We start from the raw sequence: 72,089 nt of genomic DNA, 5'->3' as shown, positions 1-72,089 counted from the left end.
TTTCCTCCAGAACTTTTAATCGAGATTACTACAACCTTTATCCTCTTGCTATCTTACTCTATGTTTTGTCCTTCCTATATCCTCATCTCATCATATTTTCCTCACAGGATGTCTACTTTGGCCTTTTGAACATGAGGATCTCCCCCATATACTTTCTTCAGCTTATTCCATATCTAAAAAGGTGTTTTCAAATCTTGTACCTTAGATAATTCATTATCAGAAAGAGTGTTGACAATCAAATCCATAACAACAGTATTATCTTGCCTTTCCTTGATCTGATCTAGAGTAAGAGTCCCTGAAGGTTCATTGTACTATGTGATCACATGATTCCAATAGTGTTCACCTAGGGATCTTAGATATAGTTTCATTCTTCCACACCATAAGGTGTAATGCTCCTTAGAGAACTTAGGGCCCTCCTTACACATCATCTTGGATCTTTCCTTAAGCTGATTCAGCTCTTCTGATTCTAAGGACCTGGTGCTCTGATACCAATTGTTAGTCCCAACCAGTGCTGAGAGGGGAGGGGTGAATCAACACTTGATCAAATTTTCACAATTAAACTTTTAACTTAAATCTACAATCATCTAATATCCAAAAATATACTTAATCACTGAAGAAAAATATGCAAGCATGAAAAGTTGACAATGACACCAAGAAGTTATCTCATGGAAACCCAAATGGGAGAAAACCATGGTGTGAGTAGGAACTCACAAAATTTGTACTTTTCTGAAGTACGCCCAGTGAGGAGCCATCCTTGTTAGGAGATTATAAAGACACTATTAGGTGCCACCTGGTTAATGGATTTTGTTCAAGGCCAGTTAGTGCCTTTACCCTATTAAAGGTAGTCTGGTTAAAGGACTAAAGAACATCAACTAAGATGCCACCCGATTAAGGGATTTTACATAAGGGCAGGTAAAGTCCACCCAGTTAAGGGATTTATGTTGCAGTGGTTAGAAAGCAATAAATGGATGATCTATTGAATTAGCTACCAATAGCTTGATCAGATCTCAATATGCATCACACTCAATCCACACCAATTGTGTCTTCTCTGTACAACACCGGTTTTCTTTTTACACCTTCAACTCTTCACTCAGTCAGTTGCCTATCCCTCGACACTACACTCTGTCGATCCTCTGACCTTAGGCTCTCCATGCTGTCGGTTCTCTATCCTTTGGCTCTGCACTCTAACGATCTACCTCAAACACACTCTATTGTGCTAAAACCTCTTAGCACTTCCTCTCTCTCTGCTCTTCACTTTGGATCGCCTTCAACAAGATCTGCTTGTTGCAAATTTAACGATCAAAAACTTTCTGAATGAACTCAAAAACACTTTATACATTTTCTACTGACACTTTCAAGCTTTCTCTCAATCAAAGCAATCATGGATTTTGGAAGATTTCAAATTCAAAAATCTCCCACTCTTTCTTTGTGCACCTTACAACAATTCCGCCAAGTGTTCAACAAATTTTGCCAGCACATCTCCCAAAGATAGAAACTTTTGGGTCGTGTTCAGTCAATTAAGTGCAAACCAGATTATCCACTGGTAATCATGCTTGACTGCATGATAACTGAAGTTGACCTTACCAACAAGTGATTTGGCATAGACACAAGCTCACCAACTCATCTTTCGGCATCGCAACTAAATAACCAATCACCACTTCAAAATTTATGGTGATCGCCTATCTTCCTTCTGTCATACCAGTGTACCGTTATGCTACTGCACTTCTCTATTACTGGTTCATCCTTTGATTGTCAGTTTGTTGTGCTAGCATCAAGTCTCTTCCCTTATTTGCCAATAAGATTCTAATTTGCATACAACTTTAAGTTTTCTTGCCTGAGTCACCTTTTGTCACTTCATCATCATGAAAGTGATCGATCTTCCTGTATGACAGACCGATTGGCTTAGTCTATCTTTCCTTGAGCTGATTTAACCTTTGATCATTCATTACCAATGTTATTTCCATGTGTTTGTAAGTCATCACTTTTTCTTACTGAAGAAAAACCACTCTACCTATACCACTTCACCGGTTAGTGTCTTCACTAGTAAGTGTTGGACATCAATGACAAATCTTAGCACATATATCGGTTCTCTAGATTGACCGGTTTTGTCAATGCCAACAATCCAATAGATGAATGGGTGAAAGATGGAGGTAGCTTATTATGGAAAATGAAGGGACACATCAAGAGATTTTCGAAATCATTTTTTGTCCTTAGTTTTGATCAAGATCAAGGATGGAAAAAGGGATATGGATAGGAGAAACAAGATCATAGATAGCGAGGGATGATGAAAGAAATGAATAGATACGATAAGGGATATGGACTAGAGGGTATGGATAAGGTGAAGCAATATTATAGATAGCACTGGATGATGGAAGCAATGAATAGATAGGATAGATGGTATGGATAAAGTGAATTAAGATCATAGATAATGATTAATTTAGATAGGGTAATGGATATTAGAGGAAGGATAAGGGGAGATATGGTATGAAGAATAGAGTGGATAAGCTTTTCCCCCAAGAATAGAGGTCTCCATTTACAAAAAGGTAATATGCAAGATTGTCACAACATCTAGCACCACTCTCATAAGTGTTCCTAAACTTTTCAAAGATAGACACCCAGCCCACACCTAGAACCTCCTTAAAATTCAGCCGAACATATCTAGTGACTATGAACTAGACTCAAAAGGGAAGAAGAATCCTAAACTCTATCAAGGTACTTAATCTTTGATTACCCATGTGTATGCAAGTGGGTTCAATCTTGCTCATATGATCATTGTAATCTTCATAATCCAATGTGGCTAGCTACAAGAGTTACCCTGACTTTAAAAGCATCTTGGATAGAGCCTCCCTACCAGCAAGCGTCCATAGCCCTGATGAGGTTATCGTTGTAATATCATAAATATTACTCCATTTCTAGCTAGGCATTCATATCCCTGATGGAGTTACTCGCATGTTCCCATAGCCAAGCCTTTTGATATTGCATTTCATTGCATTTTTAATTTATTTTCTTGCTCATGCTTTTGAGCTTTTGATATTTCTTTTTTGCTCTTGTTATTTGTTTTGCATTGGCTTGTAAGTGATGAAACTTAGGTGGTTTTGATAATTACAGTGGTGTTGAAGCAAGATTTTAGATTTTTCACTAGCCTTGTCTTTGACTAAGAGATCACAATGATTTAGAGCAATTGATTAAGTGTATGAGATATAGTAATAAAAAAGATTCATGTCTGCACCAAGATATGATAAGTGGTTCTTTTTTGGATTAAGTGTGCATTCCAATTAAAAGATAATGTTAAAGAGGAACAACCTCAGATTCTGAAATGTTTCATGAATAGATATCTAGGAAATGCACTGAACATGAGATTCGAGAATGGGCGAGCAGGTGACAAAATGACACAAATACCTATTTCACATATGAAGGATTTATGAAAAGGATTGAATGAAAGGGATAGAAGAGTGGAAAAGAGGTGTTGGATAATAGATAGGATGTTTGAATATTTGTGCAGGGATAGAGGGAAATGTCTTCAAGATGAGCATTGGTACACAACTTGAGAGGTGATAAAGTGATGGAGGAAAACTTAATTTTGGGATATAGGGGCCCAAAATAGATAGAGGAAATGATGGAAGAATAGATTTGGAAAGTCAGAGATGTTTAGATAGATGGTTGAAGGAATATTTTGGAACAACAAGTCTATATGCCAATTTTAATTGTTCTTTGGATTGTAATGCTTTTATGGGCATCCACATTGATTTTGATTTTTCTTGTTTCTTAAAGGTTTTTGTAGCCTTTTGGATATTGCGTTTTCCTTTTGGATCAGATTTTTCTTTGATTTGACATGTCTTTTAGATTGAATGTGTAGATCTTTGGATACATGTGGATATTTAGACATGGATTTTATTCTTGGCATACAAATTTCTTCCAAAAGGAGTGGGATTCATGGATGGGTAGGAATGATATTGAGGTATTTTGGATGGGTGCATGTAAGGTCCTAAGATGGATAGAAGGAAGGAAGGCTTTGACTTTGGAATGGAAGGAAATAACATGGATTTGGAGGATGAAGGGATACCTTGACCTTGACTTGGAATAGGATCATTTGAGTTTTCACTTTTCTCTTGATTTTCAATTAGATCAGTGGAGGACATGGAAGGGATATCATGCTCTTTCTTAGGAGATGGATGTTGAATGGGACTCTGCTCTTGAGATGAAAGGGGATCATCATGGATGAAATACCAAAATCTTATGGGATCATCATAAGATTCTTGACAGGTGGGATCTTGATCAAAAATGGGATTAGATTGTATAGTCATGATATCTTGATCTTGATTTATGCTAGGACTCGTTTCCTTTGACTATGTTTCCCTTTTCAAGTGATGAGTTATGGTCATACTATTGATCAAAGTTGATGTTTTTGATAGGTTGACTTGATAACAAATACCTTGTATTGGAGACCCAAGTTTACTAAGTCAAATATAGGGTTCGATATTGCCCTACTGATGTGACTAAGTATGTCAAATGATATGATAAAGTTCCTCGATATTGGAAACTAGATGGATTTGACTAGCTTGGATACTGAGACTAAGTATCTGATATTGACACTTGTTGAAATTGGTGTAACTTAGATCACTAGTTGATAATCCTTTGATTTTGTTGGAAGAAATCTATCTAAGATAGGTGAAAGTGAAAGTCCTCCTAAATGGATACTTGGATCAGTTGTTGGATTTTTAAAAACTTGCTTAGATAAGGCTTTGTCTCAAATGCTCCACTCAAATGATCATATGTGCCTATGTTTTGTTCATATGTGCTGCATGATATATTGTGTGTGCCTCAGGGTTGATTAAATGTGCTATAGGATGAATCAGATGCGCTTGAGACATGCTCAAATGCGCCACAAGAATAAGCAGATGTGTTATTTTGTGGATTTCCTAAATGTGACTATTTGAAAACTGATTATGATGTTTGCTTTTTCTTGCAATATGTTTTAAGATCTCTGACAAAATACACAACAAACAAACATGAAGACAATGGTCATTTTGCTCCTAAATCTAAACATTGAGTATATGTTCTATTGAGGATGTGCTCAAACGATGTTTTCACTAGTTTGATATAAGAAAAACACACCAAGTAGACTCTTTAATCAAGGATCATCAATAATATCATATCCCACACTTGATACTCCTTCATCTCAAACAACCTTGTCACCCCCTAGAGGGCACCCATTTGTTTGCCTTTTACCAGAAATTAACTCAAAGAGGATTACTCTTTAATTGAAATGCTATCCTGAGAGATATATGGTGAGTGTCTTGGGGGTGGACTCTTCCCCACCCTTGCACTATGATATTATTAATATCTAGATACTGACTCAGTGATGCTTCTATTTATAAAGTTCATAATCAAGCTTACGTTTAGTCTTCAGTGATAAAATCCCTCGAGAAGCTTCCCAACCTTTAGAACAAAGGCTTTACATATCACAAGGATATTAGGCCCGAAGGCTAATCACTCAAAAAAACCTCTGGAGGGTATTTTCATCAGCCTCCACCTTTGATTATAGTGGGTTGGAATACTTGGCTAAAATTCATTCCCCATTTAGGTCATTCCCTTCTCACCGACCCCCTCAAAGCAACTCTGGAAGGCAAACCCTCTAAATGTTTTAATTGTTTGAAAGGAAATAAAGTATGAAAGAGTGAGTCTGGCTTTTTGGTCACCCAATTAAGGGGATAGCATATACCTATCACTCAAAATAAATCAAGCAATGATTCTTTTTAGTCCTTTCAAAGCAATTGTTTTTTGTCCTAGTTGGAGATGTTGCTCCAATCAAATATGGTTTTCCTTTTACCCACAAAGCAATAATTTTCTAAGCTAGGAACATGAAATCCTAGTCAACGAAAGTAAAGTTACCAAATGAACAACAACGATTTTAACTTGAAAGCTTCAAACAAGGTAAAATGAGGATTCTTTTTAAGATTCCAAATGAAAGGTGAGGTTTGTTTTAATGAGCACCAAAGGGAAGTGATGTTCAATTTTAACACCTTTGCAAAAATTGGAAACTTGTGTTGTTCTTTTTAGAGCCCAAATGAAGTGTGATATCCTAACTTACAAAATGAAATTTGATTTTTTTGTTCTTTTTATAACCTTCCTAAAAGGAAAAATGTAGTTTTTTTTTAAAGCCCTGTAGTGTTATAAAATTGTAACCTTTGCAATTTTGACCGCATTTTAGGCCCTCACCCTAGCGACGACATTTCCCTACCCAATTGGGACCCCTTTCTGCCCTACTTCTTCAATTTACCTTTGTTTTAATCCTGATATCATCTCAAGACCCTATCCAAGCCCCAAAATAGGGCAGGACAAGGGCATGGCACCCCTGTCCCACTCCCTTTTGTGGCCCCAAAATGGGTCCATCTAACCCTTGGACCTAAATCTTCTTTTGGGAATTAAATTCCCCCTATGTCGGCCTTTGATTAGAGGATAATTAACCCCCCAAGGCAAGTATAAAAGGGGGCTTAATTCCCTCATTTGGGTAAGAAGGATGATAGAGGGGAATAGCAAAGAGGTCTTCATTATCATCATCAAGAGTTCAAGTGTTCAAGCATTCAAGCATCCATCAAGTCTTCTTCTTCATGTGTCTTTTGCATTCATCCATTGGAGTAACATTACAACATTCATTTGCAAGCATGTGTGTCTGTTAGGGTTTTATCATGTTACATGCCATTTCATGCAACACTTGTCTAAGTTCATGGTTAGCTTCTCTTCATACAATATTTGTAGTACAATTTGCAAATGAATGTTGTAATGTTGTAATGATTCACCTAGCTTGCTCACACTTCACCTAGTTGGTGTTGCTCACTTCCACCAACCTCACCAAATCTAGCTATTCTTAAAGACCTCCAAGTCCTTCCCAATCTCTACTAGGACTTTCTCTTTACCAATCTTAAGGTTTTTGCAACAAGTGTTTTGACTAGGTACTCTACCAATTCAATGTGCTTCTCAAATACTCATCTTGCAACCTTGACAACTACTTGTCAATTTCCCAATTTTCACCCCCATACTATTATAAGATATTTCAGAGGTGTGGAGGTAGTATTTACCTTGGAATGAGTTCAACTAGGTCCATTTGGGCTTGTGCAATCTTCAACTCCCTTACCGATTTCATAAAATTGCCTAGAAATAGGCCTACAAGGATGAGCCCCAATTAGGCCTCCTAAATCTGATTTTTAAGGGTTTTCGGTTTTATGGTCCAAAAGACCTTGCAATAAGTTTTATTTTTATTCAATAAATCACTCATCCTCAAGAGATTTTGTTCATTTTAGTCTCCCAACTTTTCGTATAGTGCCCTAACCCAAAAATGAGGGTTTGACTAGGGTTTCAATGGTTTCTAGGACAGTGACTGTCCAACTTTATGAAAAGGGTATCAAAAGGACTTGTAAAGGCTTTCCATTACAATTTCAACTCTTTATGGACTTCATGAACCATCCCAAATGATTAGGTTAAGGTTTTGGATCCACCCCTGCAATATACATTCAATTTACACCCTGTTTTCTCTAGTCGAGTTACTCCTGGACTCACCTAGAACAAGGTGGCAACTATGATAAATTTCACTTCAATAACTCCTCCCTACATATTTACACTATACATAGGGTTTCCTTCTATTTCCCAATAGGCCGTGATGGTAGCACAGAGGGATTTTATGGGACAACTATTTTTTTCACAAATTTGCTATTTACAAGCCAAAACTGGTTGTTTGAAAACAAAACAGTAAAAGTACTAACAAACACTATCAACAAAGAATGAAATGGAAAAAATGGTACTAGAACACACCAAATAACAACTATCCAAAGTTGGATAAATAGATTCAATCCATTTGTGTTCACTTTTTATGCAAAATGAGACAAAACAATGATAACAGTCCGAAAATGAGTGGTTTCAGATTGTCATTCACCAAAAATTAAACTTCCAACCTTGGTAACCATGCAAGAGGAGGTTTAAATAGTCTTAACCATGTGTGGAGGCACCTTAGGTCAATGTGCTAGCCCTAACTCCACCGCTAAGCTCTTTTAGGACCAAAGTTGTCATGACAACTTTTACAATTTTCCAAATTTTGCTTTGCCAACTTAGGCAACCTATTACAAGTCACTATTCATGTCTTTTTCAACATTCCTAAGACTATTATAAACCTCTCTAATTCTCTCACTAATTTATGCCTCTTTTGACCAACAAGAAGGCAATTTTAACTACTCAAACTACCTCCTACTCACAAAGTGTAAACCTAGAAAGAAAGCTAACTCAACTAGGCCTACACTTGACTCAAACCAAACATTACACACACACCTTGGACCCTCCTAGAGTCCTTATTAGAAACCTGACTTGGCTAAGGTTAGTACAAGCCAAAATTGTAGAAGGACTATGAGCCTAAGTCCTAGATACTCCTACACCAAGCAACATTACAACATTCATTTGCAAGCATGTGTGTTAGGGTTTTGTCATGTTACATGCCATTTCATGCAACACTTGTGATTACATTCAAGAAGCAAAGCAACCATCATCAACAAATTGCAGATGTACAAGGTATAAATTTCCATTATTTGCATTTAAGCATTTGTAATTACTTTCTTTCAAGGTTGATTCCTCAACCGGAGTTTGACTAAGGAAAACCCCTATCCACAACCCTTCTTCCCTTCTTTTTTGTGTGTAGGTTGTAGGTGTGCAGCTGTAATTGTAGATTTAGGCTTCATTTACAGAGATGGAAAACCCTTTTCAACTCGCAAATTTTTTGGAGGACCAAGTGCAACTTCAACTCGGTCCCGATAACTTTTCTCCAAATTTGCAGGGCAAGTCCATATTATTCTCAATACCTCAGATACAAAGTTACAACATGATCCCGAGTCAATAGCTCCTTATTTCACCCATTTTGTCTTCATTTTTTGCATAGTCAACAAGTCAACTCTTCTACTTACAAAAGAGGGTAAATTGCAATTACTATTCAGATTCTTATGCACTCTAGGGTTTGGATCTAATGAATTCAACTCCGCTTTTGAATGTAAAGTATATCCCAAGTGAAAATCATCCTAGTGATTTCCTTTCTCTCTCCTAGGTGGGGAATCACTAGGGTTCAATTTTCCACTTTACATTTTGGTGAACCCAATGTCTTACATGCTTGTATTTTGTAAAAATTACTCTTTATTGTCTTAGATCTGAAAATTGCATTGCTTATCAAATTCAATTCTTTCATTGTCTTGTTCAATTTGCAAATCAAATTTACAAAATTAAGTGGTTAATTGTCAAAACCCTAATTTTGAAACATCAACTTGAACTTGTGCAAAAATTGGATTTACAGTTAATTTTCAGATTTGTGACTATTTTTAGACTTGTCTTCTTTCCTAAAATTCAAACTTTCAATTTCCCTCCTTTTCCCAAAATTCAAAATTTTAAAATTTAGTGGTTAGGTCCTAAAACCCTAATTTTCAACTTTAATTGGATTTTGTCCAAATCTCAATCAATTTCAACCAATTTCAATTTTCTAAATATTATTCAAGGTGGCCCTATCCATTAGGTTTGACCTTTTTCAAATTCGCAATTCAATTTCGTATCTTTTTCAAAACCCTAATAGGGTCCTATTCGGACATTCAAACCTTAATTTTGTCGATCTAGAGATCGTAAAATCAATCATTTTTGGGGGGTTAGCTCTCAAATCATCGTAGCTTTCATCATTGAATTTTTTTTGAAAAAGTTGGAGGATCGGGTGCACTTTCAACCTAGTCCCTGGCTTCTTTCCCAAAATTTTGAGAGACTGTTATGACTGTATTTAATTGCTTAAATCTAGAAAATTGGTTGATTTTGTCGAATTTTGATCCCTAAAAATTTCTGAAAAAGTTGGGAGGATCGAGTGCACTTTCAACCTAGTCCCTAGCTTTTTTCCCAAAATTTCAGGAGATTGTTATGATTGTATTTAATTGCTTTAATCCAAAAAATTGTTTGATTTTGTCGAATTTTGATCCCTCTAAATTGAAAATAATTCCCAATTTCAACATTGCAACTTTCAAGGAAAATTTTTAAATTAAGTGGTGTCCATTTTAAATTTTAAATTAAGTGGTATCCCATAGGCCCTAATTTTAAAAGTTCAATCTCTTTTGGATAATTTTAAATTAAGAGGTTATTTTTTTACATAATCCTAATTTTAAATTTCAATTTCCTAGGAGGTTTCATTATTATTCTTTCAATCAATTTGTTCATTTAATTGAATAATCATTTTTTCTAGAATTTTGAATTATTCAATTATTTTGCAAGTTTCAAATTTCAAATTTCAAATTCAAATTTCAAATTTGCAATTTAAATTCCATTTTCCCTCCTTTATTCTATGGGGTGAACATTATTATGCTTAAATGACATATGAGTTTCTTGCTTGATCATAAGTGCATATGGAGTTCTTATCTTATTTTGCTAATTCAATTTCAAGTTACATTAAAGATGTTCATGATGTTCCCTTTCATGCATATGATGATAATTTAGTTCTCCCTTTCATTCATACCTATGTTTTACCCTCTCCCAAAATTGATCTCATTAATGAGGGCACATTGGTGCAAAAAGGGAATATGGACACTTCTTTCAAATATCTCCCTCCTAAAGATGAATCTTTGGAGAATTGTGTTCCTTCTTCTCCTAAAAATTACATCCCTCATAAGGATTATTTGGTGCAATAGGATGATATTATGGCTACTTATCCTAGGGAAACCATACCTTCTTTTTGCAATCTTCCCTCTAAAGATGAAGCATTAATTACATATGATAGTCTTTTTCCTAATGAGTTTCTTGAACACAAAGATACCTTAGAACAAGAGGATGATTTCTCATCATAATTCTATCTCTCCCAAAAATCAAGAGCCTAACAAAAATTAAATCAATTCCATTCATGTTCCTAGGAAACCAAAAATTCTTCCTGATTATCATGTTGTGCCTTACACATATACTAATGAGGTAGTTGATGAGAACATAAGTGAAGCATCATATACTTTCCTATTCCCTACAATCCTCTCTTCAATTCACTCAAATGCACCATCTCCTACCAAAGAAGTTCCTAAAGAAGAACTCTTAGAGGATGATTGGGGGTCCTTAGATTTCATTCCTACATTTTCTAGAAAGTCTAAGATGCCTAAATTTCATATTCCAAATTTTCTCTTAACTCAAATCTTGAAATTGATCGGGCCTCTTTAAACTTAAATCCAATTCCCCCTAAGAGTGAACCCTCTTTTAAACATATACATAGATGCAATGGACAAATGCTTGAATGTGAGTGACAAATTCATGAGAAATCACACTTCCCTTTGTCAACATCTTCTTCTCCATTGTCTTGTAAATCTACACCTTCTCATTCTAATTTTGAGTTACAACAAGAAAATGTGTTGACCAATCTTCTAAATTCCAAATTAATATCTCCTATTTGTCCTAAACTAAGAATATAACATAAACAACATTCTCAAACTTCTTCTTTTTGTAAATATTATCAAACCCATGGCCATTCTACTAATGAGTGTCAAGATTTGAAAACACAAATACAACATTATATTGATTCAGGAATGTTAAAAATAACATCTAACAATGAATGGCATATTCATCATGGTCATTTAAAATAACATTCAAGTTCCTATTATGTTGCTCCTCACTATGTGACATAGTTAGCCTACCTAGTGGGGGATCTTTGCCATTCTTGGTGGTACAATTTCAGGTGTAATCATACTTAGTGAGCAATGTAATAGTCTATTTATGCTTGCCTTTATTCTTAGGGGGCAAGAATATTCCTTTTCCTCTTTCTAAGGTTTCACTATTTTCTTTATGGAGTACATTATTCATAAACTTGATGTCCTTTCTTGCATGGAGTTTTCCTTCATGTGAGTGCATGTCTATTCCATGAGTGGGATCTTCTCTTTGCTTGAAACGGTATGTCTATTATGAAAAATCTCTCCTCGGAGAACTTTTGTGAATCTTCTTCTTTCTCTCTCTTTGCAAACTACCTCAACTATTGTGTTATTCATAACTTGATGTCCTTTCTTGAATGGAGTTATCTTTCATGCGAGTGCATGTCTTTTCCTTGGTTAGGATGTATTCCTTGCTTGAAATGGTATGTCTCTTATGAGTAGTCTCTCTCTAGAAGTTGTGTAATTCTTCTCATTGTCCTACATTTGGGGGGAAATTATCTCTCTCTCTCTTTCTCTAAGGATCCACTCTTTCCTATGTTGTGGATGGTGTGAGATTTATTACTTGATGTCATTCCTTGTGTGGAATTTTTGTTGACTACTCAAGGGTTCTCTCTTGTACAAGAGGTGTAAGTCCTTGACTACAATCTCTTTCACACTTGGTAATGTACATCTATAATAAATTTACCAATCCCCATTGAGATAAAAGTGAGTCATCCTTCATCAAGAATCCCTTTCACTTAGCAATAGGAGGAAGGATTGAATTCTTGTTCTCTTATGCATTTTTTCTAGAAGATGTTATATTTATCGAAGACAAATCCTCTTGGAGGTAGATGTATTTTGAGAAAAGATCTCTTCTCCTCCAAGGATCTCCTTTACACTTACAACAAGATATCTCTTTTCAACTATCTTATCCTTGCTTGAAGAGTATTCCCTCTCTTGCATAGATCTATGACATTGTTGCATAATGGATATCTTCTTTGTGTTGAAGGTAGGTATCCTTGTTCTACTTTCCTTAAGATATCAACATTAAACTATGCTAACATCTTAAGGGGGGCACCCACGCTGATCCTTTTGTATATATTTCTCTCATGCATTGTATCCCTTATACGGTGGGTCATTCTCAGAATGAGATGTTGCCACTTTTCTCTTATACAATGGGCCATTCTTAGAAAGAGATGTCACCACTTTTCTCTTATACAGTGGGTCATTCTCAAACCAAGATGTCACCACTTTTCCCTTATATAGTGGGTCATTCTCAGAATGAGATTTCATCACGTTTCCCTTATATAGTGGGACAATCTCAGAAAAGATGTTGCCACTTTTCTCTTATACAGTGGAATACTCTCAGAACCAAAGGGTAGCCTCTTAGAGCGAGATGTCACCACTTTCTTGACATTTGTACTATACATCTTATACAAGTTGTAGCACACTCAGGCATAGACTCCTATGAGATACTTCAAACCTCACTTGTACACACACGCACAAGGTTGAGTGGAACTAATGGTGTTCTCACTCTTCCCTTACATGGATCACCTAGACAGAATCTAGGGGCTATCTTTCCATGTCATTTTTTCTCCATGGATCACCTAATTATAGGGGTGAGATGTCCATGGTTCCTTTTGTTCACCTTTCTTCTCATGGATCACCAAAATGTGTATTCATGTTTTCTCTCTTCTTCCTCTCATGAACTCATAGTTTTACTATTGATGGTTCATGGATGATGTCAACTTTTCTCTTTTATGTGATTATTGGTGTTTATGTGATGGCATTTGTCTTTGTATTTAAATTAGTTGTTGAGACATTTGAGTATCAAGGTCTCTTCGACTCGTTGATTTGTGGTCTCGTGTTTTTTTTTTCGTGTTTTATTTTTTGCTTTGTCTTGTTCTTTTTGTCTTTTGTGCTCTTGCATATGTTTGAGTGAGTTAAGGTCCTAAGATTGGGGGCTTTGTTCCTCAAGATTAGTGATGTCTTTTACTCATGGTATTTCTCTGCATCTCTCTCTTTCTTCTACTTTACCAGTAGTATTGGCATAAGCCATACTCCCACTAAAGTGGGGACTAAATGTAGTGTCATAAAATTGCAACCTTTGCAATTTTAACCGCATTTTAGGCCCTCACCATGGTGAAGACATTTCCCTACCCAATTGGGACCCCTTTCTACCCTATTTCTTCAAATTTTTGCCTTTTTTAAACCCTGGTATCATCTCAGGACCCTGTCCAAGCCCCAAAAATGGGTCCATCTGATCCTTGGACCTAAATCTTCTTTCAGGAATTAAATTCCCCCTATGTTGGCCTTTGATTAGAGGATAATTAAGCCTCCAAGGAAAGTATAAAAGGGGGCTTAATTCTCTCATTCAGATAAGAATGATGATAGAGGGGAACAAAAAAGAGGTCTTCATTATCGTCATCAAGTGTTCAAGTGTTCAAGCATTCAAGCATCCATCAAGTCTTCTTCTTCATATATCTTCTTCATTCATCCATTGGAGCAACATTACAACATTTATTTGCAAGCATATGTGTGTGTTAGGGTTTTGTCATGTTACATACCATTTCATGCAACACTTATGATTACATTCAAGAAGCAAAGCAACCATCATCAACAAATTGCATATCTACAAGGTATATATTTCCATTATTTACATTTAAGCATTTGCAATTACTTTCTTTCAAGGTTGATTCCTCAACTGAGGTTTGACTAAGGAAAACCCCTATCCATAACCCTTCTTCCCTTCTTTTTTGTGTGTAGGTTGTAGGTGTGCTGCTATAATTGTAGATTTAGGCTTCATTTGCAAAGGCATAAAAACCCTTTTTGACTCGCGGATTTTTTGGAGGACTAGGTGAAATTTCAACTTGGTCCCAACAAATTTTCTCCAAATTTGCACAACAGGTCCGTATCAATCTAAATACCTCATATCTGAAGTTACAACACGATCCTAAATCGATAGCTCCTTATTTCACCCATTTTGTCTTCATTTTCTGCATAGTCAACAAGTCAACTCTTCTACTTACAAAAGAGGGTTAATTGCAATTAGTATTCAGACCCTTATTCACTCTAGGGTTTAGATCTAGTGAGTTCAACCCCTCTTTTGAATGTAAATTATCTCCCAAGTTAAAATCATCTGAGTGATTTCCTTTCTCTCTCCTAGGTGGGGAATCACTAGGGTTCAATTTTCCACTTTACAAGCCCAAATGAAGGTGAAGTTCTTTTTAGGGGAACCAAAGGAAGGTTGTGTTATTTTTAACTTTGCAAAAAAAAAGTTAAGTGAATTCTTTTTAACCAACTTCAAAATAAAGTAAGTAAAAGAAAGAATTAAATCAACTCCTCTAAAACCTGCAAAAACATTGTCAGACCTGCACTAAAAACTAGTTAGCAACCTGCAAAATCAAAGTGGGCTAGACAAGCCTTAAATTTTGAGATGTGTTATAAAAAAATTTCAGCTTTGTTGTGTATGTGCTACAATAGAGTACAAATGAGCCACTGAACAGTGTAAATGCGTCGCAAAAAAGAGCATATGTGCCACAGAAAAGAACATATGCATCACATAATAGAGTCAAAGCACCACAGAAAAGAGAAAATGTGTCATAACAGTGGGTGTATGTACTAAAACATAGGGTGTATGCACCAAATAATAGAGACAATGCTCTATATCAGTGGATATATGCACTAAAACATATGGTTTATGCACCGCAAAAGAGGATGTATGCGCTAAGATGTGTTCTCAAAAACCTGTCTGCCACCACAGTGGGCACCATAAATGTATGCCAAGAAGTGTGGTACCTGCAAGAGAGACACAAACCACTCAAACACACCAATAAAACATTATATTAGAGATTAGAATAAAAAAAACAAGCTAGTCAATCGAAAACTCTCAAAATTGTCTCATTGTCCTCTATCTCCAAGGATCCCTTAGATTCAAGGTGGCTCTTAGCTTTGAAGAGCACTTGATCTTGGGATGAATACTCAAACAACGAGAGATAGTTCTTCATTTGGAAATTCATGGGATATAAGACATGTGATTACTGATCATATCTCATGGAAGATAAAAAATGGATGAAAAGCAAGATTTTGGCAAGATGCTTGGAAAAAACATTATGCACTAAAAAATCTATTTTAGGCGCAAGATTTTATCTCTGAGACAAAAAAAAATCAAGGGGAATTCATTGTATATTATTTCATGGTTGACGATAAGAAAATTGTGTGGATCCCGCCCTCAGATCTTCCTATCCCCAATTGGATTAGACCAATTTTAGAGGCAACGTTAAAAAGGATAGGAGCATATTCATCTCCGAAGAAGCTGAAAAAATCATATGGTGTGCCTCAAAACTTGGAGAATACACAACAAGCTTAGGATACATGGTTCAAGGGAAGCAACAAGGAAAGAAGGGATGGTTAGACCAAGTATGTTGGCACAATTGTGTGTTCCCCTGAGTAAGTGCATTTTTATGGAAGACTTTGCATGAGTGAGTATTAAGTACGGAAAAATTAAAAAAATATAGGATATCACATCCAAGCATCTATCCATTATGTATGTAGGATGAGGAAACAATGAATCACCTCCTATTCTGGTTTCCATATACCAAGATATGTTGGAACTAGCTCCTTTCTTCCTTTAATTGGTCAACAAATCAAAATGATTCTCTACTAAACATGTTCAATTCTAACAATTGGGTTGGTTGGTAAGGGGTCAAGAATCATAATGGGGAAATTTATGGATTATAGCTCCATCCATGGTTGTTTGACACATAAGGAAGGAGAGGAATAGAAGGATCTTTAATGAGAAGATGTTAATTGTGGAGTAGATCATAAGCAAGTTAAAAGAAAGAATTTGTGAAGTTGCAAATGCGAAAAGATATAAGACGAAGGTCAAATATATTTCAGATTGGGATAAACACATCCAACTCAATTGGAACTTGCTTAAGCCACCTCTCATTAATATCACAAGTAAAGAATGCATTCAGAAGGAGGCAAGATGGATAAAACCAAACAAAGATAGGTATAAACTAAATTTTGACGGAGCAACCAAAGGAAATCCAAAATAGCTAGAATTAGTTGTATCATTTGAGATTGCAAAGGGAGATGTAAGTGTTCATATTATATGGTTCAATTGGAATGGAATATAACAATGGAGAAAATATGATATCATTGGCAAGGGGTTTGAAACTATGTATAGACAAACGAATCCTTGTTGTAAACATTTAGGGAGATTCACAAATAGTGGTAAATTTAATAAATAAAGGAAACTTGCAAAATTGGAAGCTAAAACAAATAATGAATAGTATTATGGATTCTATTAAATCAATGGAGGACTTGTTGATTGATAAAATTGCTTCTATGAAAACAGCCTTATGGGAAACTCAGTGATGGGGGACCTGCACGTGCTAACTGAGTGACCTCCATGATTTTAGAAGTCAACTCTTCATATATGGGGGGGAGAAACGGGAAAGAAAAAGAACTCAAAGGAAACTATTCTATAGCGATGCATTGAAGATGATTTTACAATACTATAAGCACAAAGAAAACTTCACATACGTGCAACTCTAAGGCCCATTCAACAAATTACATGCCCAGGAGATCAAGATTGAAAAATAAACAACCGTTCATTCAACATACAGAAATAAATGCCATTCATCCACTAGATAACAAGTTCAATAGACATAGTTCAATCTGCAGAGTTTTACACCATATATTACTAAAGTTGTACCAAATTACAAAATGCACAGAAAATATCCTTACAAACTGAAATATAGTAATCATAAAGGCCAGAGACACAATTTGATTATCACAGTTTCAGAGGCACAAGCAAAAATTTAAGGCATAATTCTACAACAATTATCTATATTCCTTCTTAAAATTTTGAACCCCTACAAGAGTAAAAAGAAACCCTTATATAGATGAGGACCAATGGCCTAGCAAAGAAAATAGAGAGGAAACCCATATGCATCATTGGCAACACCGTTAACAACTACTAAACAACCTGATGAGAGGTTGGATTAAGATAGCTTCAGCCTCTAGCACAACTGTCACCAAATATTCTAACAACATATCAAAAGAAAGAATTTTCAATTGATATTCAATGACATGTTGTTGGTTACAAATGCTCCACTATCTTTAAAACCAAAACAAGTTCACCAATTAGTTGCTTGAAATGCAATGTGACAATAGGAGGGAGTTCCCTGGGGACGAAACAAAAATGCATAAGATGCCTTGCGAGGATCTACCACATAGCACGAATGCCAACACCTTTTAGAGATGTGGGCCCACCAATAGAGAGTGAAAAAGTAACCTGCCACGTGTTGGCGTCTCTTAGCTTCTTGGCAACAAGAAAAAAGAAAATCGAACAATGCGAGCCGTGCTACCATGTGGAATATGTGAGGAAGAAAAATAAAGAACTTCGAACTTCGGTTGGGATAAAAATAAAATTAACTCCCCGAAATGGGCACAGTGGACAAAAGTCTACATTTCTTGATGACCTCTGGGAAAATCTCACCTACGGGATGCCGATACCCAAAATATTTGGTTTCGCATACTAGACCTATGCCTCTAACTTGAAAATCTTGTCGAAAAGTTGTTGCAGTGGAGACTGATTTTCCTCGGAAGGGATAGCTTGAGCTTTGAGAGCCTGGAAAATTTGATCCATCTCATTGACATCTTTGAAGGGAACCTTTTTTGGTTCTTTGTAGGCCAATTCAAGCACAATAAGGAGCTTAGCCAAAGGATGAAATGAGGCCTTGAACTCGTCTACTTCATGGGAATCACTCAATGCTTGGAGGGGTGATTGATATTGTTACTTCTGCACTATTGAGCTTGAGAGTTGCTCAGCTCCCATGAATGGGTCATCTGGAAGAAAAGGGGAGGGTAGGTCTAGCTTGATGAAATATTCAAGGTGCTCTATAACAAGGCTAATGGAGTCTTTTAAAATCGATAGACTTGAAGAAGCTTGTTTGGCCATTTTGCTACAATTGATGAAACAATTAGTCTTTTGAATTATTTCTTCAAAATTTGTGACTTCCACTACTATTAACTCCTAGGAAGAGTTGGCATAAAGCCAATCAACCAACTTTTGAGCCTCAGAGATTTTAGGGGCCAATACCTGCATGACGTGCTCAATGATAGGATCAACCTTAGCTTGCAAACTTTGAGAAACAACGAAGAACCATAAAGTTGGTTCTGGGAAGGCAACAAACTGCTTTATCTTTTCCTAATATGCGTTATGAAGCCTCTGCACTAGATAAATGAAATCCATGGGGGAGTAGGATGAAAACTTGATGATTTTGAAAGTAACTCTATCTCAGCCTCTCTAGATTCTAACCACTCATGCATTTCTTTCAAATCATGTTCTTACCATGCTACTTGGTGTTGCAATGCTATTTTTCTAGTATGCTTACCCAGAACCTCTTCCTACAGTCGCTTGCCTATTTCTTGTTGATTTGCGATTGTCGCTTGGGATTCATGAAGCTCTTGACTAGCTTGGGCTTGCAAAGTTTGGAAGTCACCCAGAGCCTTATCTTTTGTTGCTTTTTTCTTTGCAAGAAGGTTTTGGATGCTGACCAATTCTTGATGTTGCTTTTCTTTCTTTGCAATAGCTTCTAGCAATTGAGCTTGTATTTGAGCTGCATCAGAAGAAGCGGCTTGCATACGCAATAACTCCTGTGTTTTATCATGTAATTCTTGTAATATTGCATCCTTAATAGTCTTCTCTGCTCGTAATTGGCCCTTTAAGATTTTTAATGTATTTTGGAGTTTATCTCTCTCACCCTTTTCTTGAAGTATTGCAGACTATAGGCGAGTCACCTCTGATTCTCTAGCATTCCCTTCCTTCATCAATTGCTCATTTGTAGTTTTTAATCTTTTTATCTCAACCATGAGCTTATCCAAGAGACAGGTACACTTTAGATAATCTGAAGACACCACCTTTTGCGATTCTTCCAGGATTTCTACCATGTCTTGCGGTCGGGCTCTGCTTAGATCAATGCTAATGGCCTGCATAGAATAGTCTTCCGACTATATTTGATTGGCTAGTTTGACAACATTTGGTGTCATGGCTACGAACACTAAATTCTGATGATATTCCTTGAAAATAGTTTGAGTACAAGGCTCCCCGAGCTTCTAAGAAACTTTAACCTTCCTCTGATGTGCCCTCTGAGCGTGCATGAGCTTGGCTAAATCCGCATACTGATAGAAATCTAATGGGGAAGCAATCATTTGTCCTATAAAAGGAGCTACTACAAGTGGGACAAAAGGGACGAGAGTCACACTAGCTTGCAATTGGGTTGGAGCTATCAAAGAGAGTGCAGTTGGGGAAAAGGGGGGGATCCCAAGGAAAATACTGGTAGGTGAAGAGAACAACGATCCAACACTTGATGAGGCAACCAGCTGAAAAAATTGCAATTCCGAGGACACACGAAGAAAAAGATATCTTGGTTAGTTGGCTTGGGGTTTGAAGAGAGTGGGTCATGCTAACTGAGTTGTCGAAGGTGCTAACGCTAGGTGAGGAAAATACAAATGGGCTAGCAGAGACGGAAATTGATTATTTTTGCACAGAAAGTGCAGAAGATGTGACTCTCATGATTACTTAGCGCAGTAGCAGGGCTGACAGAGGATGATGTTGACACAAAAAATAGAGATTGAGAAGAAAGAAGAGGGGCAAAAAAATGTACCTGTTGGGAGTATTTAAAACTGAGTCAAGTTTATAGGCCTATTTCAAAGTTTTGCTCAGTATGTCAGAAAGGCACCTAAATAAGTCAGTTTGAATGGCCTAGATTGCGAGAGGGTAAATGGAGCCGATTGATTTTCAGAGGGTAAGGCTCGGGATTCATGTCCCACACCTTTCATTTGGCCTATTCAGTGATGTGCAACTTTCAGAATTCAATTTGGATAAGTTTATGAGGTACCCAGTTTGAGGGGTGAGCTGGAAGTGCATTTTAGGCACAAATGCATATTTTATTGAGTAGCCTACTTTGAGCGATTATATCTTTTGCCCTGTTGATTTTAATGAAGAAATTAAAATTGGATTCAATTCTATGCATAAATGTGAGTCAGCCTACAAAATTTCAAGTCCTAACGAATCCGTTTGCTCCATTTTCATAGCCAAATCCGTTTGTAGTTTGTGAGGTTTGCACAAGTGTAAAAATGTCCCGGTGAATGTCATGTCAGAATGTTTGTTCCGGGCTAATGTTGGTATAAATGGTGAGCTACGTTTCAAATTTCAATCCTTTATCAATCCATTTGATCGGTTTTCAAAAGGATTCATTTTGCCATCAAATTCAGTTATCCGCACTTCCAGTGTTATATCAGTTAATGTAGCCATTTTTGTGAGCACACTGTTTGCATCCTGTCAGTCTGGTGATCGAACTGAGAATTCAAAGATTTAATATGTACTTAAAGGTACCTGTGTTCCAAATTTGAGGGCCTACGGAGGTCGTTTGATATTTTTGAGAAAGGCATCATGTGTTGCCAGAACATTGACTTCATCAGGTCCGCAGTGTCGACAAAGCCAGTTGGCCGTTTTCGGAAATTAATATCTCTTCACTCGGGACTCGTCTTGAGAAACCGTTTGGTAGAAGTCATCCTTGTATATCAAAGTACATGTTTGTCAGATGGCGAGCTCCAGAAAGGTGTTTTGATAGGTTTGAAAATTACGTCTTCGCGATTAAATGCGAAAATTGTGGCGTAATTGCCTGAAGGTTGTAAAATGCGGATTAATGATCCGAAAATGATGCTGATCATTTCCAGAGGTATGTTTGAGGTTAGTGAAGCATTCCAGAGGCCAGTAGCTTGAAAACAAAAATTTTTTTAGTCGGACCCACTTTGGGGCCCGACTTGGCTCATGCCTGTGCTTTAATTTTAATGGTGAAATGTTCTTTTTCCTGGCAATATATGCGTCTCCATGACAGTTTGATTGTAATTCGCCAGTAGGATGGTGAGAGGCGACTTCAGTGTTGCCTATGAATTGATGGACATATATTCGAAATGAAAATGTATAAGCCATTAAAACTCTCAGCAAATCCAATTGATGGATTAGAACCTTCAGCAAAGTAGTAAATGGGTAAGATAGCGAACAACAAATGCAATTAAATTGCAATGTCCTCCCTGTTGTTTGTGGTGGTTGAGTGGAGTTTAAAAAATCTTCAAACAAATGCCAAAGTTCTCTACAGGCAATTGGGATGTAAATGGCTGTAGAAACATTCCAAGCAAATTTTATTGACAGGTTTAATGCCAGCATCTCCCTCTCCATGGTCATTTAAGAGGCCAAAGAAATTTGTAAAACAAATGAACTTCGTAGGTAAATCCTCCCTGCACCATGTTGAAAAGGCATTAGCAACTTTCAAACAAATTAAATGGGATGTGTGGCTGCAGACTGAGGGAAGACTTCATAAACTCTAAAGCAATTGTGAGGGGTCATGTGGGCCATGAGACCTCCAGCAAATGAAATGGAAGGTGCATAATCAAATAGCACAACCTTGCTAGCATCGTTGCCATGAGATGGAAATGATGGAAGAAAGTCTTTGCAACTTCCTTTGGCTGGCATAATTCCCCTTGCATGGATGGTGAAGGGGCAGCGTTTTAAACCTTAGGCAATACAAACTTCTCAGCTGTGCAATTCATAGGCTCCCAGCTAAATCTCCTTCCCTTGCATGGCTAATAAGAGAGATGTTTAAATTAAAGTTTCAACAAATACAATAAATGGCAGATTCAAAGTTTCCTCCTGCTGTGTGTGGCAAATTGAAAACATTCTGAAAGCTTCAACCAATGCCATTAACAAATGTTCACACCTCTGCGTGGTTTTTGAGCAGCAGTGTTAATTTTAAAGGAAATGCAGTCTGCGTGGATGGGGAGAGGGGCAGCGTTGAAGTCTTCTACTAAATGCAAGTAGTAGTCATACTCCTAGCTCTCTTGCATGGATCCTCTGTGTTGAAAGGGAGGCATGCAGCAGCATTATAAAGTCCAACAAAATGCAATCTAAAAACTCACGACTCTTCCAATGCATTTCCTTACACGTAACATGGTGGAAAAGGTATTTTGTCAAGAAGTCTTCAAGCAAATGTAAAGAAATTGCCATTAAAGTCTCAGAAAAGAGCTCCAGAAGTGCAGCTACAGGCAAATCACTTTATCCCACATTGGCTGGGAAGTGTAACTTTTTGGTATTTAAATATAAGACTCCACCATACTATAATGTCTAAGCCATAAAGGCTTTTGACACAAGGTGCCTATGGGTGCCCAAGGTGGGCCCACACACGAGCACGCTTCTCGAGGCGATGGAGGATTTGATTGGACGAAGACCAAGTGGACCCCACACAGGCACGCTTCTCGAGGCAAACAGGCAAAATTTTGTAGACGAAGGCCAGGTTAACGAGCGAGCAAGTTCGAGAGAGATCAACGGCTCGCGCTATTTCGTGAAGGGAGATGCACATAGTTTAAATCCCACGAAATAGCGAAAGTGAACGAGAGTCGTCCACGTGTCGTGATAGGTGGCAGTCCAGCAGGCGAGTCCCGGTGAGGTGGCGATGACGTGGCATACAAGCAAGCAGCCCAGTGGCGATGACGTGGCCGACAAGTGGCAAAAGATGAGGTTTCATCCCAGGTGGTGCCCAGTAGACCCCATCAGCCAATCAGAGCCCGCCATGTGGCAAGGCGTCAGAGCACATATGGAGGCAAAAATCAAATTTTAAATGAATAAATAATATAGTTCAAACTATATTGAAATTCGAAATATTTAAATGATGGATCCATGATGAGAATTAATTCGCCCAGGGTCTAAATTTTGGCCAAAATATAAAGTATTATATATCACCGGAAAGCTCTCGGAGTGAGGAATCCAACTATGAGGTTAATTTTTAAAAATGTGAGATATTTTGAAGCCAGTTTCCACAGGAACAAAATTCAGTTAGAGAGGAGACACTTGGCAATTCAGTTGCAGATTTGATTTGGTTCCCTCTCCCTTTTATTCCCAGTTCTTCTTAGTTGTAGGGGTTCCAGTTTTTGAGAGATTTGCTCCAAGGGAGAAATCCAAAATTGCAGGTTCCAGTGATGGCATCCTTTTATCAATGCAAATGATAGTGTGTTCGTCTATGTTTTTAGTGTTGTCTTTACTGTAGGTTTAGTTTCAGTTTGCAGGTTCACACATATGCAAAGCATGTGTGAGTTTCCATGAAATTGTCTCCAAGATGTACTCAGATTCATATAATTTCATATTATCAAGGATAATTTGAGTTGTCTCTTTTAGATTCCTCTAAGAGTGTAATGTTGTCTTTTGGGTATTCTTCAAGGAAGGATTTAAATCCTAAAACCCAGCATTAATGATTTTGAATGCATATTGGATATCTACATATAAGTATGGTTTTGTGACAGAACAGAGGATTGTATTAATGTAAGGCATTGATACTTGAAAATTTAATGTTGAAAAGAACTTGCATCTGAGATTTCTCATCCAGTTTTATGCATGACTCTGTGGCCTGGATAAGGCACTGGTCTCTTGTAATATTGAAAGGTTGTCAGAACACCATTTAAAAATCCAAAATCAGAATATCTTTTTATATTTTATGTTATGTGGAAGTGTCCCTCCATCTCATGATTCAAAATGTTGAGTTGCAAGTGTGGATCTAGCCCATCTGCAGTTATCTCTTAGTTTTTGAACCTTTTGAGATCCATCTGCTTTTGATTGATGCAGTCTTGTGTGTAATAGGTCTGATTAAATGTGTCAAAGGTATACCCGCCTAGGTTTTGCAGAGCCTAAAGAGTAGAAGGATTCATATCCTTGTCATGTTGTCCAAGCCTTGAGATGTTTCATTGATTGAGATTGGCTATCTCATAGATAGATTTGCAGGTATACTTGGGTTATCACTTTTGGTGAACAACAGTACCTATGTTGGAGAGGTTGTTGATGCAAGTGAGGCTTGCACTGATATAGGGGCCTGAGTCTGCAAACTCTTTGGGTTGTTAGAAGTGGTCTTCTATTTCTTCTGAGAGGCTGTGACTTCTTCTAGGGAATCCTACTACTTTGGGGCTAGACTTGGTCGCTTTCTCAAAGTTTGAGACCTAGTCCTTACGACCAAAATCTATATATAGTGAAAAATGGTATCTAGTACAGGACCAGGGGCAATGATTTTGACCTACTTCCCTTTCCCTCCAGATGCCTCAACCACTTTTGCAAAATCTCCTTCGTTAGTGGTTCCCAAAGGGGGATCATAATCCTCATCTTTGTCGTTGTTATATTTCTACCACTCTCACTCAAAATCATTATCACTAGAAAGATTTCCTAATCCCATTTTGTTCTCTTTCATATCCTCCCTATATCTCCAAAAAGGCCTGCCTCTTATCTTCCAGCCAGTTGTCCTCTTGCATCTTTCTATATAAATGGAGTGGTAATTTCTTGGTCAGGTCGTACTTTCCTTCCAAACGGTAGAACGATAACTAGGGCGATCTTTCCTCCTTGGGAATGAGATGCAGATTCACATATATTGTTGGGTTGTCTTCTTGTGGGTTTCACTATGAATCCCAAACAAGGTTGCACAAAATATGCACTATTGGGTTTTTCCTTGAGGCTAGACATCCGTCTGGGTTAGAATTTCATTTATCATCAATAACCACCAAGCCTAGCTGAACCATCTTTGAAGTGAGTACACTTTCTGCTTCGAGTATTTTGACAATAACAATGGGTCCAATTATCACATTATCTTAAAAAATTTCCAACCCCATGCTTTCCTCACCCTATGTGTCGTTCAATAATGACCAGCTACATGAACATTTCTAGAGCCAAAGTGTAGTCTAGGATGCATTGCAAGAGGCAAAAAGTTTCTTCAATAAACCCATGAGTCTTGATGAAAGAAAAATCCAACCCAAATACCAATCACATGGGAGAAAATTGGATGTCATCCAAGCGATTTGTGTTTCTCAAATGCATGTGATTGAATCTGTATCTATCTTTCTCAAATCCCACATTGCAAGGGCCAAGAAGGCATCCAAAAATGCATAAGCGTCGTGTGTGGAAAACAACAAGAGGGACCACACTGTTATCAGATTATTTTTGTTCCTATGTTCATACATTTTGAGCTCCATGGATTCTTTAAAGAATTCAGGGTTCTAATGCAGAAACATGTAGATGAGAAAAGAGGTGTACCTGAACTTGTGATGACTCTTGAAGGTCAGGAGTTGCTCCACCATCTATGTACTAAGACATCCATAAAGTCAAAATGGAAAACCTTCTTCTATTTGCAGAATTTGAATAGGAAATCCATTTGAAATGGATAAATATTTTGATCATCATCTAGGCCAAAAATGTACACCAGCATAGATGCAGCATCTTTCACATCTTGATGTTTGAAAGCGCCATAAGCTATTGGGAATTGAGGAATCTCGGTGGTGGCTGGATCTCTCTGCATCAAGTCATCACAAAAACTAACAACAATGTCTCTATTCTTCCAATAACCCTTTGAGCTCTTTTTCTTAAAAATCATTGTATTATTGTCTGTCTACTCCAACAATAATAATAATAACTCTAATTGAAGTCTAAACCCAAAGTTTAAACATTCATCTGGTAAAGTTACTATTTTCATGGCTAGTGCTCATTTAGTTATCAACCCAGGAACGTAGTACTTGAAATGGGTCTGCACTATATATGCACTAAGTTCCTTCAATGGCTATTCTGCATTACTGCAACAACTAACATTATGCAAAAAAGAAAGGCAAGAATGGAAATTTTGAAAGGCTACAGGAAAAACTTATAAAAGCAATGTTGGAAAGATTTAATATAGATAACAGAAATTACTCTATTCTGGCTTGGCTGCAGGAATAGTCAGTGGATCTGTTTCTAGTGGTTGTAGGAACAGTCAAAGCAAGAACTTCTACTGCAACTAAAGAAAAACTAATTTCAATGAGCACACACAGGATCACTCACCAAGCGAGCCCCCTTGGATGAGTGATATCAAGATTCTAGAAAACTACCTTTAATGAATCAGAACAACATAATTTGTATTCATTGCTTCTTGAAATTGATTACATGTTTTGAAAAGAAACTTAAGAATGCTTATAAAAATCCTCTGCTCTATTCCTTTCTCTTCTGTCTAACCTCCAAGAAAAAGGAAGAGCTTATTAATAAAGAGAAGATCAACTATAATAGACAACACAAATCACGCCCAGAAGAAGAGGCAGATGATTGACTGATAAAGAAGATAACTAGAGCTTGGCTGCAGGAAACGTGGATCTAAACCAAACCACAGTCTTTGTATGTCATGGTGGTGTTTTGCAAATTCAGTGCCTACTAAAGTTAGACTTTAGTAGTGTTGCTTGGCTACTCCGCCTATGTCGTACCTTGTGCTCGCTTAGCTCCTCTTCAGTTATCTCTTACGTGATCTTTCCTTCTTTAGGCGCGAAAGGAGAATATCCACCGCGGCATCATTTATTACCTGCACTACAACAAAAACAACATACAAGGACATACATATGCATTTTATTTAATTAACACATCTATTAATTCACATATGATATTACCCTAAATAATCCGCATAGCAATTGGAACAAATCACATGGCTGTAGGAATAAATGGCATGGCTGCAGGAATAGACCGACAAAGTTCAAACATGATTTCGTAAGTTCAAGTTTAACACATAGAATACATATAGTCAATTTGCAATACATCACTACTACTATACAAACCAAAATATGTCAAAAACCTAAGAGTTTTGATGATAAAAACATGACAAAGTCTCAACTTATCATGCCCCCCAACTTTAAGAGCTTGTTGATCCTACAACAAAAGGAAAATTTTTTACTCTTGCAGTAACTCTCAAATCACCAATGGTGCCCTGACCTGTCCCCCCTGAAGCCAAGTTCTAATAAAATCCTTTCATTTTTTCCAGCCTGGACCATCTAGCTGATTCTTCTGTGATTGCATCATAATTCTGTTCCGTAGGCTGACATGCCAAAAGCGGCCACATAAGGATTGGGGGCTGAAAGATCAATGGTAGCCAATTGTTGCCTTTCTCCCTGCCTAACTGTATATATCTGGGGGCTCTTTGCATGGCTGCTTGAAAATTTTGTAGTGAATAAGGTTCTCCTTGCTTTAACTATTCTGGTAAATTATTTCAGCACTGAGTTAACCCTTCTATTGCAGTTGTCCTGTCAGTCTAAACCAAATGCTCATATGTCTAATAGATTTCTTCTCTCATTGGAAGAAATAATTTTCTAACATCATCTCTTACCTGTAATTTCTGCCACTTATAATAAAGAACTCTTGGTGCTTTTGATTCTCTCATTAATGATAATGGATAGTCAAACCCTAATTTTTCATATCCCTTGGCTTGTGCCCCCATGATGATCTCATTTTGGATCCATGACATTAAAGCTTTGATATGGATATCCCCAATATACAATAAAGGGTTCCACTCACTGTCTGAGGGTACAACATAGTTATGTAAGTACAATTCACATAGCAAATTCTTCACAGTTGGTGGAGAGGTTTGGTTAGCATAAAAGAATTATTTAGGTGTTTCTAAGGAGGGGCTAAGATCCCTAATAATGCGGTTCAGTTTGAAGTTCAAATACCGCTCCTTCAAGTGCACTACATAAACCCTTGGAGCTGACCTACACTGCATCAACTCAGGAACCATACCCACAATTATTTCTACCTTAGCCTCTCATTTCTCAATTCTGTTATCTCTCTTTTCAATTTCTTTTTGTTGTTTATCAATAATCCCTTGCAATCCAGCCCTCTCTATTTCCCATTGTCTATAAAATGTTAAAGCAATAGATAAAATACTTAGGGATGAAGGAGGTCTAATAGGGGCTACCTTAGACCGTGGGATTTCCTCAATAAACTCCTCAACCTATGCTGGCATCTCTCCAATATTTTCCTTAGGTTGTTGTAGAATATCTCCAACAGTCTCTTCAAACTACTTAGGAATGTCTCCAACAATTTCTTCAGACTGCTAAGAAATATTTCCAACAGTTTCTTCAAGTTGTTATACCACAAAAGCAATATTTTCTAGTCTATCCTCATCAACTTTTACTTGGATTTCATCATCCGCAGGGCTTCCTTCTTCTTGAATTTCAATATCTACAAGGCTTCCTTCTTTTGAAGTTTCCACTATAATAACCTCTACCGGATTACCCTCAGGATGAGCCTTATGTGTCTTACTACGTGTTCTTCTCACATAAACCTTTAAGTGGCTGCAAGAGTTGCTTCAGTTGCTACAGGATTTTTTTCTTTTTGTCCTATGCCTCTTGGCTGCAAGAGGAATCTGAGTTACCTGCGACTGGGCCATGGGTTCTTCATCTATTTCATCCCTTTCCAACTCCTTCCCTTTTCTTCGAGGAACTGATGAATCTCTTTGAAGATAAGTAGAGGATTGTTCCACATTTGCCTCCATCGTCTCTTCCTCCATAATAACTGTGGCTCCTCCAGCAACAAGTAAATCCTCGTCTTCAGCAACTACAAGGGAAGAGGGTTCCACAACACTTTCTTCTTCAACCGATGGATTCTCTGCAATAGGGGCATCTTCAACCCTAAACTACAGTATATCCTCAAATATGCCCCATTCCATTTGTGAAACGTCTCTCAGGGACCGTTGTACAAGAATCTTAACCAATCCATGATGGCTAACAGAATGATTTCCATTTTTTTGTGTCTCCTTAGTGCTTGTAAAAATAAGGTGGTATAAGAAATTAGGAACATTCACTCACCGGCCATGCCATAGATGACTTAGTAATTTAAAATGAGGTGAATGCAGATTTGAATATCGCCCCTCACATGTAATGTATTTCATAATATACAAAGCTACCTGAGGCCACTCTGCTACCAAAGAAACCGTTCTAGTTCCTTGTTTGTCCACCATTAGGGGTCCATCCATTGGAATTGTGAACTCTGCCCTGGCACTCCTTGCATCTTTTGATTCTGGAAATAGTTCTCCTTCTTCGCTGCTCCATAGCAATAACCCTCAAGCCTTTAACTGTAGCTTCTCCTTCATTAAAGGAATGCATAAATTCTGAAGCAATTTCTTTGTTATAATCTCTGATTTTCAAGAAGTAATCCAGCCAGTCGTGGTGTCTAAAATAATGCTCACAAAGAGCATCCTACAGCAACACTTCATGAACCGTTGGCTCATGGCGAATTGGATCACCACCAATCTCTTACTTTGCTATTTTTTACTCTGCAGCTGAGAAACAGAAGACCAGAATATCTGACAGACTTGCTAAATTGAAATTCCCATACATATCTCAATTCTGGCGGAAGAATTTATTATTCCCTTGCATGAAATAATAGCATGATAAGCAATGATGGAAATAAATCAATTCAGAGTACCAAAAAGGACGGATAATCAATCACTTTGGAAAATGAACCATAAAGCACCCCCCCCCCCCAACTTAACCTAGCACGTGTCCACATAAGCTGACAAGATTTTGGGGGGTGGAGAAGATTTAAAAAGGATATAATCATAATGAACTAATAAATGCATAGTTAAAACAAAACACAATATACACATACCTACAGTTGTACGAAAAATGATGGCAAAATGAAGTGAAATGACAGGTAAGAATGTGGGATGGAATGACATGGATGGAATTTTATTTACGAAGAAGAATATTCCCATAAGATATGAAAATATTTTATTATGAAGTGGTAAACATGTTCACTGCAGAGGTTGCAAGAACTTTACCTTTATTACCTTGCTCAACTGCAACAGGAAGCTGATGAGTTGTTGCGGGATCATTATCAGTTGCTGCAGGAACCTTTGTTTCATCATGTCGAGCAAATTGTTGCAGGAACTCTTATTTAGTGGATGGCTTATGATATAGACATAGTTGGTGACCATTTACTAAGAGTTTGAATCGAACAGGATCAATTGTGGACAAACGAACAGCTCCATTCTGGAAAACTTCTTCTATCTCATACGGACCTAACCACCTGGTTTGAAGTTTTCCCATAGCATCTTTATATCTGGAATCATATAGTAGTTCCCAGTCACTAGCTTTTAATTTCTTGTCCTTGTTATATTTATCATACCACTTTGCTCTTTGATTTTGAATCAATTATGTCTGTTGAACAACTATTTTCCTCCATTCATCTAGAGCATTTAATTGTTGAATGTGTTCTTTCTATGCTTCAGATAATGTCATATTTAATTGCAAAGTTGTCCTCAGAGTTTTATGCTCAAATTCAATAGGCATCATTGTTGTTTTTCCATAAACCATCTCAAAAGGTGTAAAACCAATTGGTGTCTTCAAAGTTGTCCTATATGCCCAAATTGCTTCTGAAAGCCTATGAGACCAGTCCTTTTTTATGAACAGATACTGTTTTTGTAAGAATAGCCTCAAGCTCTATATTGTAACTTCTACTTATCCATTAGCTTGTGGATTATATGGAGTAGATTTTCTATGCCTTATATTGTATTCATTGACCAAAGTTGTTATCAATGTTGAAGTAAATTGAGGTCCCTGGTCTGAGACAATTTCCCTGGGTACTCCATATCTTGTAAATATCTCTTCATAAAGAAACTCGGCTACCTTATTATCTCTTGTATGTGTCATGGCATGAGCTTCTACCCATTTTGTTACATAGTCTGTACATACCAAAATATAAGATGTGCCATTATAAGGTGGATCAATTGGGCCAACAAAATCTAATCCCCACTTATCAAATGGTGCAACTGATATTTGTGGATATAGTGGCATCTCATCAGATTTTGTAGGTCTTCCCATTCACTGACATCTATCACATTTCCGTGTGTACTGTGTTGCATCCTTATGTAATGTGGACCAATAGTATCCTGTATTGAGTATTTTCAGTGGTGTTCTTTTGGCAGCAAAATGGCCTCCACATGGCTCATCATGACATGCATGCAGGATGTCATGCTTTTCATCTTCCCTAACACATCTTCTCATGACTTGGTTAGGTCCAATGTAAAATAGACAATCATCAATCCATGAGAAGTTAAAACTTTTTTCAACTAGCAACCTTCTTTCCTTGGGAGAGAAATAATTTGGCATCTTAGCAGCAGCTAAATAGCTAGCAATATCAGCATACCAAGGAGTGTGAACTTGAATGAGAAACAAATGTTCATTTGGAAAAAATGTCATCTATCACTATAGAATCTTCTTATAATTGAAGTCTTGGAAGATAATCTCCAACCACATTAGACTTCCTTGGTTTATCAACAACTGTGATATCAAATTCATGCATCAACAATAACCAATGAGCTAATCTACCAGTAATTGATGGCTTATTCATGAGATATCTAATTGCAGTATGATCTGTATGCACAAATATGGGATATCCTATTATATAATGTCTAAATTTGTTAAGTGCATATATGACCTATAGCATTTCCTTTTCAGTGACTGTGTAATTCAACTCGAGTCCCTGTAAGTTCTTGCTAATATAATATATTGCATTTTCCAATTTGTCAATTTTCTATCCTAACATTTCTCCTATTGCATAATCAGATGCATCTGTATGGATTTGGAATGGTAGAGACCAATTTGGGCCTTTAAGAACTGATTCTTGAGTCAAAGCATGCTTAAGCTTTAAGAAAGATTCATTGCATGTTGGGGTCCATTTAAATTCCATATCTTTAGTAAGCAGTGAATATAAGGGAGTTACAATTTTACTGAAATCTTTGATAAACCATCTGTAGCATCCGGCATGACCAAGAAAACTTCTTACATCTTTTTGCTTCACAGGGTCATTGATATGCTGAATGACCTCATTTTTTGTTGGATCCACCTGGATGCCTTCTATAGAGATATAATGACCAAGGACTATTCCTTCTTCCATCATGATGAAACATTTCTCACTATTTAATGACAAATTGTAGTCTTCACATCGCTGTAAAACTTTTTTTAGATTACCCAGTGCTTGCTCAAATTCAGAACCATAAGTTGTAAAGTCATCCATATAAATTTCCATAATGTCTTTAGAAATATCAGAAAAGATATTGATCACTGCTCTTTGAAAAGTGGTTGGAGCATTACACAACCCAAAAGGAAGAACAAAATATGCATACGTGCCCCATGGACAAGTAAATGTTGTCTTTTCTTGATCCTCGGGAGCTATCTGGATCTGATTGTAGCCACTGAATCCATCAAGGAATGAAAAATATATTTTACCAGCTAGAGAATCCAATACCTGATCCACAAATGGTAATGGAAAATGATCTTTTCTTGTTGCTAAGTTTAGAGCTCTATAATCAACACATACCCTCCATTTTCCTCCTTTTTTAGGGACTATGACCAGAGGTGATACCCACTAGCTGTCAGAGATAGGATAGATAAACACAACTTTTAATAACTTTTGTAATTCTTCTTTAACTATCTCTTTCAAGGCAGGATTGATTCTTCTTTGAGGCTGTCTGAGTGGGCAACACTCTTCCTTTATATAAATACAGTGGGTGCAAACTGCTAGATCTACCCCATGGATATCCTTGTAATCCCATGCAAAAGCATTTTTATGAAGTTTCAGCAAGTCCACAAGGGCCTCTTTTTGAGTATCTGATAGATCTATATTGATATTCAAACATTTATTCAACTCCACTTCTATCTTAATAGTAAGATCAATCTAGTTCATCTTAGAAAAATGAGAAGAAGATAATTCCTATAGCAATAAAGTATGCAGTATATAAGTGGTTGCAGGAAAGTCCAAACCTGCAACATTTAGAACCAATTCCTGCAATTCTTGCTCTTCTATTAATTCATTTATCAGAATTTTATAAATAATTGATTTCTCATTATGTAATTGCATGAATGGCTCTCTATTAATCATCATAAGATGATTAATAGAGTCAACTTCCTCAGATTCTTCTCCCAAAATAGGCCAAATGGCTTGTTGTTGTTCAAGTTGGGGTCGTGCTAGAGAATACAAGGCTAATATTTTTGTAGAACTCCCATCTAAAATAGTCATATCCCCTGATCTACATCCAATATATGCATCAGTTGTGGCAAGCCAAGGTCTACCCAAAATCACCGGATATCCTCCCAATGTTGCTTTTGGAGATAAAATCATAAAGTCTGCAAGATATTCCCAAGAATCCAAAATAACTACTACATCTTCAATGATACCATCAGGTCTCACTGTAGAGCTATCAACAAGTTGTAGAATTGTGGGTGTAGGCCTTAAACTATTGATCTCAAGTTGTTTCATTACTTCCCTTGTCATTACATTAATGGTTGTCCCTAAATCAATAAAAATATTTTTATTTGACTACCATTAATGACTATAGTCACAACAGGACTACTTGGATCAGAATACTTTGGAATGGCAATTTTGCCTAACATAATATATGTCAGTTGACCCATAACATGCACTGTTTGTAGATCCTTTTTCTTCTTGCCAAGCTTTTTTAATAATTAATCCAATAAAGTTACTATTTTCATGGCTAGTGCTCATTTAGTTATCAACCCAGGGATGTAGTACTTGAGATGGGTTCACACTATATATGCATTAAGTTCCTTCAATGACTATTCTGCATTATTGCAACAACTAACATTATGCAAAAAGGAAAGGCAAGAATGGAAATTTTGAAAGGCTACAGGAAAAACTTATAAAAATAATGTTGGAAAGATTTAATATAGATAACAGAAATTACTCTATTCTGGCTTGGCTGCGGGAATAGTCAGTGGATCTGTTTCTAGTGGTTGTAGGAACAGTCAAAGCAAGAACTTCTACTGCAACTAAAGAAAAACTAATTTCAATGAGCACACACAGGATCACTCACCAAGTGGGGCCCCTTGGATGAGTGATATCAAGCTTCCAGAAAACTACCTTTAACGGATCTAAACAACATAATTTTTATTCATTGCTTCTTGAAAGTGATTACATATTTTGAAAAGAAACTTAAGAATGCTTATTAAAAATCCTCTGCTCTATTCCTTTCTATTCTGTCTAACCTCCAAGAAAAAGGAAGAGCTTATTAATAAAGAGAAGATCAACTATAATAGACAACACAAATCACGCCTAGAAGAAGAGGCAGATAATTGAATGATAAAGAAGATAACTAGAGCTTGGTTGCAGGAAATGTGGATCTAAACCGAACCACAGTCTTTGCATGTCATGGCAGTGTTTTGCAAATTTAATGCCCACTAAAGTTAGACTTCAGTAGTGTTTCTTGTCTTCTTTGCCTATGCCGTACCTTGCGCTCACTCAACTCCTCTTCAGTCTGATCTTCAATTATCTCTTACGTGATCTTTCCTTCTTCATGCGCAAAAGGAGAATATCCACCGCAACATCATTTATTACCTGCACTACAACAAAAACAACATACATGCGCATTTTATTTAATTAACATATCTATTTATTCACATATGATATTACCCTAAATAATCTGCATAGCAACGGGAACAAATCATATGGCTGCAGGAATAAATGGCATGGTTGTAGGAATAAACCGACAAAGTTCAAACATGATTTCATAAGTTCAGGTTTAACACATGGAATACATATAGTCAATTTACAATACATCACTACTACTATGCAAACCAAAAGATGTCAAAAACCTAAGAGTTTTGATGATAAAAACATGACAAAGTCTCAACTTATCACTGTCAATCTGGGTAATACATAGCATATCTTTGATGGGTTCAACACTTATCACTACCTTTAGTTGCTCTCCTTCAATTATAGGTGGTTCTAGGGTAAATTTATCAGCGCACTCATTAATGAAATTAGGGCAATGATGTACCATAGGAACCATGTACTGCAGGAGACTAGAGTGCCAAATCTGAAAACTAGACCTACTTGCACCACCCTTCTTCCATCTTTGATAGACAGCCTCTCAGAGATATTTTGGCTGAACGTTGAGATTAGGGTCAAAAATGTCTTCGAACCTATTTGCAGCCATGGCCGAGTCTTTGACATGGCCCTTTTCTTTTAGTTTTGTGAAAGGATGGTCGGGCTTTAGAGGCATAGCATGGGTAGCAAAAGACCCCTCTTGTAAAATGTCCACATATTGACTATTGAAAGAAACTTTTGCAGATGATACCATTTTCTAAATGTTCAGGGTTTGCACTTAGAGACTAAAATAAAACTTGTTCTTATTCCACCTTGTTGTTGCATGTGCTTGATTCTTGATAAACTGTGTTTATGAAGAGGGGGTCCTTGAAAATCGTGTTGCATGGTACTTTAGCTATGACTTAACTTGATGAAATGACCAACTCACACATATGTGCAAGATTAATTTGCATGTCGCGTGCCTTACTACCAACTCATCGAAGAGTGAAGCAACTATGCCCTTTAACACCGCCATTTGAAAACTTTTTGCACTAGCTCATACGATCTTCTTGGATTAACGACCTCCCGCTTTATGCCATATTTATGAGAACCTGTCGAGCATATCGACGTGAGAGATTACCTAAGGTCTATCACAAAAGGAAATATTACGATCGGATGTATGGCAGCAGATTGCAAATCTCACATCCTCTGAAAAGACTGTGTAGGAGAAATGATTAAGGCTGATATGTTTGGTAGTAAACTTCATTAATCACCAACTTGTTTTAATGCAAGAACCATTGATACTACTTTTGGCAAAATTCTTTCTATAAATACCACTTGAAGTATTTTTGATCATACTGAGAATCGGTATCAGTTTAAGATAAGAGTGTGTATCTTCTTAGAATAAGAGTAATGGATACCCCTATTAGGCTAGTGAGAATAGGCATTCAGGTAGCTTTTCTAGGAAATGTCTCAGGCCATCATCTACAGAGGATGATGAGCCATACTAACCCTATCATCATAGCTACCATCAAGGATTTGGGGGAAGGATTTTATAGGTTCTGAGGACTGGTACTGTGTCAACACGAACATTACCTCTCACTTTATAGCTTCCCTTCTCGACATTGTTGTGCCTAAACACCTTGATCTGCATCTAACGAACCAGATTTTCCATGATAAGTAATTGAGTGGATTGGAGGAGGTAGTCTATTATGCAGACCCCATTTAGGGTATTCCCACTGCTTCAGATTTGAGGTGATTCATCGATAATGGTGAGGTGGTCCCATGGCTACCTTTAGTTTAAGGTTTTAAAACAATGCCTATTATAACACACCGCTATAGAGCATCATGAGCAACTGATTTTTTGTTTAAATTACACATGTTGATTGAGGTGACTGGAGTAGAGTGGTACTCAGATTTTTGAGATTACATATTTCCAAGAATTCTGACCCCAGAGAATGCTCAAATCCTCCAGGTGGTTATATGCTTCTTTGATTCAGAATCTGATCCGGATTTTGATCTTGGGGATGAACACAATGATGAAGATGGTGATCATGACATCGACTATGACAATCACGAGCTCAAGTCCGAGGAGGGTGACTAAATAAGACTTCCTGTAGCAGCATTTTTCTTCCTCTTTTTGCATTTTGCTTTGAATGATATGAGGGCCTAAGAGCCCTTCTCAAGATGTATATATGTAAAGAAACCATACATATAATATAAAAGATATTTTATTTTTCATCTTAACATGGCTTCTTTGACTCAAAATTCTTTTCATTTCTTTCTCTTGTTTTGCTTGGGTTCAAAAAAACCTAACTAAAAAGAACATACAGAACTAGGACAAAAGGGACCTTTGAATAACAGAAAGCAACACTATTCACAATATTTACACACAATACAAGGATAAGCTCTAAAAATAATATTTGAGGTGGATCCCATTGACTCAAATCTCTAAAAGCTCACCTTGCAAGTCCTCTAACATGAAAGCATTAAAACCCTTTCACTCAACAATGCGGAACGAACCCTCCCACAAGGTGTCGAATTTGGCGTGGTGTCTCAACTTTTCTTTGCATTCATTATATTTTAGGACAAGGTCTCCCTACTTAAAATCAGGGTTTGAGCTCTTTTTGTCAAACCACTTCTTGATAATCTGTTGGTGGTTTTGGAGGGAGTCGAAAGTTGCCTCTCTTTCTTCTTGTAGCTCCAAGAGCTCTACCAGCCTCACTTACATAGGCTTATTTTCCTCCAACTCAAGGGATTTCAAGAGCTATAGGGCTGGAATCTCTAATGAGATTGGAAAATGTGCCTCTTTCCTGTAGATGAGCTTATATGGGGAGTTCTTCAAAACTTGTTTTGGGGTGACCATATCTGCCCAGAGTGCGCTCTTCAAATGGTAGTGTCATTCCCTTTTATGTTCTGCTCCAATTTTTTTTATAAGATGGATCAAGTTCTTGTTTGTAGACTCAGCCAAGCCATTACCTTATGGGTAGTAGTTGGAGGAGGTCTTTAAGTAGATGCCATTATCTAGAGAGAACTGGGTGACCTTGGATCTAGTGAATGCTTTGGCATTGTTTGATATGATCAACTTCAACGAACCAAATCATGTAACTAGCTCCTCAAGGAAACCCAAAATTTTAGTTTTGGTGGAATTTTTTAAGGGCACTACCTCTATCCAACGGATGAAATAATCTATGGCCGTGAGAATCCATTTGTGATCGGTGAAGGATGTCAGATTAATCAGTCCTATAAAGTCTATCCCCCATTGAGCAAAAGGCTCATTAACCATTATGGACCTGAGTGGCATGGTTGCATTCCTACACTTTCCAACATAGAGATGACATTCTTTGTATTCTTGGACAAGGGTGTGCACATATTTAAACAATGATGGCCAATAATATCCTGCATGAACAATTTTCATAGAAGTAGTTTGGGCTGAGAAATGGCCTCCCGCAAGGCCGCTATGAAACTCGCGCATGATTTTTCCAACTTGCTGCTCATCCACACAACAAAGTAAAACTCTGTCAAAATTTTGTTTGAATAGGACACCTTCCAGCAACTGATATCTACTATTCTGGAGCTTATAGAACCTTCTCTTTTTAAAGGGGAGGTCTAGAGGGAAACCTCCGGTTTGCATGAAAAATTTATGGTCAGGGATCCATCCCTTTTCCTTCGGCTCTGTATGCATTAACACGGCCTCATCTTGAGGTTCTCCCAAATCTTTAAGTTCTTGAGCTAAGTACTCACACAGATGCTTGCCCCAGATCACCTTAGTGGGCTTAACATCAATGTCATACTCGAGGATCTTAGTGATCCAATTAGATCTCTTTTTTTGTGATCTCCCCTTCCATGATGTATTTGCGGACCGCAAGATGAGCTACGTAAACGGTCGTCTTATTACTAGCGATGAAATCCCTGAACTTCTTTAGGCCTTTTACGATGGTGGAGGCTTTCTTTTCCACAAAATTATATTTGGTTTCATATGCTTTCAACATTTTAGAATGGAAACCAATCGGATGTTTTCCCTTAGACACTACATCTCTTTGGTTTAACACAACAACTATGCTGAAATCGTAGGCATAAACATACATTATAAAATCTTTGGACATGTCTAGATTAGCCAAAATAGGGGCGAACTATTAGAATCAATGACAGCCCCAAAGACACTGAAAAAGGGGGGGTGAATCAATGTCTAACCGGTTAGGAGAATATTTAAAGTTATTAAGAACTTTGTATCCCAAAACAATGTATCAGTAAATAAGAATTAATCCGGCAATTAAGAATAACACAGACAACATAGAGAACACACCATAACAGAAGATATTTAACGACGAAACCCAGTGTAGGAAAAACCTCAGTGGGATTTGTGACCCACAATATTCACTCACTGGACAATGAATAAATATTACTTACAATGAGGGGCCTGCACATGCAGGAAGGCTAGCAGCCTGGAGCTCACTGCTCAACTACAAAATGGAAGTCTCACTGACTTACAAAATAGATTATCAAAATCCAATACAATGTACTGCTTCAGATCAGCATCAACTATGCCAGGTTCAATACTGGTTTAAGCTCAGTCTATAACCAAAACCTTCGTTGTCAACTATATCACCTTATACAAAAATATCATCTATATTCCTCTCTCTCTCATATCAAAATGACCTATAAGATCTCATACATATATGAGTCTTTTACAATATGCCATGTCCGCTTTTACAAGAGATAATTATATTATAAAACAATAAACAAAATTTTATTCATGTCGGCTTGAGTGTCGGTAGGCATTATTGTCGTTGTCGGTGAAGTGCTTGCTGGTGGATGTAGAAGTCTATTGTCGGTGTTGGTAACTTCTGGTGGGATGCCAGATGATTGCCAGTTGGTTGTCATCAATGACAACATCAATTATTCTCATAAGAGTGTATAATTCCAACAATCTCCCCCTTTGGCATTGATGGCAACACTCATGAGAAAAATCCAAAAACTGTTTCCAAAAGCTGAAGTCCAAAAAGTTTCCAAAAAGATGTGCTCCCCCTAAGCAAATGATCTCCTCTGAAAAAGAATTTTTCTCTCTCCATTACTCCCCCTTTGACATCAATGACAAAAATTGTCAAAAATAGTCAAACGAGTGCAAAAATTTCACCTCAAAGTTTGTAACCAGTAGGTTACAATCCAAAAAATATCTGCCAAAACTAGATTTAGACTCTGCATAAACCTTTTGTTGTCATTCAAGGTTGCCTGATTTTGTTGGATCGTGTCGGTGAGATAGTGCATGTGTTCTTTCGGTGATCGCTCTCCCTGAAGTAATGTCTTAGATATTTCTATTCTCAGAGAAATAAGATTGCCCAACTTGGGACCAAGTTTATTTTTAAGTTCTCGGGCATTAGACCTTATCCTTGCCTTTTCTTTCTCAATTTTCTCTAGTTTTTCTTCAAAACCTGCCATTTACTGCTCAAAAACTGATATAGGTCCGGATGAACCAATTATGTTATCAGCTATTTCATCAATTTCTTTTTGTGTTCTACTAATCTCTTTATCTAAGTCCTCTGTCAGAAGGTGAGGTTTGCATGTTTCCTTGTATAGCTCTTTGTACTCCAAAATTGTAGAGTTAAGTACCAGTAATAATGTATTCAAGTATTTTGTACACTTCTTTATGGTGTATTCAAAGAATTTGTCCTTCTCTTTTTCAACTCTCTCCTTTATTATGTCCTCATTCACTTTATCAATGGTTATTACATTGTCAGCAATAAATTTGGACAATGTGTCCAATTTACCTAAAGAATCCTTAATATGATCTATGTTACAATTTGATGCAATCAATTTAAGAATAGGTGCAGTGTTATCAATTGCCTTGTAGGCCAATGCATTGCAATCCATTATCTTCTTGATTGAACCCAAAAGTACCTCTGTAACATTGGTAGGCCTGAATTCGCTTGTAGATGTGTCGGATTTCTGACCAATTACCTTTATTACCTCTATGCTTCCATCAGTTGTAACCATTCTACTTGCATTTTCCTCTGGTGGATCAGTCTGGGTTTGCATCTCAACCTGCAAAAGTTTCTCAGACTATTTTAATGTCTCAATGATTGACGGTTTCTTTGTTTCAGTGTGTACCTTTGTCTCAAATTGTTTTTTTCTGAAAGTTCAACTGTCGGTATCTCTGTCTCTGGTGGCCCTGTGCAAGTATCTTTACCTTCAGTAGGTTTTCTAGTTTCTGACGGTTGCTCTATTTGAGTTGGGATCTCAACTTCAACAGTTTCTACTAGTTTTTCTTTCATGTTGCCACTGTCAACATTGTCTAGCTTAACTCTGAACTATCCTTACCCACAACAATATTTACTTCTTGAGTATCCACATACATGGTAAAGAGTATCTCAGATTCAGGATTTGTGTCATCATGTGTAACATCTTTAGTGTTAATAACCGGTGGATCATCTGTGTATACCGGTGCAGTATCCAAAGGTGGTGGCGATAGATTGTCAGTAATCTTGATGTTTGGAATTTCACCAATTTTACCTTTTCCCTTATCCTTGTCCTTCTGATACACTTTAAAATGTCTTTTGCAGTCGGTTCATTTCCTCTTGTTTTTCCTTATCCACAAAAAATATATCCCAATTATTTGCAGTCTCATCTGCAATCTCTTTTACTCTTCCTGCCATCAATCTTACTTGTCAGTGCCCACTGGAAAAAATGGATCGGTTAGCCTCAGAAATCAGTTCATCAATTTTTTCTTTTGAATTAATAGGATGTACAGCTAGAAGTTTTTCAACTTTCAGTTTATTGTCTAATTCCATCACTGCTATCCTTTTTGCTTCCAATCTTCTATAAAGATCATTAGGTGAGTCATCCACAACTTCAATTAGAACCTTCTTATATATGTCTAAGTGTAAGATAATACTATTCTCAATGCTTTCCTTGTCAGAATCATTAAATATATTATACAGTTTGTGTACATTAGCCAAATTTCCATCATTAGTTATCTCATTCAACAAATCATTCAAAGAAGGGGTAACAGGTTGTTGTTTCTTCTTTGGTGTCAGTTTCTTGGGTGGTCCCCTTACTGCCTGTTGTTTCTTTCTCAGAGTCCTTGCTCTCTTAGGTGAAGGAGAGGGTACCAGTGAAGGTTTTCTCTTCTTCCTTTCAACTCTTTTAAACTCTGTTACCTTCTCACTGTCAGTTCCAGAAGATGTGTCAATCAGTGAAATATGTGCCTCTAGTTGAAGTCCTTCAAGCTCACTAGCCGATATGTCACTAAGGTTCATGACATTTTCTTTGATTTCCTTCACTTTCTTAGAAGCATCTCTAATGAATTTTTCTCTTTTCTTCCTTTTCTTCAACAAATTTACATCTCCTTCAATAGTCTCAGCACTACCAAAGACCTTTTCTGATGGTTCTCTCGGTGCTTCCAGTAAAGCTTTAGCATATGTCTCCAAAATGGTAAGATCTACTTCATATCCCATTTCGGTCACCCAAATAGTCCTAGGGAGTATTGCCTCCATCCATGTCTCATCTCTTTTGATAACAAAACAAATCTCTTTGTTATATTTGTCTACTACACTCTGTGGTAACCTTTCTCTAGTTCTCATTTTAGCTTGGAAAGTTTTAAAGTAGTCTGTTATGTTTTTGTCTCTACCAGTTCCCATGCCAGTAAAAGCTTCATGTAGTTTCTTTCCTACCAGTATATCATAACCAAAGTCTTTGGGTCTAGTTTCAAGGATCTCTTTAGTGAAATATAGCATTAAACATACCAAAATATTTCTAAAGCGGAATGTGCCTTTCTTATCTCCTTTAATTTTTTTCAAATTGTCAATAAGCTCATCTTTTAGCCATTAACACACATCTATCACTACATTGTTGTTTATCATCTCATAAGCATTATGTATACGGAGACTAGAAATAGAGCCGAGTCTGTTGGTATGTGTGGCCTTGTAACCTAGCACCATACTTGGAAATCTCACATTGATGTCCTTAATATCATTTACTCTCAGTGATCTATCAGTAGATGTTTCTCTGGTTAGGCTTATCACTTTGTTGTTGGGAATCTTCTTTGTTTTATCAGGTATGTTGTCGGTTGAGGGTAAACTAGTTACTGCCCTAATTGCTTGTCAAGTTATTTTACAAACAGAATCCAACCATAAGAATTCTCCATGTGCTCTACTCAATACAATCCTTACTACTTCCTCTGGAAATTGAGAGATATTCAATATCTCCACAAAACCTAGAGTTTTTACAATTTTATGTTCGAGTTTAACAGCACCATGTTCATCACAAATGACCTTAGTAAACATTTTCATTAGTTCCTCAGAACCTAGTTCTTCTATATTGCAATGTATATAAATCCTAGGGTCTTTTGCAAATGCTACACCTTTAGGAATTTTTGAGAATGCCCCTACAGAGTCATCTTGCTTAGCAATTTTGGGAATTATCTTAAACACGGGCCTAGGGCGTTTCACATTTTCCACTATGGTAGGGTTTGGAATAAACTCGGGAGCAAAAGAAGAGGCCATTGAAAAATACCTTTTATTGCTTGAAAATATTTTGAATGCCTAAAGAAATCACTATGCACCTTCGCCTTGAATGCCTTCGCTCAATTTTTGCGCTCTCTACTAATTTGAATGTTTGGTGAGTCGAAAATGAGGGAAATCAGATGACTTATAATGATATTTGTTCCACCAACCACATTAAATGCTCATCAGTTAAGTGAAAACTTAACACATCTTTCGGTAAAGAAGAAATCTATCTTCTCACCATCAACCGAGGGTAATCTGCATGATTTTCAACTTGTTGCAATACCCCCAAAGGGTTACTTCTCAGTTGGATGAAGAATATTCTGTTGGTAGAGGATTAATCTATTCTACCGATATAGAGATAGTTTCATCAACTATATGATCTCTCTTTTTAATCCATTATCTTAAAATTTCTTACTTTAGCTCGTCTACCTTTTCTTTGTCTTTCAAACTGGATCCTTTATTATTTGCTGGTGAAGACTTGCTTCTACAAAATTTAGCAATATGTCCAATTTTGCTACAAGCATAACAAGTCACATTATTTCTCTGAATAGCCTTTCCATATCCTACGCCAGTTTGTATTCTGCATTGATTAGATAAATGTCCATATCTTCCACAAACATAGCATTTCAAATTCATTCTGCAATTTTCTGAATTATGGCCAACTTTGTTGCATTTGGAACATTGACCGGTGGGTGCATTAATATTCTGATTATATTTGAATCTACACTGATTTGCTCTATGATCATATTTGTTGCAATTGAAACATTTTCCATTAAACTTATAAGCATTAGGTTGTCTTACTGGTTTGTTCTGATCTAGATTGTTTGCAGTACGAGAACCTTCTCCAACTTCAAATCCAAGTCCATTAGTATCTGCATTAGGTTTTTTATTTTTCAGCATGTCATCAATCTCCTCTTCACTTTTCTTGAATTTGTCTTTGTGTTTATTTGCAGTAGCCAACTCATTTTCCATAATTCCCTTTTATCTCATAAGCTCAGATTTATCATGTTGCATGTGAATCAGATTTGTTTTCAACATATCATTTTCATGACTAAGTCTTAGATTTTCATTTCCAGCATCATTAAGTGTCCTATTCAAGTCTTCTTCATTCTTCTTCCTATCTTCAATATCTTTACATAACCTCATAGTCATATCTTACATTTCATTCTTCATATTATTATTTTCCTATCTCAACTTGTTTGCAAGTTCTCTAAGAGTTTCTTTTTCATCATCATCTTTATGCATCTTCTCATGAAGTTCTTTCCTTTTATTTTGTGCTATAGCAAAGTTCTCCTTAATTCCTTTAATGAATTCCTGTGCAGTCCTTAGATCATCTTCAAGTTTGATATTCTTCAATTTCTCTACGTCATAATCTACAAGAGCTCCTTCCAATTGTTTTCTTAAGTTCTCCATCTGTACCGATGTCAGAATCTTCCTCAAGTTGTTAGGCTTTTGAAAATAGAGGACCAGGGTCTGATGCCAATTGTTAGAATCAATGACAGTCCCAAAGACACTGAGAGGGGGGTGGATTAGTGTCTAACCGGTTAGGAAAATATTTAAAGTTATTAAGAACTATGTATCCCAAAATAGTGTACCGGTAAATAAGAATTAATGCAGCAATTAAGAATAACAAAGACAACATAGAGAACACACCATAACACAAGATATTTAACGAGGAAACCCGGTGTGGGAAAAACTTCGGTGGGATTTGTGACCCACAATATTCACTCACTGGCCAATGAATAAATATTACTTACAATGAGGGGCCTGCACATGCAGGAAGGCTAGCAGCCTAGAGCTCATTACTCAACTACAAAATGGAAGTCTCACTAACTTACAAAATAGATTATCAAAATCCAATAGAATGTACTACTTAAGATCAACATCAACTATGCTGGGTTTAGTATCGGTTTAAGCTCAGTCTATAACCAAAACCTTTGCTGTCAACTATATCACCTTATACAAAAATATCATCTATATTCCTCTCTCTCTCTCATATCAAAATGACCTATAAGATCTCATACATATATGAGTCTTTTACAATATGCCATGTCCATTTTTACCATAGATAATTATATTATAAAACAATAAACAAAAGTTTATTCCATGTCATCTTGAGTGTTGGTAAGCATTGTTGCCGCTCCCGGTGAAGTTCCTGCCAGTGGATGTAGAAGTCTATTGTCGGTGCCGGTAACTACCAGTGGGATGCTAGATGATTGCCAATTGGTTGCCATCAATGAAAACATCAACTATTCTCATAAGAGTGTAGAATGCCAATATGAACGAGATGGCCTCTTTAATCCTTTCAGATTCTTCCTTGGCCTTCGGAGTCCATTTGAAATGCATATCTTTTTTAAGCATGAGGGTGATAGGCCTCACCATCCCAATGAAATCCAAAATGAATCTGTTGACGAAGTTGATCCTACCAAAAAAGACTGAATGCCCTTTTTGTTCACTAGCAAGGGGAGCTCCTTAATAGCTTTCACCCAATCGGGGTCAATTGACACTCCTTCTTTGGACACCATATTTCCTATTAACTTCCCTTGAGGAACCTTGAAGATGCATTTCTTAGGATTCAAAAAGACATCAAACTCCTTACACTTCTAAAATACTAGCTCCAGATGATCAAAGTGATCTTCTTTGAGTTTTGAAAATACAGTCAAGTTATCCAGGTAAATTAGGATTATCTTGTTTATCAGTTCTCATAAAGCTATATCCATGGCCCTCTAAAAAGTAGTACTAGCATTAGATAACCTGAAGGGCATCTTTTGATAGGAAAATGTCCCCCACTTGGTGGTAAAAGTTGTTTTATGTTGGCCCTCTGGTTTGACGAGGACTTGGTTATAACCAGAGAAGCCATCAAGCATGGAGAACATTTCGGACCCAACTATTGTATGTAAAATATGTTCCATCGAAGGCAATGGGTAATGATCTTTCAGGGAAGCTTTGTTTAGGTCTAGGAAATCCACACAAAGGTGGATGTCCCCATTCCTCTTCTAGATAGGTACCAGGTTTGAAACCCAGGTGTTTTGCTTAATTGGATATATAATCCTAGAATCAATTATTTTCCACAGCTCTTGCAACATTAGGGATTCAATCTCTGGGTTGGCTGGACTTTTTTTTTGCTGAACAAGCTTTGGTCCTTCCTCCAATTTGATTATATGATGGATTACTTTCAGGTTGTATCCCTTCATATCCTCATAGGACTAAGCGATCACCCCCACATATTCTGTTAGGTCCCGGAGACAACTAAGAGGGGAGGGGGGGGGTGAATCAGTTGTCAAATAAATTCAAACCAAAAACAACTTAACCAACTCAATGCTTAATACCGGTAAACCAATCTTTTATGTCAGTAGACAGTTTTATCAGTTAATTGCAAAACCACTAAGGATTAATGCATGAAACAAAAAGACAAAGACATCCACAACACATAACACCAATATTTGTACATGGAAACCCTATAAGGGGAAAAACCATGGTGGGAAACCTTACCCACAATTAGATGATACTACTGCAGATAGTAAGTGTATACAAATGGGGCCTGCACATGCAGAAATGCCAAGTGCCTAGAGCTCATTGCTCAAACACAAAATAGGAGTCACACTGACTATAACTAGATGGTTAAATCCAATAGTGATGTACTGCTCAAATTAGCATCTTTCTATGTGGATTCAATACCGGTGTAGTTTTGATTGTCTTCATAAAAACCCTCCTTCAACCTTCAAATGATGTCTGCGTGTATAGTTATGCTTATTCTCACATATATCTTCACACAATCCTTTTTCACATTCCACATCTGATCTTACAAATAAGATCTTACATTTATACCATAACCTAAGACCAATTTTAGTAGGTCGGCTCTAGAGGATAATACAATAAAATCAATTTACAAATAAATTAATGCCCGATGCAATAACCGATTCAACATGTCGGCTTCATGCATTTACAACAATAATAATTCATCTCCATAGTGTGCCATGCTGATCTGAAAAAGATAACCGTACCGGTGTATAACCTGGACCCATTTGTCGGTAACAACAAATACGCAACTATGAATATGCCAATTTACAAATCTTCAAGACAAAGTGTCCAAATGATGTCTTTGACATAACCATGTGTTTTCCATTCCATTCCAAGTGTCGATGATCATTATATCCTATCGGTGTACCAGATACCAGTGACTGTGCATAAGTCATTTGCTTGTCGGTGAATGTTGCTGATTCTCCAAAGTGCCAGAGTTGATAAGTGTTTAGTAGGTGTTGACAACAATGACAAAACCATACCAAAATACCAACAAACTCCCCCTTTGGCATTGATGGCAACACAAGATGGAAAACCATCAAAGTGCCAAAATAGAAATGCCAAATACCAAAAGCCAACAATCTCCCAAAAAGAGATCATAACTAGAAATCAAAATATAGATATAGAGAGTAACAATCTCTCCCAAAAGATAATGTGTTTTTCCATATCAATCTCTCCCCCTTTGACATCAAATGCCAAAGTAATACAAAATACCAACCAATTCAATATACCAACTACTCCCCCTAAGAAGTAGCTTCCTCATCAAAGTTGGAATAAAAAATTTCTCTATTAATTTTGTCAGTTGATGACAATCATCAACTTCCTAAGTGTTTACTGGTGGGGGTATGACCCCAAGCTGATCTCTGAGATATTCAAAATTCTCCTTAGGCAGAGGTTTAGTGAAAATATCTGCAATCTGCTCTTTAGTATTTACATAAACCAGTTTTATCTCTTTTGCTTCAACATGTTCCCTTAGAAAATTCAATTTGATAGAAACATATTTGGTTTTAGAATGTAATACTGGATTCTTAGATATATCAATTGTTGTAGTGTTATCACAATAGATAGCAATAGGTTCCTTGCATTTTACCTTTATGTCCTTCAACATTTGCTTAAGCCATAATACCTGTGTACAGTTAGTTGTTGTTGCAACATATTCTGATTCTGTTGTTGATAAAGATGTACAACTTTGTTTCTTACTCAACCAAGAAATTAATCTGCTTCCAAGAAAAAATGCTCTGCCGGTGGTGCTTTTTCTATCATCCAAATAACCTGCCCAATTTGCATTTGTATATGCACTTAATTCAAAGTTTTTATCTCTAGGATACCATAATCCAAGATCTGTAGTACCTTGTAAGTACCGGAAAATCCTTTTTACAGCTGATTCATGATTTTCTCTAGGATTACTCTGAAATCTTGAAACAACACATACTGCATTCATGATATCAGGTCTGGTTTGTGTCAAATATAGTAAACTTCCTATCATAGATTTGTACCTAGTCGGATTAACAGGTGTAGATTCATCCCTTAGTGATAGTTTGTCATTTGTAGTCATAGGTGTGCTTACCAGTTTAGAGTTCTCCATCCCAAATTTCTTTAGTAACTCTTTCAAGTACTTGGATTAACTCAAGAATATACCTTTATCAGTCTGAAAAATCTGCAATCCTAAAAAGAATTTTATTTCTCCAATCATAGACATTTCAAATTCTTGTTGCATTTCAATAGAAAAGTCTTTACATTATCCATCTTCTCCTCCAAAGATTATATCATCAACAAAAACTTCTATAACCAAGATGTCATCATTAGTCACTTTGTAATATAAATTGTTGTCTGCATTACCTTTAGAAAAAACAATTTTCAAAAGATACTTATCTAACCTTGCATGCCAAGCTCTTGGAGCTTGTTTCAACCCATACAAGGATTTCCTTAACCTGCAAACCATATCTTTGTTGTCTGTCAAAGAAAATCCATCAAGTTGTTCAATGTAAACTTCTTCTTCGAGATCTCCATTCAGAAATGCACATTTAATATCCATTTGATATACTTTGTAGTTCGTGTGTGCTGCAAAGGCCAAAAATAATCTAGCTGCCACAATTCTAGCTATCGGTGCAAAGGTCTCATTATAATCAATTCCTTCTTTCTGAGAATATCCCTTACACACTAGTCTTTCTTTATTTCTGATTACCTTGCCATCTTCATTAAGTTTGTTTCTGAATACCCATTTGGTTCCAATCACATTTTTGTCTTTAGGCCGGGGAACTAATGTCCAAGTGTTATTTTTCTCAATTTGCTCTAATTCTTCTTCCATAGCTTTAATCCAGTGTTCATCTTCACATGCCTCATTAACTGATGATGGTTCAATTTGAGAAATAAGACATACCTCTTTATTTGCCAATCTTCCTCTTGTCATAACTCCTTTATACTTGTTTCCAATTATCAGATCTTCAGAATGATTCAGTCTTACATACCGGGGTGTCTTTGTTTGCTACTGTTCCTTAGTTACAATGGAATTTTCAGATGATATCGAGGTAATTGGATCTTCATTATGTACCAGTGGGTTTAGTGTAGGTTCATTTGTCAAAATTTATGTTGCCAGTTCAGAGTCTATATACCTTGAAGTTCCTCTGAATTGTTCATCAATCTTCACATTTGTACTCTCAACAATTTTATGCAATCTTTTGTTAAAACATCTATATGTCTTACTCTTAGATGAATACCCAAGAAATATTCCTTCGTCACTTCTAGGATCAAATCTACCAATATACTCATCTCTTCTAATATAACATTTGCTTCCAAATATTCTGAAATATTTAAGAGTAGGAGTAATACCAAACCATAGTTCATGAGGGTTCTTATCGGTTTCACCTTTGATGTGAACTTTGTTGAATGTATAGACCATTGTACTTACTACTTCCCTCCAATATACATGTGGTAGGTCTGCTTCTGATAACATACTTCTAGCTACATCCAAGATAGTTCTTTTTTTCTTTTCTACAACTCCATTCTGTTGTGGTGTTTGAGGTGTTGACAGTTGTCTTCTGATTCCATTCACTTCACAGAATGTATTAAATTCCTTAGATGTAAATTCTCCTCCTTGTTCTGATCTTACACATTTTATTCTCTACCATTGCTTTGAATAGTTTGAACTTTCCAAGTGCTTCTAATTTTTCTCTGAGAAAAGTAACCCAACACATTCTAGAATAGTCATCAATGATTAGCATGAAATATCTATCACCTTTCCATTCACTTCACAGAATGTATTAAATTCCTTAGATGTAAATTCTCCTCCTTGTTCTGATCTTACACATTTTATTTTCCTACCAGTTTCATTTTCTACCATTGCTTTGAATAGTTTGAACTTTCCAAATGTTTCTGATTTTTCTCTGAGAAAAGTAACCCAACACATTCTAGAATAGTCATCAATTATTAGCATGAAATATCTATCACCTTTCCATTCACTTCACAGAATGTATTAAATTCCTTAGATGTAAATTCTCCTTCTTGTTCTGATCTTAGACATTTTATTTTCTTACCGGTTTCATTTTCTACCATTGCTTTGAATAGTTTGAACTTTCCAAGTGCTTCTGATTTTTCTCTGAGAAAAGTAACCCAACACATTCTAGAATAGTCATCAATGATTATCATGAAATATCTATCACCTTGTAAACTTTTAGTTCTAGCTGGACCACATAAATCAGTATGAATTAAGTCAAGAGCATTATTGGATTTTTCTAGAATACTTTTGAAAGTAGCTCTAACTTGTTTTCCAAATTGACATTCCTTACATACTGTATTGTGAGGTTTGACAACTTTAGGTAAATCTCTAACTGCCTTAGTAGTACTGATTTTCACCATACAATCAAAATTTACATGACAGAGTCTTTTATGCCATAGCCAACTTTCATCAATATGTGCAATCAAGCATGTCTTTTCACTATTATTCAAATGAAAGATATTACCTCTAGTTTGATTACCAGTTGCAATTTCCAAACCATTTCTATTCATGATTTTGCATTTTCTATTTTTGAATTGTAACAGAAATCCTTTCTCAACTAATTGACCAACACTCAAAAGATTATGCTTTAAACCTTCAACATAGTAGACATTGTTAGTATTATTCTTACCATCAAGAGATATTGTACCCTTACCTTTGATCAACCAAGCTTTATCATCTCCAAATCTTACTAGACCTCCATTATACTCCTGAAAGCTTAGGAATTTACTCTTATCACCAGTCATATGATGTGAGCATCCTGAATCAATGATCCATTCATCCTTAATTTCAATTTTAGCTGCCAAGGCGTGTTCTACCGGTTGATCTTCTATTATAGCAACAAAAGCCCATCCATTGTCTGTGGGATCCTCATCATAATCATCAGTCACTCCTTCATCAGCAAGATAACAAGATTTGTCTTTATTCTTCTTAAATTTGTATCTTTGATATTCAGGGTTAGGCTTGTATGTTCTTCTAGCTTCTTCTCTTAGTCTAGCATGTCTATCAGGGCATCTTGAAGCCATATGACTAATCTTATTACTGTTAAAGCATTTAAAGGGTGCTTTACCTTCACACTTACTTCCAACTGGACCTTTAGTCATTTTTCTTTCAAATAGTGCTTCAAGTTCTTCATTTTCTTTCCTTCTTTCTTCAAGTTCTCTTGCATAAAAGGCTTTCCAATTAGACTTGTCAAATGATGGTGCAGATGATGTAGATACTTTAAAAGCTAAATCTGTCTTTATAGTAGCAATAGGACCAAATTCCTCAATTTCAAAAGTTGAAAGTTTTCCAATCAATGTATCCCTAGTTATTGATGTATTAGGCGTTGTTCTTAACTCATTTATAGCAGTAACTTTCATTTTATATGCTGGTGGAAATCCTCTTAAAACTTTTGAAACAATTTCATCTTCACTTAAAGTTCCTCAACATTTAATACCCAAAACAATTTCATTTACTCTTTCCATAAAAGCAAAAATCCTTTCATCTTCTTCCATGTTCAGATTTTCATACCTGACCCAGAAGCTTTCAAGTTTTGCAATTTTGAATGTGGAATCTCCTTCATTCAATGTTTTCAAATGATCCCAAATAGCTTTAGTTGTAGACCTATCTGATAATCCCATGATTTGTTGATCTGATAATGCGCTCAAAAGTGCTTCTCTTGCTTTGCAATCATTTTCCTCATCTTTAGCCAAATTTGGTGGGTTAGGCTGACTCTGAGTAGGAGTAGTATAGCCATTCTTTGTAACATCCTAGATGTCCTTTCCAATGCAATTTAGATGTGTCTCCATTCTGATCTTCCATATGCCATAGTTGGTTCCATCAAGTTTAGGACTGTCCTTCCTGAAATAGTTAGTAGACATTGGATCTCCTCAAGCTGTTAAACTTCTGCAAAAGAGGACTAAGCTTTGATACCAATTGTTAGGTCCCGGAGACAACTGAGAGGGGGGGAGGGTGAATCAGTTGTCTAATATATTCAAACCAAAAACAGTTTAACCAACTTAATGCTTAATACCGGTAAACTAGTCTGATATGTCGGTAGACAGTTTTATCACTTGATTTCAATACCAGTAAGAATTAATGCATGAAACAAAAGGAAAAAGTCATCCACAACACATAACACAAATATTTGTATGTGGAAACCCGGTAAGGGGAAAAACCACGGTGGGAAACCTTACCCATAATTAGATGGCACTTCTGCAGATAGTAAGTGTATACAAATGGGGTCTGCACATGCAGAAAGGCCAAGTGCCTAGAGCTCACTGCTCAAACACAAAATAGGAGTCACACTGACTACAATTGGATGGTTAAATCCAATAAAGATGTATTGCTCAAATTAGCATCTTTCTATGTGGATTCAGTACCGGTTTAGTTCTGATTGTCTTCATAAAAACCCTCCTTCAACCTTCAAATGATGTCTGCGTGTATAGCTCTACTTATTCTCGCATATATCTTCACACAATCCTTTTTCACATTCCACATTTGATCTTACAAATAAGATCTTACATTTATACCATAACCTAAGACCAATTTTAGTAGGTCGGCTCTAAAGGATAATACAATAAAATCAATTTACCAATAAATTAATGCCCGATGCAATAATCGATTCAACATGTCGACTTCATGCATTTACAACAATAATAAGTCATCTCCATAGTGTGCCATGTTGATCTAAAAAAGATAAACCTACCAGTGTATAACTTGGACCTATTTGTCGATAATAGCAAATATGCAAATACGAATATGCCAATTTACAAATCTTCAAGACAAAGTGTCCAAATGATGTCTTTGACATAACCATGTATTTTCTATTCCATTCCAAGTTCTGGTGATCATTATATGTTGCTGGTGTACCAGATACCGTTGACTGTGCATAAGTCATTTGCTTGCTAGTGAATGTTGCTAATTCTCCAAAGTGCTAGAGTTGATAAGTGTTTAGTAGGTGTTGAAATCAATGACAAAACCATACCAAAATACCAACATATTCATCATAGAAAGGAATGATACTTTCTATGTCGTGTTGGGGAACACTTTTCCCTATCTTGAGTTTTTCAATCACCACCAACTTGGAGCTCGGTGTAATCCCCTCTGTCCGTTGTGAACTTCCTCTTGTCATTTCTAACATCTTCACAATTTTTTTCAAGAGTAATCAAACCCTTGGGAATTTTTTTCATTTTTAATTGAATCACTTGGTCGTCATATGCCTTAGAAACCCTAGGTTGTGATTGATCTGCAAAATCCTTAGATTATTGGATGAACATGGCTATATGTTCATCGCTTTCAAAAACTTTCCAATGGGTATCATTGTCTAGTATATTAGGTCTCATGACTACCAAGACTGAATGCTTGTTTCCTAGTAATTTTGATGCAAGATCAAAATGTGATCCTCTTATGGCCATATGGTTAGCGGTTTCATTTTCCTTTCGGGGAATAGCTTGAATATTAAAAGCCTCAAAGTTCTCAATCAGGTCCCAAACTCTATGACATTATGAATGCATGTGGATATGCTTTGTAGCTGATATTCCTTGAACTTGATGAACAACTAGTTCTTAATCTCCCAAAACTCTCAGCAGTTTGACCTCGAGGTGCTCTCCAAGGCTCAATCCATGAACCAAACCTTTATACTCGGCCTCATTGTTGGAACAGACAAAATGAAGGCAGAAAGACCTCAAGGTCTACTCTTTGGAAGGCAAAATAAGGAAAATGCCTGCTCTGGATTTGGTTTTACATATGGCCCTATCAAAGTGGAGGGTCCAGAGATTAGAGGTTAGGCCTTTGTTTTCTTTCTCTTCATCTTCTAGTTTTTTTGAGACTTTGGGAATAGGTTGGTCTTCGTCAAAAATCACATATGTCCCAAGTCCGGTAGCATGATAATTTCCATAAGGTTCTGCATCAATGAATTCAGTCAAGAAAACATCTTGCTCCATGAATCGGTCACCATTTACCTCGTCGTCTTCTAGTAATTCCAAGCATTTCATCTCTTATCCCAAGATGGACGTGTAGAAAGCTTCAAGATTTATCATAGCTTCATCAGCTATGTGTTTTGCATGGAGAGGTTTAGACAATATCTTTAACTTGGCACCATGTTTAGTCCTAATGATAAGGTGAGACCAATCCAAGGAAAGATATCCCTCAACCTTGGCAGTAAAGTCTCGGGACAAACATAGGCCAAAAACAGGAGGAATGTCAATAATCACTACCTCCTGGATCATTGTGATGCTAGGGTAAGCAAATAAGGTGAGCATAAGGCTATTTATAATACCCCTAGTCTGAACTCTATTTCCATCCAATTGCACGACTCCTCTGCTCACAGGCTCATATTTCAAATTTAGAACCTTCGTGATTTGCTTAGGCATTACAGTGGTACCAGAACCAAAATCAATCATGGAACTATGGAGCAACTTATCCCCCACTATAAGGGTCAAAAAGAAAGGATTAGGATTTGACTTACCTTCCATCATGTCTGCAACAACCTCAATGCCCTCATTCGTAAGCACCACAGGGGTTCATGATTGAGTCCCTGAGATAGGTCCATCGCTCTTCTTCTGCGGTCCTTGTATCGTTGACTGAACATACCATTTTTTTGTTTCACTGAGTGCCTCCCGCAAGCAATCTTTCTATTCAAGAATGGTGAGGATATCCCATAAGGATGGGTGAACTCACAATGTTGGTTCCCACTTTTTGGTACATCCTAATTTTTTAGAAAACCATACATTTTTTAGAAAATCTAATGATTTAAGCTTTAAGAGGTCCCATTTGAAGTAATTAATTGAAGAGAGTTAGATAAAAATCTCTTAGATAAAAGGCTATTAGATCACATAGCCTAATTAGGAGGTTTTAATGAACAACAATTCTCCACATAGCCTACTTAGGAGGTTTTAATGAACAAAAATTATTCATATAGCCTAATTAGGAGGTTTTAATGAACAACAATTTTTCACATAGCCTAATTAAGAGGTTTAAATGAACAACAATTTTTCATATAGTTTAATTAGGAGGTTTGAATGAAGCCTACAAATGTTGGCATATTGGCATAACTGATAGAGATGATGGTGTACCAGTAAAGGATGATAATGATATATTGATGGACTGTTGGTGGTGATATAACTGTGATATGATCCTTTATGATCAGTTATTTGTGTTGTCATTGATGGAAACCATGTTTGTTTATGTTTGGTATATCATATAAGTTATCTAAGCCTAACCGGTAATGGAATGTTTGCTAAGTTGACAGTTAACCGATAAGCAGGTACAGAAAAGGAGATGGTTGTGGTAGAGATCTGTGTTGAGTTAGGCGTTGCAGTTTGGATTGTATGCTTATGACATCATAATGAGTCTATGATTGGAACCACATCATGTTTGGAGAACCCGAAGTCATGTTTGTAATTGACTGTTGTATATTCAATGTAGAGTTTGAGTACTGGTGACAAGATCTTTAACCAGTGATGTTTAATGGTTTGGCAGTGAATCTTATCATGTTCATTACTTAGTGATGATGTGTCATAAATCATGTGTGATGATAAGATTTGATTTAAGCATGTACAATAAGCAAATTTCTTAGGAAACAACGAAGTGCTTAGCAGAATGTGATAAGGGTTTGACAGCTTATCAAATCAATATGCGGCGATGTGTTATGATCATTTAACGGTTGTAATTGTATTGAAATTTGTTGTGATGATCTATATAGTGATTTGTAATGATTTGCAATGATCTGAAATGTAAATTCAATATATTTTGAATGTTTTTAGAGTTATGTAACTGATCTAGTTGAAAAGTGTATTTAGGTCGAGTTTGAGAAGAGATTTTGTGTCAGTGATCAGAGAAGAAGAGTGTGCCAAACTAGATTGAGATGTCTGCATGTGAGAAGCAGATTGGAGCTGAAATGGATTTGTACTATCAAGCAAAGAGTGCATTAATCAGATCATTTATCTATTGCTCCATAATAGTTGAGCAGTATTAAAATCCCTTAACTAGGTAGGTCCTAACATGCCTGATCTTGTAAATCCCTTCACCGAGTGGCTCATTAATTTGGGTTTAAATCCTTTAGCAAGGTTACTCCTAATAGGGTAGAGATCCTAACAGGGCCGAGGTTGAAATCCCTTCACTGAGTGACTCCTAATAGGGTCTACTCTTAACCGAGCATTATTGTAAAGCTACTAACCAAGCTAGGCCTTTAACAGGGCACATTCTGAAATAGTGCAAATTTTATGGGTACCAATTCCCACCATGGTTTTTCCCATTTGTGTTTCCACATGAAAAATATTTGTGTTCATATGGTGGTTGATTTTTTTATGTGTGGATTTGATATCATTACATTGCTTACATGTTGATGAACACATGAATGAGTAGTTTGGTAAATCTGTTTTAAGTGATTGATTAAGTAGTTACCGATACTGGGTATGAATTATTTTTAAGTATTTTCAGATTGGTAAAAGATTTCAGTTTATTGTTGTCACTAATTCCCCCCCCCCCTCTCAATAATAATCGGATCCTCACAATACCAATTCTCACATAGTCTTAATTAGGATTTGGATCAAATAACAACAAATTTCACATTTCATGCATGCAAAGGGTTTAAAATAAACAGTAAATTGCATTTAATAATGGTTTAAATTGATCAAATCCTTTTTTGAATTAAGGTGGAATCAACCTCATCTAGTCTTAATTAGGATGCAAATGGATCAATGAACATTTCATTTTCTAAAGGTTAAACAATGAATGTTTTTCATGTCTTCTTTTATTTTGCTTGTGTATTTTTACCCTTAGAAGTGGGTCTAGCTCCCGATTTTCCTTGCACTTCGCATAGGAATTAGTGAGAGGGAACGACCCAAAGTGGTGATGGGCTAAGGAAAACCTCTTCCAAACCACTCTAAATAATTGTGTTTGCAATGGGTGTTGGAATGGCATAGCGACGATTAAATTTGTCGGATCTATGCCCTCCGGAATGTATGCCCTGACTAAAACCTCTTGTGTTTAGAGACCAAAATTCCTCTATTTGTTGACTTGGGCGTTGTGATATGTGCATGCCAAAGAAACCTCTCATGTACCCCTCAAATAGAAATAGTAAATTCTTGGGAAGTGATGCCCCTTGAATTTGAAGTTTGGTATGCTCATAGAAGTGAGTGTCGTGGAGGGGAGATAGTGCTACCAAGATTCTAACTATCCGGTTGAATGTGGTCTTTTATGGTATGAGGATTCAATAGATATTGTCCTTGCCAGCCTTAGGAAATATTGTGAAGGTGAATGATTGTTTTGGGTCAAAGTCCAATAAACATTTTATCTTCTATGTTTGCCAAAAGTTGAATAATAAAACAAGTGTCACAAAAAATTATTTTCAAGCAAGTCCAAACATTCTCCAAACTAAATTCAAAACAAGGTTCAAACAAAGGTCCAAAATCTTGTCCAAGTATTCATCCAACATTCAAACATGGCCTATCAAAATATTGGAAATCCTTGTCTCAAAATGCATGTCACTTAGGGTTACAATTTGCATAGTCCAAACTTAGGTCTTAGGACATAATCATTACTCTTCATTTTAGTCCATTTAATTTGTAGTGTCCTCATTTTTCACTTAGGTTTAAAATCATTTTCCCTAGGTCTTGCATTGTCATCCAAACTAGGTCCTCACTTAGGTTACATTTTGCCTAAATTAGGTCTTCACTTAGGTCATACTAAACAAAATCATACATTTGCATTTACATCCTTGGTCTCATAGAATTAGGTCATTGGTCCTTAGTTATTTAGTCTCATAACATTAGATCATATCATTGTCCCAAAAGTCATTACATTTCATAGCATTAGGTCATATCATATAACCTTGTCATATCATCAGGTCATAAATAATTTTTGTCCATATCATAACACAAGGTTGCATTTACACCCTTATGATCTCTTCATAACTTAGGTAATTATCATATCATACCTTGGGTCCATACCCTAGGTCTTGGTTACAATCATTGTCCTTTTGTGTATAGTTTCAAGATTAGGTTTTTTCAAACTTGAAAATTTAAAACTTGAGATTAAACCCTAAGTAATTGTTAGGGAGTCTTGACCTTGTCCAGCATTTGTCCTTCTTGTCATGAGCATCATTTTGTCGAACCTAGCTTAGTATCCAAGCATATAGGTGAGACGTTGTCATTTTGTCCTATTGTCACTTGGTCCTTTGTCCTCTTAAGGTCTAGAATTCATTTTCATTTCCTAAGGGTCATATCTTTTAGTTTTTCATTCAAAAGGTTTGTCAAAAACCTTTAAAAAACCACAAAAACATAGGTTGCACTCTCACCCTAGGTTGCATTGTCATTTGCATTCCCTAAAGGTGCACTTAGTTGCATGTTATTGTCATTTTCATAAAATTCAAAAGTCCAAAAACATAAGTTGCATTTGTCGATTACATTATTTGCATATCATTATCATTCAAAAATGAAAAATCCCAAAAATATTAAATTGCATAGTGACATGTCTATTGAAATAAGGTTCCAAGCTCCTATGATGCAACAAAGTTTGACATATCAATCAATGATTGGTCCAATGAATAACAAAATGCAATCCGGTTTTAATCCAATGAAATCACAATTCTATCCAACCCGACAACAAGGCAATACAATACAACCAAACTTTAATCCAAATGTTGGTCCACCTGCAAACAAGCCATGAGAGTATGGAATCATTCAATTAGGACCATCATCACATTTTGAATCAATTTTTATGCCAATGCAACAGGATGTGGTAATGCTTCACCAATGCCACCAACGAATGTGTCACCGATTTTTTATTCAAATCAATTAAGTCAAGGTCCCTACCTACAAAGACCCTTGGTAGATGGTGAAAGCATATTTCATCCAGATTATGGTTATATTTGAGTTCAATCATTACCAAAATTCCAAGAAGAGGCAGATTCAGATGACAAATCATACATAGCTTTTGAAGTTATTGAGGCAATGAACAATCTCAAGTTTGAGGAAATTTTGGACCAAATAATCTTAAGCAATCCTAAAAAATACTTTCCATGCATTATAAGAGACCTGGCCTCAAGTCCTGAGTATCGATCTTTCATAAATGAAACACACCTACAATGGGCCTTGGCATGTGTGCAAGCAAATTGTGTCTAGCAAAAAGTTCAAACAAATCAAGCCCAAAATAAAAACCTAATCATGTCAAAACCTCGCAAGGATTCAAATACTTTTCCAAAGAAGGGTAGTTCTATTACAAAACTCTTAAAGAGAGTCCTAAGTGAATTTATGAGAAATATCACGATCATGCACCTGTGTCTAGTAATGGATCACTCCCGCATAAACAAATTGACTCTCTGGTGGCATCTATTCCTACACATTTTGAAGCTTCGCAAGAACCTTCCATATCATCTCCTAAAGCTTCACAAGATAAATTTCCACCATCACCTCTAAATGATATATCAAATAATGCATCCTCCCAATGGTTGTCTGCAACAAAAATACATGTTAATCTATGTCTTTATACAAATCCCTTGTACTACTTGGAAATGCAAGATTGAATGGCACCAGATGCTTCTCTTTTAGAGAGTCCCATACAAATTCCATCCCTCTCATGTCAAAGCATTTATTCCTTGCCAAAATCTCCCATGAATGTCCAAAGTCCAACCCTATGTCAAGAGGATGATTCAGACCATAAAGAAATAAGTCTTGAAACGGATCAAGATCAAGACCCTAAAACTTTCCCATTGCAAACGATATTTGACCAAGATCTCATTTCCTTTGATGACCCCCCTCTCCCTATCCAAGAACATAATGCCTTTTCAAGTCTTATTGGTATTCCACTCCTTAGGAAAGATCAATATCTCCCTTCCATTATTCTTAATAATTCCATTGAAAGTCAAGAGAAAAGCACCTTTAAAGAGGAATCCAATGATCTTCCTCCTTGTCAAGATCAGAGTATCCTTTTAGCTCCATGTCCACCATTGTTGTCATCTCTCCATATCCATGTCCTAATCTTCCATATACACTCCAAGATATCATTTCTTTTGATGATCCCATTGTTCCTCCCATTCCATCTCATGAAGAGATTATCATTGATCCTAGTCCCCCTCATGATTCTAACATGTTGGTGCAAGATGTTCATGAACCCCCTACATGCACAATGGGTTCCTCCACTTTGGTCCAGTTTGATTCACTTCACGATCCCATCATATTATCTCCACCTTATAATGGACTCGCATCTTCTTCCCAGAGCAAAGAGTGTCATACAAGTCAAAATATTCATAAAGGCAAAGGGGTAGACCTTCACAAGCAAGAACCCCCCCCATATTAAAGAGAATATTAATGGTCATGGCCTCAGTGACATTCCTCAAGACCTTCATGAGCAAGAACCCCTCCATATCAAATAATATCTTAATGGTCATAGCCTTAGTAACATCCTCAAGACATTGATATCCCTACAAAACCCAAAGCCAAACATATGCCTTCCTCATCATCCCTTCCATCCATTTTAGGCCCTTATATCCCTTTGTCCCCTATTCAAGGTTAGCAAAGGCACACATCCTTGAGAACCTTTCATCCATCCAAAATACCTCCATGCATTCCATTCCCTCTTTAAGCAATTGGGATGCCAAGCATAAAAGTCGTAAGTCCAATAATCCACATGTATTCAAGGATCAACATGTCCAATCTAATCGACATGTCAAAACAAAGAAAAATACGATCCAAAAAGAAAAAGGCCACAAAGGCCCAATTCTCAAAAAGATAATTCAAAATCTATATGGGTTCCTAAATCCCTTGTGCAAGCAATTCGTTCCAAGGAACCCCAAAAGCATGAAAAATCAGTCACCATGTGGATTCCAAAGTGACTCCTTGAATCACAACAGTCTAAAGAAGCATCACAATTAGCATCCAAAATTTCTATTCCTCCATCACCTTCCTCATCTATTTTGGGTCCTTATGCCCCAAAATCCCTAGCCTTTCCTTGATCCAAATCTCAATATTTGAGACCCAATTTTGCTCCTTCGACCCATCATTCCTTAAGGTGTGTGCCAATGTTGATCTTGCTATAATTTCCATCCCTTCAATCCCACTTCTTCCAATACATTATCCATTATCTAGCACCTCTTTTCCATCCTTTCATCCATCTTATCCAATCCTTAGTTCCAATTTCATTTCCATGTCATTATCCTGCCAACGTCTTTGAGCATAATTTTACTAGTCATGGTCCATTTTTCAAGGCTACTCTTCGAACAAAAAGATGCTTGAGTCCTTCTTCCATCCCCTATCAGGTGTCCATTTTCTTCCAAAAATCCAAAAATACAAAAACAAAAAAAATATTACAAAAAAAAGAAACAAAATGAACAAAAAAAGTAAAGAAAAATAATTCGTCCACTTGTGAAAACCTAGCAAACAAGCACCTTGGGCAAGTACTATGATGAAAACCTAGCAAACAGGCGTCATGCGTAATCCATGAACTTCTTGCATACAATACTTGGGGGCAAGTTTCATTTGTACTATTCTATTGGCCTTCATTATCCTTTCACCCTTCATTGTCCTATTACCCTTTATTATACTATCAAATCTTATTACCATCCATTATCCTATCGTCCCTCATGTCCACATTCCATTTTCCACCTTTGATCTTGACAAGGCTCATGAATGTCATGTATCCTATGCGCAACTTTCAGTCTATCACAACTTTTGGTATTTATCCATTGGATTATTACAAACTTTCATCCATATTCCTTGTCTTATTTCAACCTTTAATCACTATCCTTTAGCCTATTGCAACCTTCAGTCCACATCCCTTATCCATTTTTTCATCTTGCTTATCCTATTCATAATGTTATCACTATCCATACACTCTTTCTTATCCCTTGATCTTGATCTGAAATAAGGACGTAAAATGCAACACATGGTTTCAAAAACCTCTTGACATGTCCTTCATGCCATGCCATTGCTTTGCATTGTCATATCCAGTCCCTTGTCCTATCATGATAGCCCTTTGAAATTCAATTTGCTATGTCTCCATAATAAATGGCCTTTTTCTTTCTATCGACCAACATTTCAGCAAGCCTATTTATCCCTTCGTCATATTCCTTTCCTTTCTAGACACTGGGGGAAAAATCCTAAAAAATTATAAAAGTTTTGAAAAAAACCAAAAACATCGTAAAATGTCCTGAAAAAATTTCAAAAAATTAAAAACTTCAAAAACCCTAAAAATTTAAAACATTAAAAATTCAAAAATAATAATTTTCATTTCATCAACAAACTGTCCCTTTTGTACATAGATAGATATTTTAATCGGCGTTGAACAGAAACACATTAAACATTGCACTTAACAAATCACACATTAACAGGTAAACTGTTCAACAAAGCAAGCATTCAAACTGATCAAAGTTGTCCTATCAATTGAATAACATCATCAATATCATTGGTCCTTATAAAAATTATCATGGGTCTTATACAGGGTGTAGTATACTTGAAACCAGACTATGTCTTGTCTTAGACGGGGTACTGCATTCCCTGAAACCAGGCAGCATGATCGTCCTTTTATCACAACATTGTCACTTTGGCAATGAAGATCAAAATGTTTGTTTGACTTGTTTGAATTTGTGAGTCTTATCTTTTTATTGATTTGTCTTCGACCATGTTCCTATGTTTCTCGATGATGTCACTGAGTGATTTAGAGTGACTGGGATGGTTCATGGTCCTTTTTTGTGTTTGTCTTCTATTTGTGGGGTGTTTCAAGAATTCTGGGGTAAGTATGTCTTGGGTGTCTATGATAAGTACATTCGCTTTGTGAACCTTGCACATACCTCGACACTTGACACACATCATGTCTTAGGTTGTTTTTGACTCATTCCTTGTATGTGATCTGTCTCTTTTATGCAAAGGGAATGCATTATCACCCTGGCCTTCATTGCCATGGTGCGCTACATCCATTTTGTCATATTAAATAAAGGTTCTCACCGACATTTGTGCATTTGTGAAAGCAATTTTTCTTCACCACTAATTTTTCTTCATCTAATTTCATCTTACTAACATTTCTTTCATCAGTCCTTGAAGTCATCTTGGTCTAGTCTAGGCATTATTTTTGACAAATTGGCCTCTTTTCTGGATTTGTCTAGTTAATTCCTTGAGGGGGCATACATATATCCTAATTGTCATCTAGGGCATATTTATTGATTGTTCTTTGAAACAATGCTGAAAATCGCATTGTCTCAAGGAGGGGCAAAATGTAGGCATTTAAAAACGATCAATGCTTGTAGCGCCATACTCTAACATGTCCGTGTGACCTTATTTTAGGATTTTTGCATCTTATTGACATTTCTTCTATGTTGTGCACTTGATCTTCATCATTTGTCAACATCTTGTTATTCCTCTGTATTTATTCCTTTTTTGATTACGGTTCTTGCATTTTCAATTAGGTCTTGTCGACATCATCGTGACTTTCAATCTTTGGTTGTTATCAATCTTTATAGTATCGATTGGACATCTTCAACCCTTCTTGATGTCAAATTGAGGTTTTATCCTTAATCTTTATCATTATCAATCATCTTTGATCAACTATCAATCATTTTGGATCCCTTGTCAATCATCATTTTATCATTCACTTAGCAATTTGTGACCAAATCATCATTGGTATTTTGTCATTTGACCTTCATCAAGTCAACCATTTTATCAATCTTTGATCGATTTGTCATTGATCTCAATCAATCATCATTTCTCATCAATTTGTTCTAATCAGTCATTGGTCCTTGTCAATTGGTGCATGTGCCTATGAATTTTATCCTTGGTCAATTATTGATCAATTTGTCATTGATCCTTGTTAACCAATGTCGACACTTTATCAATTATTATTTCTCATTATTTAACCATGATTGAATTGACCTTATATCAATTGCATAAATCATTCTAATCTTGTCATAACCTAATCAACATCCTTTCATCTCTAATTTTCTCCTAGGCTTTTATGATTTATTCATCTAATCCTATTCATCATTTCCTTTTTAGGTTAAATAAATTTATTTATTTAATCCTAAGTCTCCTCTTGACATAATTAAATATTTATTTAATTGGCTAATTATTCCCCCCCTTTGTGAATTAATTAATGAATGAATATTTATTAATTAATTTCACCTAATTTATATTTCCTCCTTTCTAATTTACTAATTTCCTAATTTCTAATTCCCTTTTTTTCCACCTATTTTCCTAATTTCCCAATTCTAATTTCCAACTAATTTGTCCCTCTCTAGTTGTCCCTATTTTCATGCTTCGCTTGTCATAGAGTGGATGCATGAATTTCTCATGCGTCATAGTGCTTGACATAGCAGCATGTCATAGCACTTAACTTGGCATTTAGTCATTGCACTTTGCATTGGAAATGTGTCATGATTTATGACATAGAAGGTGTCATAACCTTCTGCTTTCAATCCTTTCTCCCAATTTTTGAATCAAATTGCCTCTTTAACTCTTTTCATGCTGATTTGCCCATCTCTCCAATTTGCCTATAAATTAGATGCATTTCTTCAATCTTTTGGGAATCAACCATGTTTCTAGTATCCTCACACTGCCAAATAATCTTGCAATCTTGCTTTTGTACTCATAGGTGAGATCCACAAAACAAGCTATTTGGAGGAAAAAGAAGGACAATGGAGGTCAATTGAAGGAGGCATTGGAGATGGTTTTCATTTATTTTGAATTTCTTGTTTTTAATTCTTCTATTGATTGTGATAGGAGTTACTTTCATGATATTTAGGTTTGTGGTTGCCTAATATCATATCTCTTTGATGTTTTCCCCATTTTCCTACCTCACAAGAACCTCTCTACTTCTAAAACATACTTGCAATGGAGTCTCTTTTACATCTATCAAATGCTAATAAAAAACCAATTTTACATTAGCTTTTGGGGGGTCAAATGAATTCATTTAGAAGTTTTAAAAAAAAAATATTTAGTCCTTATTATAAGTTTTCCAAATAGTATAAGTTTTAATATATTTAATTTCATTAATATATTTTTATTTTATTTCTTATGAATGTAGGTTTTTCACCGAACATGAACTTCTTTGTTCAATGCATTGGGAAAAATAGTAAACTAATTAACAAAAATTCTGAAAAATATATATGTCCTAGGTATTGATATCTTCTTTCTAACAAAAAAAATAAAATTGAATTTTGAGATATATAGACCAAGTTATGTGTTCAAACATACACCTATATTTAAATTATAATTAGTTGGACTTCAAAACTTAATAAAATGTAAAATATTCAACATATCACTATCAAACCAACTGCATGCCCTGGGTATTGTTGTTACAAACCAAAATTCAAAAGAATTAAGTTTTTTATCATTTATAGGAAAAAAGTTATTTGTTTCGGGATGCACATCACTCTTAAAAAATGTTGTTTACTGCAAAAAACTACTTTTTGAGGGAGATGGAAAAATCAATAAAATTTTATTCAAATTTTTTTGAAAAAAATATAGTTAGAATATACAAACAAGATCTTACAAATCACTAGTTTACATCATCAAATTCTTAACAGTTTAAAAGTTATAGGTGTCAGAAAGTGAAGGTTTTTTTCAAAATGTTCATCTAAGTGTCAAAGTTGGTCAAAAAGTGGGAACCAGTATTGTGAGTTCACCTGGATATGTTCACAAGATCTTTCTTCAACTATTCCATTATGTCGAGGATTGTAGGGATGGTAACCTTCGAGTCTTTGGCCTTGTAAGGCATGAAACCTTTTGCCTTTTAAGGATCGGAGGCTGCAACAGGCTGCTCTGTCAGCTTTTCTATGTGTGCTTTCGACTACTGAATCACTGGCTCTCTCATAAACCGTCACTTGGAGTGGAGGTTGTAATTAGACTCTACTTGCAATATTTTTGCAAATGGATTGGAAGCATCATTTGTAAGGATAGTCTTTTCATCTTCCATCCATGAAAAGAGGGCGTGATCTGGAGTGATTTCAGTTTCTTTCGCTAAAGACATGCCCTCCATTTGGGCAATAAGTGAAGCGTTATCCATACCTAGAGAGGCATAGACCCCAACATCAGGACCCATTTCTTGACTCCTTTTCTCAGCTATCTTTTGTTGCAGGTGCCCTCTCGGATAATTATCTGGCATGTGAGAAGCATTGCAAGGGAAACCACGAATTGATGTCGGCCATGAACTTATTTTCACCAACCACCAATTATTTGTTGTTATTGGGAGGAATGGTTTGCAAAGGGGTAGGCACAAGCACGATTTGGTTATTCGACTGACTTTGATTGGCTTTTAAGCTACCTTGATATTGATTTTGTTGGTAAGGGGGTCTTGAGTTTTGAAAATTCTAAAAAGGGGGGCATGCGGGCACTGCTTGTTGCCTCTTAAGGTTGATGATCTCATTTGAAAAGGTTCTAAGAAAAATTTTCTTATCATTAACCTCTACGGATAGAGCGAAGGCGGTGGGAATATTTTCTTGTTGAGCATTAGGATAGATATACATAGATTGAGGTGTAGATGTGCTCAGAGTCGTCGGTTCAAGCATTTGGATTGACAGGTTAGGAAAGATAGGGACTGGAGGCCTCAGTGGGAGCTTCCCTGCATCAATTAAGTTGTTCTCCACCCGAACAGCTAGCTCATAAGCATCTCGAAGAGTGTTACCTCCCAAAGATTGGATCATGATAGATATGTCAAAGTTGAAAGCTTTTAGGTAGAATATGAAAGCCATGTCTACGGGAGGACGAGAAGACATAGGTATTCTCTGCCATGTCTTCTGGAATCTAGTATTAAAATTTGTCATTGCTTCTTGGGGGCCCTTCTCATAGTAATTAGTTACTACATCAAAGATGACCTATCACCCTTCTTAGTGAATCATTCAAAGAAACAGTCTCCCAGCTAGTCCCAGGTTCCTATTGAATTTAGCGTGAGAGATCTATACCAATCTCAGGCTTTCCCTTTGAAGGAAGATATGAACAATATTAATGCTACATTTTGTTTTGTGACATTGTATACAATGCACACATCAACCACATCCTGTAAATGTTCCTCTGAGGTCTTAGAATTATCTCCGGTGAATTTTGGCAAAGCTTTTAACACGAATGTGGGTATAGCATCCCATTGAGCAAGGGGAACGGGTGGGATAAGAGGACTCCCATTATTCCAAGTGACAAAATTTCTTTGAAGTTGGGCTTCCATTGGGATGTCAGCTACCTGAATGGGGATTTGCACCCTAGCTCCCGATACTGCTTGGACCGCAACTAGGGGTGGTAGCAATAAATTCAGATTTATTGTTGTTTGACTCCTGGTAACTAGCCTATGGCTCATACACCCTCTAGAAAAGAGAAGATTGGTCCCACCGGACATGCCAGAAAAAAGGACTATTGATTGATAAAATTTCTTCTACAAAACCAGCCTTATGGGAAACTCAATGATAGGGGACCTATGCGTGTTCATTGAGTGACCTCCGGGATTTTAGAAGTCGGATCTTCATATATGGGGGGAGAAAAGGGAAAGAAAAAGAACTAAAAGCAAATTATTCTATAGCAATGTGCTGAAAATAATTTTACAATACTATAAGCACAAAGAAAACTTCACATACATGCAGCTCTAAGGCCCATTCAACAATCTACATGCCTAGGAGATCGAGATTGAAAAATAAACAACCATTCATTCAACATAAAGAAATAGATACCATTCATCCACTAGATAACAAGTTCAATAGACATAGTTCAATCTGTAGAGTCTTACAACATATATTACTAAAGTTGTACCAAATTAATAAATGCACAGAAAATATCCTTGCATACTGAAATATAGTAATCATAAAGGTCAGAGGCACAATTTGATTATCACAGTTTTAGAGGCACAGCCACAAATTTAAGGTGTAATTCTACAGCAATTGTCCATATTCCTTCTCAAAATTTTGAACCCCTACAAGAGCAAAAATAAACCCTTATATAGATGAGGACCAACGGCTTGGCGAAGAAAATAGAGAGCAAAACCATATGCATCACTAGTAGCACCATTAGCAACTACAAAACAACCTGATGAGAGGTTGGATTAAGACAGGTTTGACCTCTAGCATAACTGCCACCAAATCTTCTAACGACAGATCAAAAGAAAGAATCTGTAACTAATATTTAACAACATGCTATTAGCGGCAAATGCTCTACTATCTCAAAAAACAAAACTTCACTAGGCAGTTGCTTGAAATGCAATGCGATAGCAGGAGGGAGCTCCCTGGGGACGAAACAAAAATGCATAAGACGTCTCGTGAGGATCTGCCACGTAGCACGAATGCCAACACCTTTTAGAGACGCAGGCCCACCAACAAAGAGCGATGAAGTAACCTACCATGAGTCAGCATCTCTCAACTTCTTGGCAATGAGAAAAAAGAAACTCAAACAATGCGAGTTGTGCTACCATGTGGAAGAAGCGAGGAAGCAAAATAAAGAACTTCGAACTTCGGCTAGGATAAAAATAAAATTAACTCCCTGAAATGGGCACAGTGGATAAAGTCTATAGGACTATAGCATCACTCATATCTATAGAGAAGCTAATTTTGCAACAGACTACATCGCATACATGGGGGTAATAGAAAATCAAAAAGAAATCATTAAAAATCAAATAAACACTTGACCTATGTTGCCATCTTGAATGCTTGAAATTAAGTACTTGGCATCTCATTCAATGTCTTGAAAATACTTTATTTCTCGCTCACTTGAATTAAATTGAATTATGTGGAAAGCTAATTGAGAGATGTTCAAATGAGGGGGTAAGGCTTGCTTTTATAGCCCACTTCATCAAACATGTTTGAAATTTTGAGACAGGCTGCATGGGAGGGGAATTCCCATCCATATTTCATGATCATGTTGGGACCAAAATTGGACCCCTTCTAGTGGGACAAGGGCACTTGGGGCACATTTGTCCAACCAATTAGGGCTAAACAAAGGTCCACAAATTGGATGTTAGGTGAAGATTTCAATTTGAAGCCGATGTGAGCAGAATCAAACATGGTCAAAGCATGAAAGGCTAGAATGCCAAAGTGAGGCCTGAGTGAGGATGAAAATTGTATAGGGATACAATTTATGATGCTACAACTATATATTTTTCTCACTCCAAAAAGATAACTTCTAGACAATTTGGTACACCTGATGGCATGGATGGTTATTTTTATCCTAGCATCCCATATATGTTTGACATTGGGGAAAACTTATGGTAATGCTCTTAGAATTTATGACAATGCATTTTGACTAGTCTTGTGCACTCTAGTTTAACTTTTTTTTATCTTTTGACTTTTAAAACTTTTATTTTATTTGATATTTAGTCATTTAATATTTATTAAAAGTATATTATATATAAATAGTTATTAAAATAATAGTTATTCTTCATAATGTTATATTTAATTATTAATTAGTAATAAATATTATTTAAATTAAATTTAATATTATAATAATTTATCAATTAGTTTTAAAGTATTAATTTATAATCAAATTATTAATTAAATATAATTCAATATTTAATATTATTTATTAATTTATCATAAAAACAAATATTTGGGTTCTATGGAGGAGGAGGATAATTGGTTCACAGAGTTTGGTTGAGAGGGTAAGATCTTTTGTTGGGGCATCTAAGGAGGTGTTGCTAAATGTTTAAGTGCAAGAGCAAGGGTGGAAAATAGTGAAAAGGAAAAGAGTCAAGAGAGATAAGGAAGAAAATACCTTTAATATGCTTATTCGCTCATATGATAGGGGAGGAGTTGAATTCAAGTAATGTTTTTGTTGGCCTATTAATAGGTTTTTGCACTATGGTGCTTTGTTGTTTGTGGAGTAGTGGCCCCTCGTTTGTATCCCCTATCAAGGTTCAGGCCATGTTTAAAACCCAATATCTTAATATAAAAAATAATCTATCATGACCAATCAAAATAAATAAATAAATATTTGGCTTATAATTTATTTGCTTCAAACAATTAAATTATGATTAAATTTTTATAATTTATGGCTATAAGTAGAAAATAATAATCTAATAATATAATATAAAATATGGCATTTTAATTGAATTTAAGTAATGAAATATTTTTTTTGATCGATGAAATATGATTTTTATATTATTAGTAATTCAAAAAATATATAGTATACAAAACTAAGTTTATTGACCACTGAACTACACAAAAATACTACCCCAAAACCCTAGTTCTACTTGCATATGTATCATACTACCCTTTCATTCCCTAAATAGTCTACTACAAGTAAATATACAAATATAAAAAACATTTCACAAGCATCTTGTTAGTTTTACATAATTTACAGTTCAAATTTTAAAATGTAGATAGAATGCATATGGTCCTTAATTTGTTTTCATTGTCTTCTTTGTCTGCTCCTAGTAATCTCATTTGCCAATTTTTGGCCTTTTCCTTGTTAGTGACTACCCAAAATTCTCCTTTGGTTTTTTGTTATTTCTCCCAATCCATCAGGTACTCCTTAACAAAGCTCCTCCCCAATTGTTCTTTTACTTTCATGTCTTCCTTATGGCAACCAACACTCCATATCAGGAAGGGGCACAAAGGAGTAGTGTTGTACTCTGCCACATGGATCCATTATGTATATCATGCCTTGAAACCCTCCCCATGAATGGAGATGGCAATAAATTCCTCCAAGTTGTAACACCATTCACCCTTCAATGTCGAGTTCATATCCATTATGTATGCCATTTCCCACCAAGATCCAAACACCACACCAAAGATAGAGAGACAATATCCACATTTGTTCTATATATGTATTCTGCAACCATATACTCCTTTCCCAACATAATTTTGATAACTTGGAAGAATATTATCCAAATCATTAAATTTAAAAATATTCTTCAAATGATCATCTGTAATTCTACCTAGAAATGCAAGCTATTTTTCCTTTGTTCTTAAAGTGAAATTGGCCTCCATCTCGACTCACAAAAACTATACAACAATTGTCAGCTCTCAACTGAAATGGCATCTTTCTTCATCGATTTTGCTTCCATAAAATATCTCTTGCATGCTTCAGAGGCCATTTAAATCTTATCAAATTTAATGCTTTTCAATTACTCTATCCCTCGACTTCAATCTATACCCACTCATTCTCAATATGCACCTCTTAAAAATCCTCCCATATCATACCATCATTACTTGTATTTAATGTAGTTGCCCTAGTTTGACATGGTATCTGCCACCTTATTGTCATCTCCTCGAGTGTGTGTTATTTTAAAAATAGAAAATGTAATTTAATTTGATCTTATTATTTTGATATATGTATTAATCTTCTAGACCTGTGCAAGTTGCCTTTTATATTTGCATTTATGATTATTTAAGAGTCTCCTTCCAAATGTAACTTTGAAATTGATAATTTGCTTGCCAATTTTACAAGCAGCAAATTTTCCTTGGTCTTCGCTTTGTTGTTTGTCCCATCTACAACCTTCTGAGCTCCTATAGCAAAAAATTCTCCCCATCCAAT

This window comes from Cryptomeria japonica, chromosome 7, assembly GCF_030272615.1.
Source record: "Cryptomeria japonica chromosome 7, Sugi_1.0, whole genome shotgun sequence".
Lineage (NCBI taxonomy): Eukaryota > Viridiplantae > Streptophyta > Pinopsida > Cupressales > Cupressaceae > Cryptomeria > Cryptomeria japonica.
The sequence above is the reverse complement of the archived record's forward strand: the minus strand, read 5'-3'. Positions refer to the sequence as shown.